Raw genomic sequence first — 72,089 nt, forward strand, 5'->3', positions numbered from 1 at the left:
AATTCCATTTTTTTATCATAGCCTTTTTTATATATTAGCGAGCTCAATTTTTTATATTTGTCATAATTTGTTTTTTTAGATTTTATTTGATCGCTGATTTTTTTTATTAGATATTTGTTAATCTATTTTTATGAAAATTTATTATTTTCTTATGACGTTGTATTCACCTATTCTTTTTCCTGTCTGTTATCAAAGAAAATTAAGGGCCACCAATAAAATACCGTGGAGCAAGACTCATTGTATTATGGATTGCTATAGGATTTTTTGCCCTCAGCAGTACAAGCCATTGAAGCACAAATTGGAAGGCAAAATGATCTTTTCACGAAGTTCAATTGGCATTATCGAATTGAATAGAGATAAATATGTCTCTTTACTTTCTTTTTTTTTTTGGACAATGAAATTACTAGTAAAAAACAAGGATAATATATGTAAAATATATTTTAAAGTAGAAAATAGTGTCATGTGCAACATAGTGAGTGGGAGGAGCCCGTAGCTTTCTTTTGCGGCGATGTTAGGAGCAACGCACCAAGATATTAGCAATGGTGATGCTTGTATCGGTGGTGAACTGACGATATGGATCTAGTGAATTTATTTCTTCTCCTCTCCCTTTTCTCTCTCTTCTCCTTGGTAAAATACATGAGTTTCCTTTCATTTTTTTATACAAATGATCCTTATTATTTTGATTGCTGCTTATTTGTTTTTTATTTTTTGTAGATTATTTTTTTTCTTCAATTTCATTTTTCATCATTTGGTTTCATTTAATTTTTATATGAAATTTGGTCTTTTTATTTATTTACTATTTATTTCTTTTTTATCCTTTTCCTAATTGAATTTTGTTTTCAATTTCATCCCTTTCATTTTTTTTTTATCATTTTTCTTATTGAATTTTGTTTTCAATTTCATCCTTCATCATTTGATTTTGATTTATTTTTATGACAAATCTTACCTCTTTTTTATTGCTATTTGTTTTGTTTTTTTATTATTTTTTTTTTCAATTTCATCCCTCATTATTTTGTGATTGAAAATTGACTTCATTGATTTTTAGGGTTTGTCTTCTATGGAATTAATCTCAGGCTCATAACCAAAATTACAGTTTTGAATATTAAAATGAGTTAACTTCGGTGTTTTTTTTAGATTTTTTATTAAAATTGATATCTTTCCAATATTATCCTTTAACACTTAATTTATCAGGAATTGGTTTTCATGTTTTTTTTTTTTTTTACTTTTCTTTGATAGGGTACAGTCATGAGGTCAACAGATTAACCTAGGTTGAGTATAATTTTTTTTTTTCAGTTACTTTGTTAAAAAAAAAACTGATATTTTTATTAGTTTCACTATTCAACATATTAGATTATTTCATATTTAAGCTTTATTAGTTATTCAAATTGCTATTAACAAGGTATCCTGATATCATAACCGGGTTATAGATTTGACATACTAACCTAGATGTTCTCAGGATCTTTCTTTTTTTTATCTTTTTTTCTATCTGTTTTTTTGTTAGTTACTTTATTGTCATTATATATTTTTATTCATATTATTAAGATTATACAAGGTTATTAAAATCAGTCAAGTTAATGACTTCATTTTTTTTTCAGCTTATTTAGAAATGCTTATTGGATAAAGTATAATCAAAGGTGGAAAAGAGAGCCAACATATTGACATTATTGGTGGTTTGAGAAGCACTCATTGGATCTAATGTTCGTTTTTCTAGGCTGAATGTGCTGTTATCGTACTTGTCCCAGGGTTTTACCCTGCCTAAGATCCTAGTCATATTTTTTTCAAAGCAACCCAAAAAAATATTTTGTTTTTTTAAATAAAACAGTGTTATTATAGAAAAAAAAATTAAAACAAAATATTTTAATGGAGTTGACCTGGTCAGGTTAGTTAGCTCTAAAGTGTTCAGTTCAACGGCATTCAAGAATACAAGTTTGATCTTATAAAATTAAATAAATAAATAAATAAAAGTTAGACGCTGTAATACAACTACAAGCCACCCCCTCAGTATTTTTTTATGTTGGTGTTCATGTAAATTCTGTAATATCAGAGATATCTCAGTTTCAGAATATTGTCAATGGACTAATGATATGGCCAATAAAGCAACCAAACAAGTCCTTATCAGGTTCTCTTGACCATTTAAGAGCTTAACTTACAGGAACATGCATCATTTACGGTTTCAGATTTGAGCTATTTGCCAAAGCTCAGAAGCTTAACTTAATTTTTTTAATCACTAGGCGGAATGCTCATGTAGAATTTTATTCAACAATCACATGGGAAACAAAATCTTTGTGATATTCAACATTCAGTTTTGATGGCCTGCATGTTCGTGCGTTCGTTCACTAAGCTGGTTATAACAGAGATTTGGCATTTGAAAATGCCGGACAATAAGCAAGCCCAGTGAACGTTCCGCAAGAACAATGAACCCTCCAGGGATTAAAACCACCATCTATCTTAAGGCATTTATGTCCATGAGGTGCAGTGACATGTTACCTTGTGTCCTTGCGACGAGTATCCTGATCTGATCAAATTGTCGGGTTAAGAGCTCGCTCTATTTCCTCCAACGAACGTCCCTTTGTTTCCACAACATTAGCTGCTATGTACAAGACAGCAGAGAGACAGATGCCGGAAAATCCTAAATACACGGAGCTGATCCCAAACTTGTTCACGAAGCTCAAGAAATACAGGCCGATGACAAAATTTGCAGCCTGTTACCATAGAAAACCAAATCATTATTAGCATGTAATCAAGTCATTCTCCAAAAAAAAAAAGATACAAGTAAATTAAAAGTAAGTTCCATTCACATTTACACACTCAAAAACAAGTAACAAATATATGAACACAAATGTGTGAGCTATATGCCCACAAAACTCCACATAACAGAGGCCATTCCCTTGGTATTATATCTAAATCAACAAGCTGACTATGGCCTCCCCTACAGGCATGCACGCGCATTCATATATCTACAAAATAAACTATTCAAAGTAGCATAAGAAATGATGATTTGTTTTTCAGACACTTTCTTCTAATTCCAGTCAATTGCTTATTTATATGTTTGTGTCAGTGTTTAAACTTTATTGCATAGCAGTTTTTGAAGGTGGTGATCAGAGGCAAAATGCAAATCATTCCAAACTAGCAACACTGATATCTGCGGTTGGGAAACTATAGTTTACAAATGTTCTTCTTTCATGACTTACCCAGTGCATGCCCAAGGATAAAGCAACTGCTTTCGCTCTAATTCTGGAGGCAAATATCTCTGGAAGAAGAAGAGCTGGCACAGGACCAGCACCAAGTGAAAATGACAACACATAGCTGTATCAAGAGATGAGAAGTCCGATTCAGATTTCATATCCAATTGCATAAAAATAACAGACATCAGAAAAAGGTGAAGCTCAATTAAATCTCATAAGGAAATAGCCCTCCCCAATCGCTCAGAAACAGGAAGGCAAGGCAGAAGAAAAGAGCTTGACTTATCTCACACGGAAAATAATTGACTTACCAAACTGTCCCTAGAACTGCAAGGGTTCCAGAATATGGTGCCAGGGCCTTCCAAGTGAAGGACAAGGAAAGCAGCAGCATTGAGGCAGCCTTCATGACAAAACACGCAAAAAAGGAATTGTATTAGATACAAGATTATCCTAGTCCTTCATATTTGGAATATTTTTCTTTGGGAATAAAAACGTTTGTAAAGAAGATGCAGAAAAGCTAAATTATGTCATGTTCTCTCAAGAAGTTACAAAATGGACTTGTGGAGGGATCCTGGCAACGGTGGGTTGACATTATGTAACCAAATTCTATGCCATGTGTGCTCGAGGAAGAAAAGGTTGCCAGACTTGAAATACTAATATTATCTAACTTGGTGCAAATCAATAATGCCTAAGTAACCATCAGCTCATCAAAATGTCTGATAAAGCCATTCATCAGTCAGCCAAAACAAAGAGAGAGCTCATGACTCGAGAATCCATCAAGGCATCTGTAAAATCATTTCAGGTCAAAATACTGGATGAAAACAAAGAAGCGAGGCTTATGGCATCACTAGTCTGTCGCCTATGTGAGATGATAGATCACAAACTAATACTTAAGGATTAGAAAATCCTTCTTATTTTCAGCATATCAAGCAGGTATGAGCAGACCAGCCCTTGTCAAGATAATTTCTTCAGGTATAGATTGGTCCTTATCTCCTTCTTTTAGTTTTTCTGTGTTTTCTTAATTCAATAATTCCCAGTTAGGTATTGAACCAATAGGATTACAAGTCAGTTTTGTAAAAAAAATTAGTAGTTAATGACATAAAATACAGTTCAGCAGTGAAAGTTGAGGGAGAGAAAAGGATAATCTGAACCCAAAAAGAAAATTCAGGAGGTAGTTTAAAAGGCTCTAAGCTCTGTTCTTGATGACCATAAAAAAGTACCAGAAAATTATGTTTATCTGATTAAAAGAATGAATGGTTTGAAACTACAAGTAACCCTACCATTCCAAAAAAGCTTGTGATTAGAAGACTCTTCCTTCCTTGTCTGTCCATTAAGGAAGATGCAATAGTTGTGCCTGGAAGAAGCCAGCCAAATTAAAACATGGTGGTTGCAAATTGTAAAGTTATACGCGCCTGATTCAGAAAGAAAGAAAACAAAATTTTACCAAAGACGTTTGATGCCCCAACAAGAGCACTAGCAGCAACATCTGATGCAATACCAGCACTACGAAACACAGCAGTTGAATAATACACCACAGCATTTATCCCAGCCATCTGTTGGAAAAAGAAAAGTGCTACACCAACGCTCACAACTGCATAAATAAAAATGTTAGTAAAACAAATTGTTTACCCTGACAAATCAAAAGTTATTAGTTATACACATACTATAATACCAAGAGGTTGAAGTAACAATAAGCTATAGAAGATTATCTTAGGATGGTGTTTCAACTTGTGACAAAAACTATTTTCCAAGGCATAATCACTAAACGTGCTAAGACATGAGTTTTTAATGCAGGAATGCAAGGTGATAACCCAGACTTTTATCCCATTCATTGTTTAAGCAATATTGGCTTGGATGGTTGTGCGAAGTACAATCTTTGATTTTCCTCAGAGAGCCAATTAACATTTATGCAGTAAAGCCTGTAATAGTAGATTTAATGAAGAGGTCAACAACTAATTAAAATGCAGAGGTATAGTCACGGGCATGTTCAGAAAATTTTGAGACATTTTTTTAAAGTGGCAAAAGTTTCGGCAAACCAAACAAAGATTATATCATCTGATTTAGACTGTTGCTTGCAAATCCAATAACCAAAGATCTACATCTTTCATCTGAAACCAAGTACCTTTCCAATAGCGGCCACTAAATAGATCAAACCATCCAGCTTCTGGCTCAGCAGAACCTTGACTACCCACAGTTAAGTCGGTCATGACATCAGCAACTCTTTCTTTTCCATTAAGTGTCTTTATGGACTTTTCAGCTTCAGAAAATTTTCCTTGCTGCAAGATAAATAAGTTTATCAATATCTTCTTAATGAATGATTAATTTAGATTAAAAACATATACAATAACAGCTACATCACAACATAAATAAATATACAATGGCCTCAATGACATGAGATTAAATACAACTAAACCTGAAAAAGCCACCGTGGACTTTCTGGAGAAAATGCCATTCCCAAAGCCAATAGAACAGCAGGGACAGCTGAAATGCCGAACATTGTCCTCCACCTGAAGGAAGTGTGTAAATAGTCTCGAGTAAATGACTAAGAAAGGAAAGATTATTCATGAAAAAGATGATTTCCAGTAAAGAGCTTTTTAATAGCCATTCAAGAAAAAATGAACATCAAAACTTTAACTTGGTGCCACTCGATTTATTTGCATTGATCAATTGTGCAAAAATCATGTGTTGTTTTGACATAACAACTTCAATTTTGCCAAAAGTGTATTAGGTAGATGAACTATTCTATCTGGAATGCTAATGAGATGAAAGTTTATGGTTACATTTTCTGGCAATAACACAAGAGCACTGATTTCGATTGGTTACAATGTATTCCTCAATGCTACACAAAAGTGAAGCAAAGATTTAAGACTTTCTGACAAGGTTCCATCCAAATTTATGCATACTTTAATGCTCTTAAAAAGAGTCTAAGCAAACTCGATGTGCAATTGGCCATTGCTAGAATGGCTAGTTGGAGTTAGCTAAGACAACATCATAATATAAAACTTAAGGAAATTGTAACCTTTATAATGTGTTCACTTGAAATCTTTGCAATGTTAAATTTCCAGGATCTGGGAATTTTCAATGCAAATCATGAGGGGATTTGGTTTTTGCTGAAAGCATTTCTTGAGCTCTTTACTTGTGATAGAAATGCTCAGTTATGTTTTTTTTTTTTTTTTTTTTCATTAGGAAAAATGCCCTAGTATCTCACATCATTTGCAGAATCTATTCCTTTTCATTTCAGTTAATTTCACCCAATGACAAAATAAAAGAAATGGTGTTACACAGAATATTTGTGCGCACATGTAAAAGGCACACTCAGACAAAATAATTTCTCTCTAAATTTGGATGCAGTTATCTAATCGTATTTGCCTAGATCAAAGTTTAATAACTGATGAAAATATTAATGAATAAATAAATAAATAAATACAAGTGGGAATACGCAAAAGATATTCCAACCTCAACTCTCAGAGGAACTATCTTAAACAACATAGATGAGAAAACCCAATCCAGGATTGGGCTGCCAGGAGTTGTAAGATAAAAATAACAATTAAAAAAAGTTAAGCATGGGCAGCTCCTGATTTTAACATTCTTTCATTGCTCTTTTCAGCTGTACAAAGCATTAGTAACGACACTTTCCAGGACCTTGCCATCCTTGCACGGACGAACTAGCTAGAAGGTCCATTAAATTGCCACTGTTGGTAACATAAATCAAACGATAACACGCTGCCCTGTCATGCTACCCTCTTGTATTCCTATAGAGCTTTTGCTACAACCATATTAAAATCCTGTCTCGCATGAGGGCTGACCTCATTAATATTTACACAACCCCATATACTAGTTCTGTTCTCCTATTTTAAAAGCATGTTGAAACCTGTCATCTTTCTGGAACTTGTATTTGCTTAAGATTCAGAAAGCCAAACACTTTCTAAACATATGATTTCCTTAAATTAACAACTTGATTTTTGAGCCATTTAGTTATTGAAGAGAAACAAGGATAAAATGCATTGACTGATCAAACTTTCCTAATGCAAAAGTATTGTCACTCTCCAAATTCCAGAGACAGATTTTATCCAGGCCACATGTCATGCCAATCAGAGAATTTGAAATGTCAAATTCAAAATCGATGCATTATCTCTCCTCTCCTTAACTAAATCATGTTCCTCTTGGCAACCACATGTATGGTTAGTCCTAAAAACTAGACAATTGATGAGCATCTCTAAACAAAGAAACCAAAAAACTTGCTAGATAATTATTTACTGCTTCAATTTAGCACCAGTATGACATATCGATACAGCTAAAGTTTCATTGCTCCATCTTCGAAGTCTGTCATCAATAGCTTCCACTCATACAATCCAAAACTTTTCTTGTGGACATGGAAGAAAAGATTCTTGAAGCAGCATTACCAGAAGCATTGTTGCTTATATCGTCAGGCATGTAATTACCATATGGTTTATTTAAAATGCTTATTTCTTTCTTCATGTTGATTAAGCATAGCAATCACAAACACAGCCACTAAAGAAAGCATATAAAACATACCATATAGGATTTCCTGCCAATGGTAATCCAGCCACCAAAGCCAAAAGGATCCCAATACATATAAAAAGTTGGTTTATAGATCCCAGTGCACCACGGATTTCAGTTGGTGAGATCTGACAAAAAAAATAAGCACCACCAGATTAGCTCTTGAAAAACCATACACACTTGCAGTGGCCTTATTAAAAGGAGATAAGTAACAACCTCAGATATGTAAAGTGGCACGATAGCAGAAGAAATGCCAATTCCTATACCAGCAAGAAGACGCCCAATTATCATAGTATGTACGCTCTGGGCAGTAGCACTGGAATTTTTTAAAAACATAAGCTTTTGCAAAAGCATGATAAAAAAAATTCAAAAAAAAAAAGCCAAAAACACAAGATAAAGGGAAAACCAAAGCAATGCTCCAATTGTAAGTGGAATTGCATCCAACTGAAATGTCCTTGTTCTTCCAAACTTATCAGCCAATGATCCTCCAGTAAATGAACCAACAGTAGCACCAGCAAGCAGTGTGCTAACAACCCATCCTGCTCAATCATTTGAATGCTGAGATTATAAACTACCCAGCAATGCCAATTAAATTAACAAAAACACTATAAAGTCTAAGAAAAATATTAACATACTGAAAAACCAAATAGATCTCTGTTTATACTAGTTCGGCAAATGACATTCTCTGTTTCATTAAATTAAAACTAAAGTAATCAACACATTCTCTGTTTTCCTGAATTAAACTCAAGTAATCAACACATTCTACCGGCAAATTACCAACAAACAAAATTTCCATTGATGAATTAACAAACAATTCCTTGCCTTGTAAGGCCGTGTTTTCGACAATCCCAAGATCCTTAGCAAGATACTCAAGAGAACCATTCACCACCCTGAATCATCATCATCATCATCCAAAACCAATAAATAAAAAACCAATGCAATTGAAAAAAGAAAGAAAAAGAAAACTAATAACAAGCAATTACCCTAAATGATAACCAAACAAAGTAGCCCCTAAACAAGCAACTCCAACAAACGGAAAAACCGTTCCGGTCGAAGCTTTCCCCTGCTGCTGCTGCGGCGGTACAACATAATTAACGTCCTCGACCGATTTTATTGGCCTACCTTCTTCCACATCTCCCTCTCCTCCTCCTCCTAAAAGTTTTAAAATCAAAATCAAACACGCAACTTTACGAATAAATAAATAAAAATGAACCGTACGAACCGGAAGCGAGAGCTTTGACGATGGGGCGGGAGCGGAAGAGAGAGGAGCGAGTGAGTTCGGTTCCCATAGAGGAGAACGAATCGAGACGCAATCCGAAACAAGAGGTGTTGTGAGGCATGCAAGAAGAAGAAGATAGTAGTTGACAGTTTGTGTTGCTGAAATCAATGGAGGATGAGAGTTGCTTCTGCTTCCGGCCTTTTTGAGCTCTGGAAAAGCAAACTGCTAGGCTTGTAGAATTGCTGTTAACGCTACCTTTGACGACGACTCCTCCATACATTACCGCTGCTTGCATCTTAATTAATTAATTCTGATTTTGAAAATTCAATCACACAAAAGTCAATAAATAAACACACTAAAAAGCCAATAAAAAAACAATAAAAAGGAGCAGAAGCTGCAAATGCAGAGAGATAGAGAGAGACACTTTAAGGCTATGATATGATCACTGATGAGTGAAGACCACTGAAGCTTGCTTCTTCTTCTTCTTTTTTCTCTGTATAGATGAATATAGTAGAGAGGAGGGCTTTGGAAATTCCGTTATTTGCTTAGTACGGAGAACAAGGTTGGTGGAGATTCGATTCTCTTTCTTCCTTTTTTTTTTCTCCATTAATTTTTTTTTTTCACAAATTCAAAGGAATATCATATCATTATTCACAAAATTAATCCAAATTAGATTCAAATCAATTCACGTCACTTCATTTAAATCATAAATATTAAGACATTTTGAAAATCAGATAAAATTATTAGTGTATTATTCAAACTTCCATTAACATATTTAAAAATTGTTGATGCGGTGCTCATGATAGATGATATGATATTATAGGAAAAAACCGCAGTGCCATACACAAATAAAATTTTAAATTTACTACACGAATAGAGTTAATAATTTTTATAAATATATTTGGAATTCAATAAATAGCCATAATCGTTTTTTTTTCACAGGCAAGTAACCAACCATTTACCCTTTGTAAAAAAAATATAAATGACAGTGATTAAAAATGTATCAGATATCGGAAAGAGGATGACGACGAGTGGATTTTGGATCAGATTTTTGGGCAGCGTTGGAGGGGTCGCAGGTGGGTCAAGGTGTTTGCACGTGAGGACACGCAGGTACTTGCGTTTTCTGTTCCCTCCTGTCACTCCATTTATAGCATGACTAGATATTTTACTTTTTTTTTTTCTTAACCAAAAAAAACATTATATATAAACTTTTTCAAAAATATAAATTCTAAATAAAAATAAAAAAAATTTATACATCTTTCTAAATAAATTGAGAAATTGTATATGTTAATAAAAAAAAATCATAAATAATGAATTAAAAATAAAAAAATCAAAAAATCAAGAGACAAGTACAAATCAATATATTTAATTTCATAAGATGTGACATTTACGCAGTTATATTTGTTAAATTTATTAATTAAAATATTTTTTTTTATTCAATCAAACAATAATAAAAATAAATACACATATTAAATTGATTAAATAAAAAAAATATGTAACGCTACACATATTAAATATATTATTTAAAAAAAATTATTTTTTTTTCAAAAATAAATTCATCCATACAAAAAATAAAAAATATATATATTTATAGAAAAATCTCCTAGAAAATTAAATCCAAAATTAAAAAATAATTGTTCATTTCAAATAGGCTTTCTAGATAACATAAAAGAGAGAAGAGATATTAATCTAAATAAAAATAAGATTAAGATTAAGATTAAATTTTTTTTTTAAAAAAAAAAAAAAAAAGTGAACAATGTCATCCACATTAAAACTTGTGAGGTGAACTCCGAACCATAAACTCAACTGGGTTTAATATTTTTTTCCCTTTAAATTTATAGCAAACCTAAAAAATGTAAACAATTTCTTCCATGGTAAAACATGAAGGAGTGAACAGTGCGGCTGCATAGTTTTCACCTCACACATTTTCCCCTTAAATTTATAGCAAGATCTTTTAAAAAAAAAATTAACTAGTGTGGTCCACAGTAAAACGTGAGGGGGTGAACAATGCTTCTACACAGTATTCACCACACATGCTTTAGTTTATTTAGGGTGAATCCGGACCATGAACTCAATTGGGTTTAATATTTTTTTTCCTCTTAAATTTATAGCAAACCTAAAAAAAAGTGAACAATCTTGTCTACGGTAAAACATGAGGGGTGAACAGTATAGCTACATAGTGTTCACCTTACACATTTTCCCTTTAGATTTATAGAGGGGAAAAAAAACAGTGAATAGTGCATTCACTGTAAAACATAAGGGGTTGAACAATACGGTTGCACAATTTTCATCCCACACGCTTTAAATTATATATATAGGGAAAATGGGAAAAACATTGCAGACTTGCACAATGTTTTTCCCACGATTTAGATTATAGGTAATATGGAGTGATCTTGAAGTTATTTTTAAAAGTATTTTTTTTATTTTGAAAATTAGTATATGAAAACTAATTAGTACTTAAAAGTGTATTTTTATCAAGGTTTTATATCATCATTTTGCACTTGAAGTATCAATAACTCCTTAACTAAAACATGTTTTATAATAACATATCTAATAATATAAGATACCTTTAATTTATGGTAAATGTTCATCTTAAATGCAGGCCTATCACATAAATGAAAGGATTGATTAATGAGTTTAAGTACTGAAATTAAAAGGACAAAGAGAGAGTCAAACTTAGAAAAGAGATGTTGGTGCAGTCCAAACTAAAACATTGTTCGGTAATTAGGTCATATCTGGAGCTGTAGATATCGGATTTAGATCTTCTTTATATGGATAGAAAGGTAAGACATAGGCCTACAACTTTCATGTGAAGTTCAAGATTTCAAAAGGTTGTTTTCAAGTTTAAATTATAGCAACAACAAAAAAGTCTGAATATGTCATACAACCCAAACACTGTTCAGTATTCAGCCCATATCTCAAGTTCTAGAAGTCCAAATGACCTCAATTGTTTTTTTCTGGAAAGATAAGATAATTTTCTATAACTTTCATGAGTATAGTTCGTTCCAATTCTGATGTTAACAATGACGTTTTGTTTATACAAGAAGATAAGGATTTTCACCAAGTTAAGAATTGACCATGCACTCAACAATTAATCATCAAATCAATAGTTTTAAATTTTAGCCTATAAAAGGAGGCATTTGCCATGCATTTAGGAGCTTGGTTGTTCAGATTAAGAACTTGCTCTTGCTCTCTCTCTCTTTATATTTTTTTGTAATTCTTAAGTTTTGCTTTCATTAATATCTTGTTTATGCTTTTCATTTCCTTTCTTTTACTTAGTTAACTTGTATCTTATTTATGTTCTTATTTTGTTCTCTTCTTTTTTATGTTTAACTAAGTTTATTATGTCAATGTGAAAAGGTTACACTAATGGTGTAAGAATAAGTATAGTATAAACTCAGCATAGACCTTAATGTTTAATATTAACATGTCTTATCTTTTTATCTTACTAATTCTTAATACCTTGCTTGTTAAATGGTTAATCTAGATTTGTTTTGTATAATTCCTGACAATATTTAAAAGTTTAGTGTTACTTAAATAAGATAATTAATATGATCATGTTAGCAATTTATAATGAACCATTAATGACAAATCATCTGATTGGAACCTCTTTTGTGTGTGGTTTCCAATTGAATAATAAGAGTTTATATTATACTTATTTGAAATACCATTAGTGAATCCTCTAACCTTGATATTTGTTTTTATCATTGTTTAATCCTTACATTAATCTTCCATGTCAAAGTTCTCGCCCTTCTTCTTCTTCTTCTTCTTCTATTGTTGTTGTTGTTGTTGTTTATAATTTATACAATTAACCTCCCTGTAATTCGACCTCGGTCTTACCTGGTTATTTATTACTTTGACACTCTTACACTTGGGAGAAGACATCAATATTTTGGTCATGTCAAAAACTATCTAAAAACACTCTATTAAAAGAATATTAATTTGAAGATAAAAAAAAATTAAAAATTTTCAAAAATGTTGTTGAATTATAATGCCAGAAAAGTCTTTTAATGTTCTACTATATCATTAACATACACTATGTTGCAGGTCAAATTAATTTTTTCTTGAACATAAAAAAATATTTAAAAGTTGTTTTTCTCTTTTCTAGTGGAAAAAAAACAAATCGCGTGGGAGTCGACTCGGTTGACTTTACTGGTAAAGAAAACTCAGATGGCCGTAAAAACATAGTTTAATATTCCACAATGATAATTTTTTTAATATTAAGATAACAACATATTGAATTGACTAGGGTTAACACATGTTAAAATGCCAAATCTGCGATCCGGATTATGAAACTATGATAATCCTATAGAAAGCAAATCAAAACAAATTATGAAGTCAATATTGAAGGATAAAATTGAAAAGATATAAATTAAAAAAAAACTAAAAAATGACCCGAGTTAACATGTCAAACTCGTAATCCAGGTCATAAAACCAAGATAATCTCATAAAAAACAAATCAAAACGAATAATAAAGTTCAAATCCTAATTAGTCCAATGTTAAAGAATAAGATTAAAAAACAATTAAAAAAAACATAATTTAATCCATCAAACTCATGACCTAAGTAATGAGATCAAGATAACTTTATAAAAAGAAAATAAAAAAAAAATGAATTGATTTAACCCTAATTAACCTGTTAAATTAACACGACTCTAGTCGTAAGATTAAGATAACCCTATAAAGAACAAATTAAAAAAATATTATGATGCTTGATTTTCGATTGACATTGTTGGAATCAATATTGAGCGATAAAATTTATAAAAAATAAAATTAAACAGATTACATAAAAATAAGTCAAGTCAACCCGGATTAATCCGTTAAGCACTATTCCTGATTCATGAGACCAAGACAACCTAATGTAAAGCAAACCGAAACAAAATCATGAAACTTAATTCTCAATCAAACACAATATTAATTTATGAAACTGGAAAAATAAAAGTCAGTTAAAAAAGAGAAAAAATGAGTTAACTAAATTAACTTGTCAAACTTGGGACATGGGTCATGAAACGGGGACAACCCAATGAAAAGCAAATTCAATGTTGAAAAACTCGTGACCCAAGTTATGAGACTGAAATAACCTCTTAGAAATAAAACAACTCAATTTAACTGGGGTTAAAATATCAAAAACCGCGAACTTAATCAGGATACCAAGATATCCCCATATCAAGTAAATCAAAATAGATTGTGAAGCTCAATTCTCAATTGACACAATATTGAATGATAAAATTGAAAAAAAAGATTCAATTAAAAAAAAAGAATAAAAAAAACAACTCGAGTCAACCTGAGTTAACTCGTTAAGCACTATTCCTAAGCTAAAATAACCTAATGGAAAGCAAACAAAATAAATCATGAAGCTTAATTACCAATCAATCCAATACTAAAAAATAAAATTAAGGGGAAAGTTAATTAAGAAAAAGAAAAACAATGAGTTAACCAGGTTAACCTATGATTCGTATCATGATTGTGAGATAACCTAATAAAACATAAAATTAATATTAAATGATAAAATTATACACTTTACATCTTATATCAAACCAAAAATTCAAACAAAATGCATTGTTGAGAATGTAAATTGTTATTGAACAAATAAAGTACATGATATTTATAAAAATATGGAGGGAAAGTGAAATTTAGATCAAACTATATGAGGGATTTTGTAATTATCCTTTTTTATTATTACTAGATCCTTGGTAAATGCTACTCTACAGGTAAGATCAATTTTTTAAAAAAAAACATGCAAAAGAAACATTCAATATTGCTAATATTTTTCTAATAAAAAAAAACTCTTAAACTCTGTACAGAGGTTGATATGATGTGACTTGACCAACTTAATAGATTTAGGTTGATCTGATATGACTTGACCGACTTGATAGATTAAAAAAGAACCTAAACGACCAGTAAAAACATAACTTGACTCATAAAGATTTAAAAAAAAATCTTTTTCCTTTATTGGACTATTGCCTAGAATAAGATCTTCACTATAGAGCTTGAAAAATCACGAGGCCTTCAAAATTCATTTTCTCACTTACTTTCACCTAAAATAACCACAAAACCTCCACAAATTATACCCTAAAATCATTGAAAAAACAAAAATTAATCAAATAAAAAAATCTAAATGAATACCAAAATATCTTTTCAGGCATATTCATAGAAAAAAAACTATTATCATTAAATTGTTTCTTGTCAGATGAAATATTTTGATATCTAAATCAACTATTTTTATTGTTAGAATATGGTCACCCGAAAATTTTTCTCTTCTTTATTGTTTTTCGGTAACTTTTATTTTTCCTCTCTCAAATCCATGGACTAAAACATAAAAATAAAATAAACTTTTAAATCCAAATGAAAATTCTAAAAATTTTAAGATTGATCATGCATTTTCTCTATATTTTACATTATGGTCTTCTCAATTTTAATTATTTTTTTATTATAATTTAAAATTTTATCTTATAAAATTAGACCATTTAAAAAAATTAAATAAAAAATAAAAAAGTGTTTGAGGATGAAGCCTTTGTTTACTGCAATCGCCATGTCATGTCAGATGTGAGATGTGGCCGTGGACTGGACATATATGAGTTACTAAGCTGGGCTTCGCAGAATTACAAGAAGAAATGTTGGGTTCTACTCAGGAATACTCTCTTCTGCATTGGATTCAAATTTTTGTCCCGGCCCAAATTAAGGAACAATAAAATATATTTTTCTTATTTATGGCCGGCCTATTTGCCTATTTGGACATAAAGATGACGTCTCAACTAAAAACAAATATATATATTTCCCGTATTTCAAGAATATCCATCACTTTATATTCAATATGTACTGCTCATAGTATAAAAAATATTTTAATTAATTTTCAAAAATAAAAATTAAATATAAAAATTAAAAAATAAAAATAATAAAAATTTTAATATATAATTATTAATCAATATACATATTGAATAATAGGTTTTTTGATATATTATATTTTTCATGAATGAATGAATTAGTTTACATACTAAGGTTATATTTATTTATGAGGTGTAAAATATTATATTTTTATAAACTAAATATAATTAATATCAAGTGTGGGTTTGAGATTGTGGTGCATAGTGGTTTTCAAAATAGCTTTTTACTTGAAAATATATCAAAATATTTTTTTATTTATTTATTTTATATTTTTAATATTAGCACATTAAAAATATTAAAAAATACTAAAATTATATTTGTTTACGAGACGACTCACCTTGTAAACAAACCTATTATGATATAGAACCACACTTTAGAGAGAAACCACAATTTTTATAAGCTCGTTTGAAAGTGTAATAATGATTATTTTTTAAAGTATTTTTATTTTTTAAAATTATTTTTAATATTAACACATTAAAACAATATATATTAACTTTAAGCAAGAAAATGAATAATTTTTTAAAAAATACTGTTTTAACACAAAGGCATGACACCATGATAAATTAGCAATTGATTGAGACTCCCACAAGGAATAGAGGGTGGGTGTCCAGTTATTAGGCATTCGGGCAATGTCAATATCCTGAGAAAGATGAGAATAAGAAAAAAAACAAGAAGCAATCTTTGATATGTAAATATCCAATTAAATTCATATAACTATTTTCACTTACTTTTGCAACCATTGTCAACAATGGATCGGTCTTGATTTATGGATTCGAGGCCGAATTAGCTAATTCATTGAATCACTACCATGCCGGCAACAATTTAGGTATTCATTTTAGAACTATATATAAATGCAATGAATATCTTATATTAAATTTAAAAAATGCTAACTTATTGTATTATTTGTCGCAAATAAAATTTAAGTATAGGTTTATTGTAAATAAATTGTATAAAAAATTAAAAGCAAAAAGTAATAAAACCTTCGTTAGTGTTTGGATAGAAGATAGCTTGTGTTTTTTTAAGTAAAAAACATGTCTTTTTAGCTTTTGAATGTGTAGTTTCTATTTAAAAAGTACTTAAAAAGTACTGCAGCTTAAAAAAAACCCACCACATCTTCAAGTCAAACATATTGAATCCATGTTATTAAAATTAACATTGTGACTTATTGACTTGATTTCTAATCTAAACCAGGTGTTTATTTTTTTTTAAATAGATTTAACGACCTTGTTAAAATTCTATTAATTTTTTTTAAATAAAATGGCATAGTAAATTTTTTTAAATTAAAATAATATTATTTTAAAAATAATTTTTATTAACCAAAGTTAACTTATGAATCATCCAGGTCTTTAAAAGTCCTCGCCAATTTAACTGTCCATTATGGTTTTCTTGGGTAACGTTTCTTACCCTGACTTTTACTAAACCAAAATGGTTAATAATTACATGGTTCATCAGTACTGGATTCTGTCAATTAGTTGGGTTTGGTTTGGAAATCATTACATTGTGATAATAATTATGTTTTTAAAATAATTTTTATTATAAATATATTTAAATAATATATTTTTATTTTTTTAAAAATGATTTTAAAACTAAAAAATTTTAAAATTTTTTTCAAATCACAATTTTATCGAAATGCAGGATTAAAAGGATTTTTAAGAGTATGGTTACAGTTGTTTTTCAAAGTGTTTTTTACTCGGAAAAAATATTAAAATAATATTTTTATTATTTTTAAAAATTTATTTTTGATATCAATACATTAAAATAATCTAAAAACATAAAAAAATATTAATTTAAATTAAAAAAAAAATTTATTTTATTAAAAAATTACTTTTAAAATGCAAAAACAATTCAGTTTTATATTGGTTTGGTAATAGTATTTGCAGTAATTTTTTTTTTTTTTTAGGTAATCTCAGAACTGTTTACAACTACTGCTGTGCCTTGGGCTTTTGTAGAAATGTTGGCAGTAGGAATAACTGAGAACTCAGAACGATGTAATTAGTCGTTGGAAAGTTCTTGTACGAATGACATACACTTCAAACCTTGTTAACCTATAGTTCCCTTCTGTCCTAACAACTTAGACTATAAGCATGTCACAACCATTGCATCTACCTTAATTATATATTCTCTGGAGACAAGTGCTCCCAAATTTCAAACCCTAGTTTCCAAACCCTAGCTCTTAGCTTCTCTAATAAGATAACAAATCCCCAATCAATCAGGACGTGTGATCAATAGATAGACATAAATGCAGTTATATTATTAAGTTACTTATTATTATTATTATTTTAATCATGGGCGCCATCGAAGTGTTTCTTGGTGGTAAAAAAATATTATTATTAATTATTGTGTATATAATTTTCTTGCTTAGTCCATCTGTGGGCACAACCTTTATGGTTCTAGAATCCTTCATCTTGGATCCTAATTTTACCTACTATTTATGTTACACATGTTCAAGCAAGCAACAGCAACAGTCAACAATCAACAAACTGCATTAACTGAGATACAGAGATTAATTAATGATTTATAATAATTCTGAAGAACTTTTAATACATAAAGAAGATTTTAAATTTGTATTGGTATGTCACTAGATCATTTCCTGCACTGCGCTAAAAGTAAGATTAAATTCTTTTAATATAAAAAAAATATTTATGTTTTTAATGTGTTTTTTAACAAAAATAAAAAATTAAACTATATGAGAATTAATTTTACATAACCTGCTTGACTTTATAAATTTAAAGACAACCCGAACGACCGATAAAAATATAATTTGACTTTAAAAAAATTAAGATGATATCTTTTTTTATATAAATATTGAAATGATACCATATTAAATATACTTTAATCAACTTGGTTTAACATATCAAATCCGTTATCCAGGTTAAGAGACCATGGTAATACTATAAAAAAAATAAAAAAAAAAATATTAAACCCAATCATTATTCAAACAAATATTATAAGATGAAATTTAAAATAAACTAAAAATAAGATAAAAAAATCCAATCAACCGGCCTAACTCACGACTCGGGTCATAACACTGTGATGATCACATAGAGACAAAATAAAAAAAACTTATAAATTCAAATTCTCAATCAACATAATTTTGACGGATTAAATTGAAATAAAATGAAAAAATGATACAAAAAAATAACCCGAGTCAACCCCGGTTAACTTACTAAAATCGGATTAGAGAATTGAGATAACCCCATAAAAAGCAATTCAAAAAACATTATAGAATTTGATTTTCAACAAACTCAATGTTGAATAATAAAATTGAAAAAAAAAAACTAATTAAAAAATGACCCGAGTCAACATAGCTAACCCGTAAAATTCATGATTCGGTCTATAAAACCGAGATAACTTTATATAAAGTAAATCAAAATAAACTAAGAAACTCTAATTCCTAGTAAACTCAATAATAAATGATAAAATAGAAAAAAATTAAAAAAAAATCCGAAAAAATTTAAAGATCAAAGTAAAAAAGAGCTTCACTTTTTATTATTCATTGCTACAATGATTTTTAAAAAGAATTTTTGATAATTTTATTGTAAATTATATTTTATATATTTTTAAATTATTTTGATATGTTGATGTAAAAAAATAATTTTTTAATATTTTTATATAAAAATATTTTAAAATATAACTGATATCAAAATTATAAACAGTAGTTACAGATATGTTTAGGTTCAATCTAGTGCTACAAGAGAAGCCAAACAATGACATATTTTGCTGATTAGGTGGGAGACATATACTATCACGAGAAAAATCGAAGACCTTTCCAAGTAACAGTTGATAATGAAGCAGGTGAATTATTCAGTGCTTTAGCTCAACACAAAATTGTCAAAGACTATGATTTATTGTAACATCCAGTTATTGTTTTTTGTGTGTATAAGTTAAATGGACGAATATTTTATACGGTAAAAATCGTAAATTTTTTCATGGTATATAAAAAATCTTTGGTGATCTTGATGCATGTCAATACCCAATCAACACTGTTGTTGGATTAAAATCCCATTCCCATTTATCAATTACAACGGTGTTCGGGAGTGTTATGATAGTTATTTTTTAAATATTTTTTATTTAAAAATTTATTAAAATAATATTTTTAATTTTTTAAAAAATATTTTTGATATCAACACACCAAAATAATTCAAAAATATAAAAAATTTAATTTTAAATAAATTTTTTAAATTTAAAGATAAAAATATGTTTAACAAAAACATTGTTATAAATAGGACAAACATATAATGATAAATACTCAAAGTGTAAAAAATAAAAAAAATAATATTTTTTCCAAAAAAGTACAAAGAAAAAAAAACTAAAAAATATGATAAAAAAAAATATTATAAATATGACAAGTATAAAATGATAACAATATCAATTATAAAAAGAGAAAAAAAATATAAAATTTACATCTGTTACAGTAAACAATTAGCAAAATTTATAATTATACTATATTTACAAGAAAATACCATTTCTTCTTAATATAATAATAATAATAATTTTTTTTCGTACATCTATAAAAGCCCGTGGAGTTAAAAGATAGTGATGTGAAAAAAAAAAAAAAAAAAAAAAACTTGCATGATAGGGTTGTGAGTTGAAAATTTTTCAAGGGGCATGCTCATTAGTCATGACTTATTGCATATAATAGTAGCAATTAATTATCTCTCCAAACGACGTACATCCAATCAGCTAGCCAGGCAGTAGGCACATCAGACGAATGCTAATGGCGATGACTTATTGCATATAGAATACTAGTAATTATCTCTTTGAACGACGTCCATCCTATCAGCTAGCTTGGCAGTAGGCACACCAGACAAATGCTATGGCGATGGCTTGTTGCGTATATAATATTTATTAATTATCTCTTTAAACCATGGACATCGATCCTTCAAGCTAGCCAGGCAGTAGGCACATCAGAAAAATACTATGTGCTGAAAAGACACGAAGGGGAGAGTTTATTAGGAGCAACCATATCATTAATTATATAGCTACGGAGAATTAATTAAATTTTTTAAAAATACTAATTTCCCGAGGGAAATTAATGTTCATCGTGAATCAAATTCACTATTTATATATATTTCAAAACATTAATTTAATAAATATAATTTTAATTTAAATATAAATATAAAGATAAACTAACTTGAAATTATGTAATTCAAATTTCAAATACAAGTAAAAAAAATAAAAGTTTAACTGATATAACATGATTGATTCGATGAGTTAAAAGATAACATGAATGACTCGTAAAAATATAGTTTGATAGAAAAAAATTCAAGATGACATATTGTTTTTTTAAAAAAAATATTAAGACGATAACATATTGGATTAATCCAAGTTAACATTCTAAATTTTTTACCCTAATCATGAGACCTTAATAACCCCAAAAACAAAATAAATTATGAAACTTAATTATTAATAAATCTATTGTTGAATGTTGAAATTAAAAAAAAAATTTAATATAAAAAAATAACATTTCAAAAAAAAATTATGATAATGTCATTGACAGTCCCTCAAGGTTTCCTAAATTCCAATTACCCTAATATTTCAACCTAAGATATATAACTATGTCAGGAGACTCTTTTTTTAATATTTTAATCTAATTTAACAATAAAATTAAAAGATGTGATTGATAATGTAAAACTAGATAATATTTTATAAAAAAATAAAGCAAAAAAATGGAACATTCTGGTTGGGATTTGGGCAGAATTTACAAAACAGGCCAAGATTCTAAGCGATATGAAATTTGTTTTATTTTTTAAATTGAAACAAGATCTACCAGCCTTTATTATAAATTGACAACCTTGTCTTAAAGGCAAAACCAACAAAACTCTAACCTGAGAGATTTTTTTTTAATCATTTTACATTGGTTTTATTATAAATTTTAAGTGCATCTCGGGGCATTGCTGTAAATTATATGTATTGAATAATTTTAAAAAACTTCTTGGAGCGTGCGTAGCACGCGTCAGTGTATGGAAGGCCCCCACACAATTTGGGTGGCATGTGAGGGGTCATTCGACCACCAAACATCACCTTTTAGTGCAAAGTTTGAAAGGTCTTTACGCCTTTGATGTAATGGAAGAGTGTGTGCCTATAACGGGAATTGGGTTTGGTGTTGAAAATCATTTTTCTCTCTCCCCACCCTTGAATTTACCCCTTCAAAAAATTAGATCAAACCCTACAATTTATTTTCCCTTCATATTTGGTCCATATCCTTTTAATTACTATTTTTTAATTTTCAATAAGCCATAAAATTACAAATATTTTTTAATTTCATCCCCTTTTAATTTTTAATCTTTCAGATTTGGTCCCCATTCTTTTGATTACTATTTTTATTTTTATTTTTAATAAGCTATAAAATTACAATTGTTTTTCAATTTCACCCTCCTTTCATTTTTCTTTATCTTTCAAATTTGGTTCCTATTTTTTTTATTGCTATTTATTTTGTTTGAGATCATTTTTAAGATTGTTTTTTTTTCTTACAATTTTATCATCCATAGGTTTTGTTTTCTTTCAAATTTGATTTTCATTCATTTTATTGCTATTTTTTTTATTTGGCAAGTTTTTTAAATTGATTTTTTTCACAATTTCATCATTCAAATTTAAATTGGTTGGGAATTAAAGTTTTTAATTAAATCCGGGATTTCACGGGTTATAAATTTTAGATATTAGACCGGCTTTAGAAGGTGTGCTCGGGCTGACTTAGGTTTTTTTTCTTTTTAAAATATTGTTTTACCCTTTTTTAAAGATTCGCTTTATTATTTTTTGTAGTTTTCATATTTTTCGCTTTAGAAGGTAAGCTCGGGCTGACTTAGGTGTGCTCGAGTGAGCTTGGATCAAAACCAATTATTCAAAATTTTAAAGACTTAATAAAATATTACAAAAATTCTCTTTCGTACCCAAATGACCTTCAATATTTAATTTTTTTGGTGCATTAAATTCATTCATTTAATAATAATAAAAATTGGACACAAAAAAAGGGTTTTTGTACCCCAACTTTTTGGATTATTGTCTCTATCAGATTTTAAATTGAAAATCGACATCGAACTATTTTTCCAGTCTCCTTTCAATTAAATTTTCGAATCTAAAAGATAATGGCGGTAGCAATCCCCATAACCAAGTAGACTAAGGTAGCGTTATTATTAATTTTATCTTGAGACAGTACTGGTCTGTGATAAGAAAAAGATATATCCAATCCTAGAATATTTTAAATTCAAATGTTATTATTAATCTTTGTAAGATGATAAATCTACATCTAAGAAGTCATATATTTACACGAATATATTAAATTGCGGCCTCAACTGAGCTTGCATTTATTGGTACGAGAAGCATAATATTTCTTGTGAAAGGATAACAAAGAACATAGAGATCACATGCGTGCATCACATAAGTTAAGGTTTTTTTGACTAGATGAAGATTATGTTTGCTATAATTAATCTATCGAAAAGATGACGGGAGACTCGTTACTTTTAAGCGAATAAATGGCGTGGTGAGTACCAACAAGAAATAATATAAGGTCAAATTATTTGCACACTCATTTTTGTAAAAAGAAATCAAAATGGGTGCTTGCTTTTTTGGTGTAAGATCACAAGTCCTAGCTCCTTGAGTAACATATACAGCTGCAAAAACCCGGAAAATGCAGTCAACAAAAGGAGAGTGAAGCTAAGCCGGCTCTTGATCTCATCACTCTGATTGTCTTATACAAGCTGTCCACATGCATTTGTGCTTCTTCCAAGCTTGATTAGTCTGAATTTATGCAATAATATCCCATAATCAATCATGGCAGCTTCAATCCAAAAAAAGAAGAAAGAAAGAAATCATGGTAGTTAGTAAGATACGGGAGATCTTCTCCAAATAAACAAAGCTTAGATCTCAACGTCAATCAAGCAAACATCCAGAATTTAAGGCTTGCATAATTTATCATGGTGGTCCCTTAATCATTCACACTCGAGCAATCATACATGGGAACCTGTCTTCCTGTTTGACAATCAAACCCTCCATTCTAAGACAAAGTCTTCCTCTCCAACAAATCATGTTAGGTTTCATTTTTCTAATCTAACCCCTTTACATCATGTGAAGTGTTTGAACTTTCGATGATTCAAAACTACTTTAAGTATACATCCATTCTGTTCTGTATGATTAGCAAAATACACATGAGCAACGTGGTTTTCTTGGTATTTACACATGCTTTTTTCCATACATTAAGAGGTGGTGTTGGATTTGTATGTATCCAGTCTAGCATGGTTGATTAAATTAATACCCTAATGATCATTTTTTATATATTGGGATCAGGTACATGGTCGTTTGTCGATCAAACGACTGATGCTGCACTTCAGGGCAAGCTATATTAATAATCTATTTAGGGTTAGGTCCTAGTTTTCTTCTTGCTCTGGGGATTTTCTTGAATAGCTAGCTCTTGCTTTCTCCTCCTCTTGTCCTACCGATTTTCGCAACCAACTAGATCTCCCTTTCTTTTCATGTCTCAACTTCTCGATCAAATTCTTTTTCTACAGATTACATGATGAAAGTGGTCCTATATACACTGTTTTTTAGCTTTTTATTTATCCTTTATAAGTAGTACTAACTCACATGTGTACGCACCCCACCTAGGATCACTGGTTTCCATCCTTCAAATTCTTCTGTCGGCAGCCCCCCTCTTTTTCTCTCATGGATTTTGGTTGTCATGCAAAATCTAATACTATCTCCAGCAACAACACAACCCTAAAACTCTTTGGCTTCGACATTTCGGAGAACAATAACCCTACAGTGCCCTTAGATTCAAGTAAATCTCCATCTGGGTCACTGGAATCAGAGACTAATTTCCAATCTTCCGAAGGTAGAAAATATGAGTGTCAATACTGTTGTCGTGAGTTTGCAAACTCTCAAGCCTTGGGCGGTCACCAGAATGCTCACAAGAAAGAGAGACGGCTTTTGAAACGTGCTCAAATGCAAGCCACCCGCAGCTTGGCTGCAGCTTCATATGTTACCATACCAAATTCTATGTTCTCAACGTTTTCACCACCGCCACCTCACCTCCTTGATCCAGCGGTGGTTCCGATGGCGGCGGCGATGCAAGAACATGCCCATTCCTCTCCCTGGTTTTACACGTCCTATTCGGGACGCATGCCGCGTGGCGGCCCGTATCTTAATGGGCCTGCTTCTTTTCACGGAAGGTGTCTGGACGGAAAGAGTTTGGTTGGCAGTGAGGTTGGGCTTCATTCAAAAGTTTTTCCGATGAGTGGATTCACTAGAGAAGACGTTGACCATCGTAAGGGATTAGGTTTGGATTTGCATCTATAGTAGTAGTCGTGGACAAGACACGCATCTAGTTTGAGCCTCTCTTGTAATGAATTTGTGTTGTGTTATCCTAAAAAACATGGGGAAAAAAAAAAGCCTTGTACATTTTCCAACTTTCAGAATTGCTACAGTTCTTCACATTTCTTCTGGCAGTGTGTGCGAATTTAACACTTTCATATATATATATATATATTGGTAGCCATTATTAATCATGAATGGTATTTGGCATTTGGGATTGATACAGTCTCAGGATTAATTTGCCGAAACAAAAAACTATTATATATAACAATGCATATGTGTAGACAAGTCTCAAATTTTGGAGAAATTGTTAGTTTTCCCCTTCTCTTTTACTCAGCAAGCAACCTCCTAGGGGGGCTATGGCTCATGGGATGATGGTTGCGCAGAAGCAATTTTCTGAAACGGTGACTAACAAGGAATGGATCAGATCTACTACGTACGATTGGAGGGCAGGAGGGGATGGGGGTGGTTCAGGCATGATAAATAAGGTAGGATCCTTGAAACTTGATGTATAATTCTAGGATTTTTTTATTTTTTTTTAAGAAAATAGTTTGAAATTATCTTTTTAATTTTTCTATATTTTGTTTTATAAAAAAATTGGTTGACATAAAATATTTTATTATTACCTTTAAATTTAATTTATCTATTAAAAATATTTTTAATTCTTTAAAAAGCTATAAAAACTTTTATCCACTCACAGTATCATCCAATTATTTTAACCCCATTTTTATTACTCTCATTTTCCACTCCATCTTCATCACTATTTTTGTGACAATTTTTATATTATTATTACTCTATCACCATTACAGCTATCTCTTATATCACTACCATTATTATTATCATTATAACCATTTTTAACACCATCACCACCATTTTATAATTAGAAACACCTCACCATCATAACTCTCACCTTTATCATCATTATTTTCTTCACCAATACCAACCCTCACCACAATACATTACCATTATTTTACTATTATTTATTTATATATTCCAAACGTTCCCTTAGTTTTATGGACATGTCTAGATTAGGCTCGAGGACCGTGGACCGGTTAGGAATTGTGCTACGTAATGGAATCACTTTTTATTTTTCATAAAAATACTGTGAAAATTTATAATACAAAAAAAAATATTTTTAAAATATTAATAATAATATTTATAACACAAATAATAATATTTTTAATATTCATACTATTAATTATAATAAAAATAATAATATGTATAACACAAATAATTCTGTTTTTGGTATGAATATTTAGAATTATAATAAAAATAATAATATTTATTACATAAATAATTATATTAAGAATTCCAAGGATGATTATAACATAAATAATAATATTTTTTATATCAATACTTTGAGTTATAATAAAAATAATAATATTTATAACACAAATAATAATATTTTTGATATGAACATTTTGAATTATAAGAGAAATAATAATATTTATAACACACATTATTATATTAAAAAAACCAAAGAATATTTATAACACAAATTATTTGGGTCGTGGCAAGAACCAAGTGAATTGGGTCTTATGCAAGACCCATTACTATTGGGTCTTGCATTGGACCCATTGCCATTTGGTCCTGTGCTGGACCAATTGCATTGGGTTTAGCGCATGACCCATTCCCATTGTGTTATAGCATAGGACCCAGGTGAATTGGATCTTGATTCAGGTGCACAGGCAGGGCAGGCCAAACGTCAGGACTGGTCACGTGGCGCGCAGGTTTGGCTGTGAGCCCTTGGTACACCAGCCCCAGCCCCTATGTGGTGCTCGGGTCTAACCCAGTGCAAGGGCAAGCAACCTAGGCGCCATATGTCCCTATATTAGGATGCAGGCTGGCTTCCACCCAAGGCAAGGGCAAGACAGCCTCAGCATCATGTGGCGCTCTAGTTTGACCCAGTGCAAGAGCAGGCGGCCTAGGCACCAGGTGTCTTCATGTGGGGCATGAAATTGGCTCACGTCCAGGGCAAGGCAAGCCAACATCACGTGGCGCATAGGTCTGACCTAGTGCAAGAGCAGACAATCCAAGTGCCATAAATATTATTATTTTTTATTATAATTTAAGATATTAATATTAAAAATACTATTATTTGTGTTATAAATATTAATATTTATACTATAGTTCAAAGCATAAATATAAAAAAAAATATTATTTATGGTATAAATATTATTATTTGCGGTACACATATTTTAAATTTTATTATAATTGAAAGTATTAATATTTATTTTTATTGTAGTTCAAAGTATTAATATAAAAAATATTATTATTTTTGGTACAAAGATTATTATTTTTATAATCATTGAAAGTATTAATACTAAAAATAGTGTTATTTGCGGTATAAATATAATTATTTGCGGTATAAATATTTTTTTTTATTGTTATAATTGAAAGTATTAATATTAAAAATAATATTATTTGTGCTTTGAATATTATGATTTTTATCATAATTCAAAGTATTAATATCAACAATACTATTATTTGGGGTATAAATATTATCATTTTTATTACAATTGAACAAATAATATTTAGAACACAAATTATAATATGTTTGATATTAATAATTTCATCTATAATAAAAATAATAATATTTATAAGGGAAATAATTATATTTAGAAACATAAGACTCTATAGCCCCAAGTCCTGATGCAGGATCCATTAGCCCTAGGAGCAGGGCAAGCCAGCCTTAACACCATATGACGCGCGGGTCTGACCTATCATAAGGGTAGCCAACCCAAGCGCTAGGTGTCCCCATGTTAGGGCACGGGACTGGCTTCCACCCAGGGCAAAGGAAGTCAATCCTAACGCCACGTGGAGCTCCGGTCTGACCCAGCGCAAGGGCAGATAGCCCAAGCGCCAGGTGTCCTCACAAGGAGGCGCGGGCCTGGCTCCCACCTAGGGCAAGGGCAAGGACAAGCCAACCCCAGCGCCACGTGGCGCTCGAGTCTAAAATAGTGCAAGGGTATGAAGCCCAAACGCCATAAATATTATTATTTTTATTATAATTTAAGGTATTAATATTAAAAATACTATTATTTATTTTTTAAAATATTAATATTTCTATTTTAGTTCAAAGCATTAACATAAAAAATATTATTGTTTGTGGTATAATATTATTATTTGCGGTACAAATATTTTTATTTTTATTATAATTAAAAGTATTAATATTTATTTTTATTGTAGTTCAAAGTATTAATATCAAAAATATTATTATTTGTGGTACAAAGAATATTACTTTTATTATCATTGAAAGTATTGATAATAAAAATAGTATTATTTGTGGTATAAATATTATTATTTGCGGCATAAATATTTTTTTTTATTGTTATAATTGAAAAATATTAATATAAAAAATAGTATTATTTCTATTCTGAATATTATGATTTTTATTATAATTCAAAGTATTAATATCAACAATGCTATTATTTGGGGTATAAATATTATCATTTTTACTATAATTAATATGAAATAATATTTAGAACATAAATAATAATATGTTTGATATTAATACTTCCAACTATAATAAAAAATAATAATATTTATAAGGGAAATAATTATATTTAAAAACCCTAAACCTAATAGCCCTAGGTCCTAACAAAGAAGCCATGAAAATTGGGTTATGATGCAGGAGCAATTAACCCTAGGCATATTGTCACGACCCGAATCCCGGATCCATGACCGGCACATAGGCAAGGTTCCCCTCCAAGGTTCCAAACCTATGCGAACCCAAACTTACATACAATCTTTTGAACAACTCAATCAGAGTTTAACACAACATTAACAACAAATTAACTTCATAACATAATTTGATTGTCTTAATACAAGAGTTAATATAATTTCATAGTTTTGGAGCACTAACTTGACATAAAAAGAAAGATACAAATTACAATCAAAAGCAGGTTCGGAAGGTTCAACAAAAGTAACCCGCTATCAAGCTATAAGCCTGAAAAGAATAAATAATGAGAGGGTGAGTTCAACAACTCAGTGAGTAGATAACGTTCAATATACACACGAGGTAATATAGCAATGAGAAATATATATACAAGTATGGCTTTAGTTCTTATACGAAGGTTTATCAAATAGGCCATAACAAGAATATCATATGGTAGAACTCATCAGAAAATCAAAATGCAATGAGCATGAGGCTCCGTACTGTTGGATGATTAGTCCACACAGGTTGGTGTCTCCCCCGACCAACTAGGGTTCAGATATGATGTGCACAAAGACTAACACTACCCTGTTAGCATGGGTATTCTGACTGACATACCATAGGTTCATAATCATAATCAAACAAACATATTCATATCTCAAAGCTCAACTCATGACATCAATCAAATGAGGAGCTATCAATTCAGAATTCACTTCAAAATACATACTGGTTCATATCAAGAATTCAGATTCAATAATTGATCATGCTTTATCATAACAAGGATAATAATCAATATATATTATCAGGAAGCATGATCCAATTCATATTAACAAATCAAATATTTATACTATTTCTCATGCATATGGAAAATTATCCACTCACCTGACTCAAAAGCAAATAGATGCCAAAAGCAGACACTAAAGAAAATCATACTGACGTCCCGTCGGTAGAATATCAGGATTATCTTAATACAAAGGAGACATATTCAAGAATGACTCGAAAGAACATATAACCTATTTAATACACTTAACTAAGTGTGTATTCCGTAATCCTATATGTTTTTGAACTAACTAGTCAATTTTCTTAAAAACCCAAAATCTAACGGTTTTTCCGAAATCTAATCCATAATAAAAACAACTAATAAAATTGGTAATAATTCACTAAATAACCCTTAATTATTCATAAAAATAATCTGAAAAAGCTAGGATTACAGCTAGGGACTAATCTGAAATTTTTCCATATTTTTAGGGCCAAATTGTAACTTTTGTCAAATGGAGGACCAAACTGAAATTTGTCATAAATCCATGAATATACTGAAATTATGACCTCAATTAATCCTCAATTATGTCCAGGATGTATCATTATGCTTCAGGGACCATTCTGGAATTTTACTAAATTTTTAGGGTCAAATCGTACTTTTTGTCAAATTGGAGGACTAAATTGAAAGTGTTAAATTATCTTATCTATACAGTAATTCTGTCCATAATTCATATGTTATTCTGTTCAGAATCTCGGAATATGCTCCAGGGACCAATTTGTAATTTTCCAAAGTTCGGGGACTAAACTGTAATTTTCGGAAATTAAGGGACCAAATTGAATTTTCGTCATCTTCAACCTCAAACCCAGAATTTCAACAGATCAACTACTGTTATCCCCTGATTTCTAACACAAATTCACCATTTACACAATTCATAACTCAAAATTATCACAATCTTCCATAATCAACTAAATCATCAATTAAACACAACAATCAACCCTTAACCTTCAATTTAATTCATCAATTTAAACCAAAACACAAATTCTCAAAACCCTAACATTCATCAAAACTGAAATTAAAGCTTAATTAACATATTATACATATTAAACAACCTAAATCTTACATTTTCCACTTATTTCCTCCAAATCTCTTCCTTTTTCCCTTATTTTCCCTTCTTTTCTCTTCTTCTTCTTTCTCTCTTCTCTCTCACGGTTCTGCTCTCTAATTTCAGATCACTTTCCCTTTTTTTTTTTTTTACTTCCTATTTATATTTATCAACTATTGGTCAATTACCACACTACCCTTCAATCATTTATACCCTCTCTTTAAGCCTCCAAGGGCTTTGTTGTAATATCCTATCTTATAAATTTCAAAACATTACACATATGGCAAGCTAGCCCCAGCACCACATCGGGTTTGACCCAGCACATAGGCAGGGCAGCCCAAGCACCAGGCATCACCATGTGGCACGCGGGTTTGCCTAGCACAAAGACAAGCAGCCTAAGCGCCAGGTGTCTCCACGTGGTGGCGCAGGCTTGGCTCATGCCCAGGGCAAGGGCTAGCCAGCCTTAGTGCCACGTGGCGCTCAGGTTTGACCTAGCGCAAGGGCAGGTCAGCCTAAGCGTCATGTGTCCTCACGTGGGGGTGCGGGTCTGGCTCATGTCTAGGGCAACCCCGTCAAAATTTGAAGTGATCTTTTTCTCTCCAATCATCCTTTCAATGTCAAATGCATCCTAATAAGAAGACAACCTCACCCTTTCCTAGCTGCCCTTGCAACTCTTTATGGCAAGCGCTGGGCTGCTATTACACTGCTTTAATCCACTGTGCTTTGAGTCTAGGTAAACAGTAAGAGAGGCACTGTGAGATTTGGCATGCACTAAGACCTCATATTTCAGGATGGTAATGTGTAGTTCCTCCATTTTATATAGTTTTCAATTTGGTCCCTTGTACTACCTCCTAACCTTTAATTGCTGAGTGTTCAAGAATTCAAACCAATTAATCTTAGCTTAACATTTTTGAATAAGTAAATAATTATGGATTTTCACTCCTCCCTTAGAGTTACCGTCTTGTGAGAGCAATAGATAAGAGAATAATCGCAAAAATCAATGTGGGAATAGCATTCAAATTTGAGACTCTCTTGTTGAAAAAAGAAAATCAAGGATGAGAATATAAGAAAAGCTAGAATATAGTCGTGAAATCTGCTTGAAAATGGAGCGAATCAAGACTTCAGGATAATATATTATTGATGAATATTGTTAAGAAAAGTAATAAATGTAGGAGTTAGTTTAATTTCTTTTGTTTTCAAATTTCTAAAAATAGAAATAGAGAATTTGTTTCTGTTTGCTTTTTTTTTGCGAAAAATAAAAATTAACAAAAAACAATTATAATTTCTGAAACCTATTTTGTTTGGTTCTAAACAATTCAGATAATTCGGATTTTTATATTTTTTTTTACATAGAAAAGGAAATTGAAAAAAAAAGAGAGAGGAAATTATACCAACGATCCCATGAGTCCAAGGCTACTGGTTTTTACTTTCATTATAATTTAGATAATAGTATTTATATTTAATGCTTATGTTATTTATGTCTTCAAGTGATAATAAAATATATACGAAACAAATAAATAAAACACAAATTTTTAGTTATACATCCATATTTGCATAAACCATCACGTTTTTTTTTTTTAAATAAGAAACTAATATTTCGAAAAAGATCTTACTCATATATTGCATCCTTAACCAAAACCCAAGAAACCAACAGTGGCATCTCCCCTTTTTGTGGTAAAGGTATATTTGTAACTGTAAGAATGCAGTAATAACAATTTACGTTAAGAATGGAGTGGTTATGATAACATGGTTGTCTTTGGGGTGACATTGTGTTTTTGGTGAGTCCTGTCTTGTTTTTCAAACTATTTTTTATATAAAAAAATATTAAATTGTTGGTTTTTTTTTAATGTTTTTTAATAGTTTTAATATGTTAATATTTAAAATAAAAAATAATATAAAAAATATTATTTTAATATATTTTAAATTAAAAATATTTTTAAAAAATATTATACACTATGTTACTAAAATAATAAGTAGATGAATAAAAAACCTGGGCACAACAATCACTACCATCAATTCTTTCCATACCTTTCAACCAAGGTTGTCAATTCTGTTCCGTTCCGCCCGGAATGGCCGAAATATTCCATACCAATTCAAAAAAGGAACAAAACGGAATAAATTTCATCTCATTTTAAATCTTGGTTTGTTCCGGATTTTTTAGCTAAATTCCGCCCGAAACATTCCGGTTTCATTCCACATGTTCCATTCCGCTCTTGAAAAGCCATTGAATCAAATTGAACCTTGCTCAATTTCATTAATTAAACCATCCGATTATAAAAAGCTCATTTTCATTACTATTTTCAATAGCAATGATATTAATAATAATATTGAAAATTATTATTACTATTTTCATTAACAATGATATTAATTTTTTAAAATTAGATTTATCACCAATATATATGGTTTATATTCATGTTTTTTTTTTCATGTTTATATTCTGTAGGAATTTGAGCAAAACAAGGAATGCTTTAAATTCAATTAGCTACTTGATAACATTGACCTAACTTTATATTTAAATATTTTTTGTTAAAATATTTTACTTTCATGATATTTTGTTTAAGTTGAATTACTTTAAGTTAAATATCTATTTAATCTTGACTATTTAGAAATATTTTAAATTTTGAAATTATATTTATTTGGCATTGTGTTTGTATTGCATAATTTATAATTAATTTATCTTGAATTTGAATTATGTTTATTGAATATATATAAAAACAGTACAACCCCGAAACGGCACGCCGAAACACTCTGAAACTGAAACATTCCATTCCAATTGAAAAAACAAAACACCTACTGAAACGGAATTGACAACCTTGCTTTCAACCACCGAATCAATTTCCACAAAGTATGCTTATAATTTTAATTTTTCAGCTCATAATTCTTTACATGATTGATAAATGGTCCATAATTGTCAAGCCAGTTATCCCTCCAAAACTTAACACATAAACTATCACTTACACTCCAACATACTTCCTAGTAACTTGATTCCAGAAAACACTTATTGTCTTCCATAAACTTGAATATTTCTGCTTAGCATTAACCTAAAGAACTCCCTCATTAGATTTGATATGTTTTCCCCTCAATACTTTCACCCAAAGACTATAACTCTCATACATTACCCCCTAAGCTAGCTTTATCATAAAAGACATTCATTTTATGCATATTTTTTTAACCCTAACCCACCTTTAATTTTAGGTTTGCATACAATCTTCTAGTTCACAAAGTACACTTTACCTTTACCTGCTTTTGATCCCTAAATACATTTCCTACATATCTTTTCTATATCATAGAAAATTCCTTTTGGTAATACTATTGATTGCTTTGTATAGAGAGGAATAATTGCTAGAACATACCTACAAAGAGTAATATTTTTTACTAGAGAGAGACAATTTGCTTTCCAACCAGCTAGCTTCTTCTGCACCTTTTTAATCAAGTAGCAGTATGTCTCCTTAGTGATTCGTTGGTGAATAATAGGTACCCCCAAGTACTTCCTCATATTGTCAATTCTATGGAAGCCACTATTTCAGGTTATATTTATAACAGTTGTTGCTGACACATTCTTTGAGAAGTAAACCTTTGTCTTACTATTGTTTACCTTTTGGCCTGAAGCTTTACAGAAAGTGTTAAGGTAAGCCATTATATTCTCCATTTGTTCCTCACTTGCTTAAGCAAACAACAACATGTCATCTGCAAAACACATGTGAGAAATATCAATCTCATTTCTATTAATTACGAAAGGTTTCTAAGAGTGATCTGCAACCTCCTTTCAAATTAATTAGGATAATTTATCCAAGTAGAGCATAAAAATATATGGAGACAATGGGTCTTCTTGTCTAATTCCCTTGAAAAGTTTGAAACTATATGAAGAACATCCATTCCACAGAATACTCAAAGTAGATGACTCAATACAAGCCATTATTAGGTCCACTATCCTTCTAGGTAATCTTGTTTCCAAGATAAGTTTCTTTTATAAAGTCTTCATAAGCCTTCTTAAGGTCCACCTTTATAGTCATCAAGCCTACCCTTCATCTTTCTCATAGAATGCATTATTTTATGGGCAATAATTTATATTATCAGTAATCTGTCACCTAGGGATAAAACTGCTTTGATAAACATCAATTATCTGAGACAATAGAGACTTCAGTTTATTAACCAAAATCTTACTCATAATTTTAAAGGTTACATTGCACAGTCCAATTGGACAAAACTAATGCATGTATTCAGGGGACTGTACCTTTGGTATTAATACCAATTAAGATTGATTCATCACTGCCACTTCAGTTCTTCCTAAAGAAATATCTTTAATGAAATTGCACATTGTTAACCCCCACCATTCTTTATTGATCATGATAAAGGAATGGTTGATAACCATATGGTCGTAGAGACTTGTAAGGCTTCATGTCAAATATGGCCTTCTTGATTTCTTCATTAGAGACTGAAATAGATAACATCTTAAGTTGGTCCTGCAAAATCTCAGGAAACTTCTTATACAACATCCTTCTTTGCTCACCCCCTCCTCTTTACTAAATAGCCTTTTATCCCATCACCATATTCCTCAAACTATCATCCTCTCACACCCACATATTATCCTCATCCTTCAGTGCTTTAATTCTGTTTTTATATCTCCTAATCATCATCTTTATATGAAAATATTTAGTATTGCAATCCCCATAGGATATCCATTGGTATTTAAATTTTTAATACCAATGAATTTTCTTTTGTCTAAGAATGCTATAATACTCCCTTACCAATTTATTCTCTAAATTCTAAAGAACTCTATTATTTCTCCCCATTATAGCTTTCTAAATCCTATCAAACTTGTTCAACACCCTCCTCTTACATATGAAAATGTTGCCAAACACCAAATTACTCCAATCCTTTAACTGCTTAGTCATTTCATCTAGAGCTGGAACAAACCTCGTATCAGTCTGTCACTTACTCTGAATAAAATCCTAAACTCCTCATGTTTCACCTACGCAGTTTCAAACATAAAAGGACTACTCTGCCTTTGAACACTTTGACCATCACCACCAACACTATTAATATTGGATGATGATCCGATTTAAATCTAAGCAGAACCTTAATAAATACATCTTGAAACTTTAAACGTCATTACATATTCCCAAAACCCTTATTCTTAAACACCTTACCAAAACCACTCATTTCTTGACCTCTTTAAGTAAATTTTGACCTACAACACCCAAATCAATCAAATCACACGCTTGCATCCATCTCTCAAACCTAAAACAATACCTAACATCAATAAGGACCCTTTGTACCTTCGCTTCAATAGATAAAATTTAATTATAGTCCCCTAATAACAACCAGGGCATATAAAACCCACTAGCTATCTGTTTAATTTCCTCAAAATATTCTTTTTTCAAAACCTCATTTGAATTAACATAAACATCTATAAAAACCCAACCATCCCTTTCCTCTCATCCACAACAACATAAATAAGATTTCAAGAAGACTTCATAATATCTAGCTCCACTTTATTTTTATTCCACAACAACCAAATCCCTCTTGATCCCCCCTAAGCTTATACCCTAAAACTTACATTAAACCCTAGTTTCTCTGCTAATTTATCAAATACTACCCCCACTCACTCACTTTAGGCTCAATTATTTTCATTACATCAACCTTATAACTTCTCCTTAAATCATTAACAATTGAACAAAACCTATCTTTTCATGCCCCTTTACAATTCCAATATAGAAAATTCATAATAATAAATTGTAGAAGAATTACTAGAATCATCATACTCATTTATTTTGGAATTGGTATAGAGGTTCCCATTCGCTTATCCTCCTTTATTGTCACCCTCGCACCCTGCACTGCTTCAACATCATCTTTAATTAAATTATCTTTTGCAACCTTTATTCCTACCTAATAACTTGATTCAGGAGGTCTTAGTTCTTGAAACACTTCACTCCTTTGGATTTGAATAGACCTCTCTCTTATAAACATCTCATCAACCATCGATAAAGATATGATAATTGCATATCAATCTTCATCATTAACAATAACCTATTTATTTTTATGTTGTTGATGAAATTTCCTATTACTTTTGTTATCCCTAGTATTATTTAATAAGAAGAGAATATCACTACCCAAACCCACCTCATTAATCCTTAGGCTAGCCTCTTTCTTCTTAATAACCCCCTTTGACCCATGTAGCATAACCATTTCATTACCTAATTAACTACCCGAGCCTCTTTTAGGCCCATTTCTATTATTGAAGTCACCTCCTTATTTGTATCTTTTCTTACAATCACCTCATTTGAATATTTTCTTTTATTATTATTATCAATAATAAATATATCTTCTTCATTTTTTCCTACGCCTGGCTCCTTCAATACATTAAATCCTATAATTTTAGAATTTCTTTACTCATCAAACTCGTTTTGCAAATAGTCCAATTATTTATGGGATTTTTATTAAGGTCATTATTACTTGTCATGACTAGTGCTTTACTAACATTGCTTCGTCATCTCCATATAGCCACCATCCATTGCCCAAATTATTCTTCCACCTCTAGTCTAGTAACTCAACCACCTTCTTGCTTCATACCCTATATCATATCATCATCATCTTTGCTCTCATTCTCAATGATTGTCTCCTCCCTACTCTCCTAATGATTTTGACGTGTATAGGGGCATGTTTCTTTATTATGATCATATTAGCCACATGAAAACAAATTAAAAGAAGCTCTTCATATATAATGTCTAATTTTTCTACGCAATTTGAATTTAGCTAACAATGGCCTCATCAGACCCACCTCTACACAAATTCTAGTATAATTACCCCTCGTGCTAAAACATGTAGTACAATCCACTTTTAAAATCTTCCTTATATGATCACCAATTCTCCATAATACAAAATTATTATTGTATTCCATGATTAAGGCCCTATTTTTTTTTTTTTTGCGTTACAAAAGTGTTTTTGAAAAAAATTAATTTTTATTTTATTTTTTTTCTTTACTTCAAATTAATTTTTTTTGGTGTTTTCAGATCATTTTGATGTGTTGATATCATAAATATTTTTTTTTTAAATAAAAAAAATATTATTTTGATGGATTTTCGAGTGAAAAACATTTTGAAAAACAATCGAAACCACATTTCCAAATACGCTCTAAATTCGGCAATCTGACCCATCTACAATCTTTTCAATAATCACTCTATATGGATCAAAGTTTGAATGCAATGTTTGTACTATCAAATAATGATAAGAGACCATGCAGAGTCCTCCAAAAAGCACATATTCCTTACCTTTGAGAATTTAGCCAAAAAAAATTTGTTTCCCAGATCTACTAAGCTATAACTCCTTGGATCCTCAACATCGTTCTAAGCCTTTTCATGAGATACGTGTGTCCCACTTTATGTCCCATGATCTTGATGATCGAAGTCTGTTTCCAAGGTTCCCTTGTTCATCTCTTTTCCTCTGCAGACAATTTGAATATCGGCCGGCAGTCATCTTCATCCCCATCCTTTGATTTGTATTCATCCATATATGCCCCTCCCTTCCTTTAGATTATCCAAATAAGGTGACCCATTAAATAATATTTATAGCTAAACCCACTCCTTCTCTCCCCATCAGCTCCTTTGTATGAAGTGTCTTCCATTCGTTGCTTTCCCATATCCACTTTGATTTTCTTATTGGAACGTGCCAATAAATCTGCCTCTTCAAAATTTGGCTCTGTTGCTGTCTCGCTAGAGAGCATCTCACTAAGTTACTTTGTATTGAAATTGAAGGGTTTTGTTTAATATGTTTGATTTTTACTATATTGTAAGCCAAGTCAACTCTAGCAGCTTAAGAATGAATATTTCATTAATTCTCTTATAATTAGTACCAATGAACTGTCATAAGAATCAGAGAAATAAGTTCCTGGTCTCCCCTTTTAAGTTTTATAAAGGAGATTTATGCTTTATATTTTAGTATCCAGAAAGGCTGGTTTCTAATTTAGTTGCTTTGCCTTCAAATATGGTAGAATTAACATGGGAAACACAGAAGATTACCCTTCTTTTGTCACCTTCATCTTCCTGTTCTCTTCATTACCACAGGCTACGAGCAAGGGCGGAGGTACTTACAGGGCTGAGGAGGGCTGTAGCCCAGGTAGGAAAAAAAAAATCCACAGTTACTAAAGAAGCATATTTTCAAGAACAAAAGCTAGGAAATAAAATATCCATCAAGTTTGGTTTTAACATACCAAAACGCAAATGGAGTTTTATAATTTTTTTTTTCCGACCACTAAATTATTTTTAACAAAAATTTCAATTATCTTGCATAGTAAACTTAAAAAAAAAAAACAACTTAATTTTTGAGTTTTTTCCCACACTTTAAAAAACAAATTAAATTAAATGTTGAAGGATAAAACTGGAATAAAAAAACATGAACTTAAAAAAATAAACTCAGACAAATCACCTAAACTTAAGTTAATATCCTAAATTCTCAACTCGTTAAATTCTAAAATCAGGCTCAACCAAGAAGCCCAGATCATGTTAAAGTAAGAAATAATATATATATATCAATTTTAAAACTTGCTGAGGTTTAAAAACATAACAATAAAAAAATGGAGGATAAAATCGCAAAAAAAAAAAAATCAAATAAAATAAATAGTAATAAAAAAAATGAAAATCAAATCTAATAAATTTAAAAATTACAAGGATATGAAATTGAAAAAAAATTTCAATTCTATAAAATAATTCAAATAAAAAAAATATAAATTATACTTAGCTCTACTTTAGAACTTAAGGACAACTTTAAATCATTTAAAGCTGATGCTATTTCCAAGCTTGCTGAGAAATTTTATCCTGAAGATTTCAATGAATAAGAAATATATTATTTAAGATTTTAGTTAGAGCATTATCAGATTGATGTGATTCATCATAAGAGCTTTCAAAATATGTCTACTAAAAGTGATCATTTCCGATTCGGTTCGGTTTTTATAAAAAAAAGTAACCAAACCAAAAAAATCTTTTTTTGAAAAAAACCTAAACTGAACCGAAACTTGTTCCAATCGAACAATTTGGGTTTGGTTTAGTTTTTTAAAATAAAAACCGGTTCAAATTGGTAGGCTCGATTTTTCCGGTTTGGCTTAGTTTTTTCGGTTTTAAGCTTATAAAACCAAAACCGAACTAGTCAATTTTTTCAAAATTTTAATTAGTTTAATTAGTTTTTTTATGGTTCGGTTTTTTCAGTTATTTTTTTTATTTTCTCGATTTAATCGATTTTTTAGATTTTTTGCTTACCCCTAATGTCTATCATTTCTGAATTATGTTGAGGATTAGCTGAAACAAATAAATCACAGCGCTATCATTTGATTAACAAGTTGATTCATTTTATTTTGACTTTGCCTACACTGCCACAAAATAGAGGATATTTTTAGCTATAAAACATGTTAAAATTGTGCTTCGCAATAAAATAAAAGAATAGTTCTTAACGTATTCTATAATGATTTACTTTGAACAAGAGCATGTTAAAGATATTGATTCGGATTCGATCATAGATGAATTTTATTCTACAAAACATCGAAGGATGCAACTTTGATATTGTATTTTTAAAAAAAAAATTATATACTTTAAATTTTATTTTATTTATATTTTGTATTATGTATTTAGATTGAAACTTTATTATTAATTTGATAAATTTATATATACAAGTTAATAATTGATCTTAAAAAATAATTTATGTATATTTATATTATAGCCCAGGATAGAAAAAATTCATAACTCCGCCCTTGGCTACGAGGTTTGTGAAACCACGTTAAACATTCCAATTTCTTACATCATCGGCAAGGAAGGGTACATTCCACTCTCGAACACCCCACCCTACCTCCAAGTTCCAACCCGATAGACATAATAAGCCATACGAAAACAACGGAAAAATATCTTCAAGTTATCATCAATGAGGAGCATAGGAACTTGTTACAGCGAGCATGCCATCAAAGTATCTGATTCGTATTGCTCAGGCCCTTCAAACCATGCCTACCTCTCCCCAAACTTTACCCCTTCGATCCAAAATACAGTTTCCTGTATATACAAAGTGAAACTCTCCACTCAAAAGCACCTCTTGATCACCCTCACTTGGTGGAACAAATTGATATTCGAAGGCCTTAACATAAATATTGATGACAGCATTTCCTCTTCTTCAAGAAACAGTGCTGGTTCCGTCCACCAGCTTCAAGAAATTATAGGCACCAGCACATTTCAATCTTGTAATTCAAAGATTGAAATCTTTTGGGGTCTTTCTGCTGCTTGTTTAGATGCAGGACCTGAGCCCATCAGAGGGTTTTACGTTGTTGTTTTGGCGGACTCAGAATTTGGTCTGGTCGAGATATTGATAATGAAGAAATCAGCACAAAATGTTTGAAGAAAAAATTGGCACCATTGAGACAGACCCTCATTGGCTTCTCGAAGTGAGCATTCTTCAGGTAAGACTACGTATTCAACCAAGGCACAATTCAGTGATACAGGGACAACTCAAGACATTTTGATCATGTGTAGTGGAGATCAAGAAGATGGATCGAACTTGTATTGTCTGCGTGGATTGATGACAAGAAGACTTTTCAAGTGAAGAGATTAAGGGTGGAATTTTAGAGGGAATCAGATAATTTTTTTGGATGGTTTAATGGTGGATATGATGTGGGATTTGCATCAGTGGTTCTTTAAGGAACAATCTGGGTGTGCTGTTTTTGTGTATAGGACTAGAAGTGGCTTGGATAGCAGGTTATGGCTGGAGGAGGACGATAAGAATTTGGAGCAGAAGAGCCGAGACAGACCCGAGTTCTCCTTGTTGATTTCTGCCAGTAAGAACCCTGGGTGATTCTTTGAATTTCTCTTTGTTTTTCTTTCATTTTTTAATTTATTGGAAATTTCAGCAAACTTTCAATCACATGGAGACAGTCATTACAGTATTATGATTGAGTACCTGCATCTATCTGGATTTGTAAGATTATAGGATGCACAATTACATAATAATAATCTGTCTTTAAAAAAAAAAGATTTTTTTTTTAAATGTTAGTATCCGAGCCAGCTTACATATATCATAATTAATCTTACAAACCCTAAAGTTTACGACTATATAAACTTTCAATGGCTCTAGGATTTGTAAAACTCAAACTAATAACCTCTCGGAAACAAATCTAAAACTTAATTAGCTGAGCTATACTTAGCAAATTAGATAAAAAAAAAAAATTCTATGTTGTAATTTTTTTTCCGACATGGTAACATGTCGTTGATTGCTATTTGGATCCATTATATGGATGACAAAGGCATTTATAAAAATTTATACTCAAAATTGAATAATAATAATAATAATAATAATGATAATTTTCTTAACATCTGGTTAAGTGCTGTCACATAAACAAATGAAAAAATAAGAGAGAATTTTAACTGAAAATATATATTTTCACTCTAGAATTTAAATCATTAAAATTATCTATAGTATTTTTCAATAATCATGAAATTAAATAAAATAAATTTAAAAATAACTTCACGCTAGAAAGAAAACTAGCATTGTATTACGGCTATGTTTCTTTCCCGGAAAGTGGTTTCCCGAAAAGTTGGTCAACGAAAAACACTTTTTAGTTAAAGAAAAATTTGGCTTGATTTTCAGGAAAGTGTTTTCCTGGAAAATTTGGGCGGAAAACACTTTCCGAAAATTATGAAAAATTTAGAAATGTCATATTATTTGTTGATTATATCAAATTTGGTCCTTAAACTTTTGATTGCTATATATATTTTGTTTTGAATATTTATTTTTCAATTTCATCTCTTCAAAATTAATTTTTATATTAACTTTGGTCCTCATTTTTATAATTGTTATTTACTTTTCCCTTATTATTTTTTTATTAAATTTTTTTATCTATCAAATTTGGTCCTCATTCTTTTGAATGTTACTTATTTTATTTAAAATAATTTATGAAATGTTAATTATTATTACTTTAATTTCTCCATCTTTTTTTTTTTATTTTTCATATTTGATCTCTATTATTTTGATTATTATTTATTTTATTTGAGATAATTTATGAAATTATATATTTTTTTCAATTTTATTATCATTCAACTTTTTAATTTGTAAAATTTGTTCCTCATTATTTTAATAAACTTGAGAAAAATAAAATATTAATAAGTTATTTTCTAGCTAATTTTCCATGATACAACCAAACACTGGAAAGTGTTTTTCAACTTATTTTTCATTGCACTACCAAATATCAGAAAATAATTCACTCCCGGAATTCACTTTCTCAAAATTCACTTTCCAAAAGGAAACTACTTTCCAGTAAACAAACGGGGCAGAGTGAACTTTTTTTCTAACTTCTCCATTTGGACTGACTAAGTGTGTTTTATAATATGGTGCACTAGTATGTGTATGGTAATGTGATGCATAATATATTTTTAAAGTATTTTTTAATTAAAAATTTATTAAAATAATAATTTTTTAGATTTTTTTATTTTTGATATTAGCATATCAAAATCATCAAAAAATACTTAAAAACATATTAAAATAATATTTTTACAAAAAAAATAATTTAAAAAAACAAATGGTTTGTCATCACAAATGAATCACCTAAGTTAACATGTTTTCATAAAAGTCTCCCTTTTTTCAGTAATAGTTCTTGAAATATATTATCAATGAAAAATAGTTATTGAAACAAATATACTTGGAAAAAAATAATATTGTCTTTGAAAAAGATAAGCCTATTTTTCATTGTGAAAAAGATATGCCTTGAAAAAAATATATATTCACAAATTCTGATATGATGTTTTATATTTTACAAGTTAAGGACATTCTTATATTTATATAATTGATGTTTTTAAAAACAATATTAAAAATAAATCTCTATATCAACATGATAAATTCAAAGAAATTTAATAAAATTTTCTTCGAAAACAAATTCTAAAATTAAAAAAAAAAAACCTAAAAGAGGAGGGTTGTGCATCATGGATTGTGAGGGAAAACATTGTTGATTCGCACAGTGTTTCAGGGTTGTACACTTTAGTGTGCTAAATTATGAGAAAAAACATTACGAATTCACACAATGTTTTAATCCCTTTGCCCTTCTCAACAAAAAAGAAATTGTCTTCCTAGCAAGATTAAAATTGTATTTTTTAGGAGGCACAAATATCATTTGTAAATTGATTGGGGATAATTTAGTAGGTTTATCTTTTTTATATAGCTAAATTACATAAATACCCCAGAAATGCACAAAAAAATAGAATGACAGAGGGATTTTGCACAGCTTTTGTTTTCTTAAAATATTTCAATTACTTCATTGTCCTTCAAGTCAAAAATAATTAATGGACAAGTCAAAGGGTATTTTAGTATTTTTCATCATTGTTTTTTGGTTATACTCCTTTTTGGATTATGAGCAAATTAGTATTTCATAAATTTAAATAATTATATAAAAAAAAAAAGATGTTGGTGTATTTTGTGCACGCGCCAATGAGTGAACGCCACAAGCGCTTTTGGGCGGCGCATGAAGCGTCATAAGGTAACCAAGATTTCTCAATCGTCATGTCTTTCGAAGTGTCCAATGGAAGCATACTATTGGGGCGGCACGTTTTGCTTAGTTCTTGGCGGTTTAGTGGTGTTTAGATTTTTGTATTCTTCCCTCTCTTTTTTCTCTTCTCTTCTTGAAAACCATGCCTAGTGAGCCAAAAATCAGGGTTTTCCTTCCATTTTGTTTTTCTTTCTTTTTATTGGTCTTTATCTCTTTTGGATTCTTTTTTCAATTTCATCCCTTTTCATTTTGATTTTGTCTAGTTTTTATATCAAATATGATACTCATTATTTTTATTATTATTTTTTATTTATTCTTTTCTTGATTATTTTTTTAATTTTGTCCTTTAATATTTATTTCATTTTTTTTGTCTAGATTTGATTCATATTCTTTTAATTTTTTTTTTATCTGTTTCTTATTATTTTTTTCTTTTAATTTTTCCCTCAATATTTTATTGCATTTTTTTAATCCAATTTTGATCCTCATTCTTGCAATTGCTCTTTTTTTATTTTTTTTTTATTTTTCAACTTAGTCCCTCACTATTTTCTTTTATTAGTTTTTTACACTAGATTTAGTCCTCATTGTTTTGATTGCTATTTATTTTATTTTTTATTTTTTGATGGTTAAGAATTTTGTTCAACATATTTTTGTTTTTTCCTTTTGTGGGGTCCTCTTGGTTACATGACCCAAGTTGTAGGTTTCGAAGTTTAATCCGATTTAACTTCAGTTTTTTTTATATAAAAATAATAATTTCATCATTTGATATTAAACTATTGGGCCTTGAGCTTTTTATTTTTTTTCCATTTCTTTTATTTAAGCTTATTTCGGGTCATAAGTTAGTCAAGTTAACTCAGGGTGTTTTGGGATTCTTTTCAATGTTTTTAATTTTTAAAATTTCATCATTTGACATTAGTTTAATGATTCTTGAGTTTTATGATTGTTTATGCTATTTCTTTTCATAGGGTAGTCAGGTTAACTCAGGATGTCTCAAGTTTTTTTTTTAATATTTTAATATTTTTTTAACTTCGATCCTTTTTTCTAAGTCATTTTTTTTAAAAAATATTTTTTTATTCCAATCTCATGTCATGGGTGGTGAGTTATTAGAGCGAACCTAGGTTGACTCAAGTTTTTTTCTTCTACATTTCATTTTTGAAAATTAATTTTTTTTTCAATTTATCATTTGAAATTAGGTTGTTGGCCCTTGAGCTTTATGTTTTTTTTTTTTTTTTTTGCTTTCCATTCTATAGGGTGTCTTAATCCCATAGCTCACATGTTAGTTAAGTTAACCTGAATTCGCTTAGGTTATTATCGTTCGAACATCTTCATTATGAATATGAAGTAGGTGCCCCCTATTTTCTCTCTTATTTTTTTTTCTTTTCTTTTCTTATGTTAGAAGAAGTTTGACCCAAACCATAGTATAGCACTGGCAAGAAAATCTAGTTTTACACTATACTAAAAGAAACGGGGTGCAAGACATTTGCTTCATTATGAATATGAAGTAGGTGCCCCCTATTTTCTCTCTCTCTTTTTTTTTTCTTTTCTTTTTTCTTTCTCTCAACTTCATTGTAATATTTTTTAACAATTTTTGAGTTATTTTTGAACCGACCAAGTCAACTAGGTCATGTTAAACCAACTCTCACACGATTTAATTTTATTATTAGAACATCTTTTTTTATGTTAGAAGAAGTTTGACCCAAATCATAGCATAGCATAAGCAAGAAAATCTAGTTTTACATTATACTAAAAGAAGTGGGGTGCAATAGATTTGCTTCACTATGAATAGTGAAGGAGGTGCCCCCTATTTTCTCTCTTTTTCTTTTTTCTTTTTGTCAATTTCATTGTAATATTTTTTAATAGTCTTCAAGTTATTTTTGAACCAACCAAGTCAACTAGGTCATGCCAAACCAACTCTTGTACAATTTAATTTTAAACCCAAATAAAGTAAGGAGTTTAATTAGGAGGTTTGTTTTCAATCAATTTTGTCCTCTCTTTTTTTTTTTTTCTCATTTCATCATTAGGTTTTTTAACAGACAATCAAGTTGCTTTTGGATCGACCAAGTCTGTTATGTCACATTAAAAAAACTCTAACAAGGTTTAATTTTATACCCGAGATAAAAAAGAGTTAAGTCAGGAAGTTTTGTTTTTGTCAATTTCATCCTTAAGTTTTTTTCATTAGTGAATTTGATTATCTTTGGATCGGCCAGGTCAATTGAATTACTTTATAGCAACTTTCACAAAATTAATTTAAACCAAAGATAAATAAAATATTAAATCAAAAAATTTTAAAATTGATATATTATGCCGTGTTTAATAATAATATCAACCAATTCTTTACAAAGGCGAAAGTTTTCGTTATGTATAAAAACTTCTTTCTTGATGCAGCATTGCTCGTAAACTGGTATCCTACTAATAAACCAATAAAACATAGTGAATAAATCACTTCTTCAAAGAGCCCAAACTTCATTTCAGAGCCCATATATTAAAAGCCCTAAACTACAGGTGCCCATTTAGAGCTACAGCCCAAAATCCCTCATATTTATCCTCGACATGATTATTATCTGGTTTCTATATCCAAAAATATCAATCAACGAGCCTACAGGCTACCCTGCAACTTCTAAAACCAGCGAAGACTCGACGTCTATGCTTCAGCTAAGCTCTTTAATTTACTGGGTCTCTCTCTTCCTCTAAGCAACTAAGTTTTTCTCTGAATTCAAGTATCAAAACACATAAAGGGTTTGTTCTTTTCTTCTTTAGTAAGCTTACCTTTTGAGTTTCAAATATGGATTGACTTATCTTTTTCACTGATTCTTTTTAACGTACCATGTTGTAACTCTCTCTCTGTAATGTGTTTGTCTTTACTGAAGTTAATGGATATGGGTTTTCTTTTTGGAACTGTAGTTTGTGAAAAGTTCAATCCTTTTTAGTGTTTAAGTTGCTGGAATTATAGTTATTTAGCTCACAAAATTCTGTGATTATTATGATATTTGTGGCCATTTTCATTGGTTCTTGCCTAACGGTAGATGTTTTTTTAATAATTTAAAGAGCTCATTAGCACTTAATGGTAGTCGTGGTTGGTTACAATGTTGGGTTTTCAATAAATTTTTCCATTAAAGCTTTTATTTGATTCTGTGAAAATGTTGGAAGAAAGGAGGTTTAAAGTTTGGAATTTGGAAGCAGAAACCTCTAGTTTAATCTAGCCTAGTGCAATAAAACTTGTTTTTCTTATATTTGATAGAATTATTCTTTCTTTGTGAATGGTTATTCATAATCTATTTGGTTTGTTTATACCCGGTATTTAAGTTCTGCTTATTTTATGTGTAGGTCAATGTTGTATGCAATATCTACCCCTAGAACCTGCATTTCCTGTCCAAGAAGTTCTCGTTTTCATCAAAGGAATTTAGTTTCGGTCAGGCTTTGTGCACGTGCTTCATTGCCCAATAATGACAATGGAGTTAAAGTGGAGTATACTCCCTGGCTAATTGTTGGATTGGGTAACCCTGGAACTAAGTACCACGGCACTAGGCACAATGTAATTAAAGTCGCATATGAATTTGATGGCTTCAATATTGTTTTTTATTATTTTAATGATTTTGCAACTTTGTCTTTGTCAGGTTGGATTTGAAATGATTGATCGAATTGCCCAAGTGGAAGGTGTTTTGATGAACACAATACAATCGAAGGCTTTGATTGGAATAGGTTGTTAAGTAAAAAATCTCACTGCTAACTTCCCTCCAAGTTTATGCATTTTCTACTTTCTTTCTTTGTATATGGGTGATGGTTTATTCAGATTCTTTCTGTTATCAGTACAGGTTGCATCGGAGAGGTGCCGATTCTCTTGGCAAAACCACAGGCATATATGAATTTTAGTGGGGAATCAGTTAGTTCCATGATTCTATTTTGTTGTCATAAAATTTTACTTTTGATTTGCATGTTTCACTGAATTTATCGACAGGCACTTGGATGTGATGTAAACATGTGCTTTGCTGTCCCTGAAGACAGCAGATTTTTCAACTAACCTATTTTTCTTTTCAATGTTTTCAAGGTTGGACCACTTGCTGCTCATTATAAAATACCTCTTCGTCATATTTTACTGGTATGCATTTTTATTCCTCACTTCCATTTAAAAGAATTTTTTTTGTTTTATTTACTCGCAATTTACTCTATACTGACATTATGGTCCTGGATTTGAACATGTAGATCTATGATGAGATGAACTTACCAAATGGCATTCTGAGGGTTCAGCCAAAAGGTGGACATGGCCATCACAATGGGTATATTTTACTGTTACGATGTTGGCATTGTTTGACAGCACCTATCATCCCACTAATCCTCCTTGACCCACAAGTTCTTAAACCACTTTCTTTTTTTCCAAATATTAACTTATCTTGATTCTACCACAACTCGTTATTAACTGAGATCTTTATTTGCTAAGTCATAATGTAATAAATTTACAGAAGAGGAAAGTTGTTTACTAATGATTTGCTTGTTAACTTTTCTCATTCTCCTGTAAGAAGATTTATGGGTCACTTTTCCTGGCTTAATTTAAAGCTCAAGCTACTGCACTAAGCATATCTATTGATCACCTGCCAGCCTCTGAACACAGAATTACAATTTGTTTCAAGGAGTTGAAAGAAAATAACTATTCCTTGGACCAAGTACAAAGCATCTAAAACCCAGTGTAGGTTAAATGAATTTAATGAGCAGCATGCATTTCATACCTGTATAAAGAAGGGATTTTCTGCTCCTTGGTTAGCTTGTTATAGAGATGAATAGGAGGTTCATCAAACATAATGTATTTACATATATCTTTTAAGAGATGAGGAAACCTTCGTTTTGTAATTCAATAGGAGCAAATCAATTAGTTGATAGCTAATTCATGGATAGTCACTGCATCTGCATGTATTATGGGGGTTGGGGTAGCAATTGGTTCCCATTCTGGAGTCTTTTTCCTAAATTATCTATGTTGTTTAACCTCCTCAAATGAAATTCCTGGGAGAACATTATCAATTAATCAAATATTTTGGCCTCATATTAATGCACCTCTTGTAATTTAAAGAACTCTCATTTCTGAATTAAACCAAGAAATACAAAAAACATTTATTTGTGATCCCTTGTTGCAGAGTAAAGAGTGTGATGGACCATTTGGATGGTTGTCGAGAATTTCCTCGATTGTGTATAGGCAAGTAGTTTTCTCGTAGCTCATCTTTTCAGAACATTTTATGTGCTGAAGAGCCATTTTTGTCTTTGTTTATAGAACCTAAAAAGTTCCATTTTTTGCAGGCATTGGAAATCCACCTGGCACAATGGACATGAAAGCTTTTCTCCTGCAGAAGTTTAGCCCAACAGAGCGAGAACAGGTATGTCATTGTTTGATTCTAGCGCAAAGGTTCTTCCTCGTGCTTCATGGTGAAAGGTATTTGATACTAAAAGGTTCAGGCATTTGGTGCAAAATCATTTTTTAACATACTATATTGACTCGATCCTTGTATTAGTAATATACATGTATTTCAGCTATTCCAGTAAGTATGGTGTGTCTGGCTTTAAGGTTGCCAGTAGTGAAATCATTGATTTCACATTTATTGTCAAATGCTTTATGGCTGTCTATGTCTGCGCAATTGTTCATTTCTCACATTTTCTGATTGAACGACTTCGTGCCTATTGCTCTATATTTATATGGGTGCATTTGTATTTTTCTCAAAACTGCTGCAACGTTTTGACCGTTAATCTCTACTGGACAGATTGATGCATCATTGGAACAAGGGGTTGAGGCTATGAGGACCTTGATACTTGGTGGGTTCACCAACAAAATTACTAGATTCAATCTGGGGCAAAAGTACAAGTATCACAAAGTTTGAATCCAAGAAAAAGGCATAGCTGAAAGAGAGGCAAAAACCATCTCAGTAAAGTTGAGAGCTTCTGACATTTGAGCCAAAAGATGTAGCTTCTTGTAAGCTTCCTTGCAGTAATTAATCTACGGATGCTTAACCATTTATTGTCGATGTCATCCTCGGCTCCTTCTGGCCAGCAGTGTCTGCATCTCATGTTAATTGAGGTCATATGACTGAGAGATAAATTTCATTGTCATGCTATTTTGTTACGCAATTTCATATATGCAGTCATATTATGGATGATTGTTTTCGGATCTTAAGCTCAAGCATGCCAAAGTCCCACAAAGCCAAACCAAACCAAAATGATCTACAAGTTTTCTGGTTATTCTGCTTTTTTGTCATTTGTCTTTCAAGTTTTAGATGTTGTTTAGCACTATTATTGATTAGAGCTTGTCATAGGCTAGTCATTGCATAAATCTTTGCTTGATTGCTGAAACCTGATGACAAGCGACTAATCTGGCTGGATCTGGTGTTACACGCATGTTTTATGCAAAGCTATCTTGGATAAATTAGGCCATTAGCATCCAAAATATAATTAAATGCTGAAATGTTATAAATTGAAAAAGTTTTGGTGAAATAACATGGTTTGGAGATGTTGCGGTTAAGAAATGCAACATTTGATACATGTTTTATTTTAGAATCCTGACAACTGATATCACGGTTCACAACCACGATACCACGATATTATTGAAATGTTGTATTTCTGAACCGCAACATTATTGAAATGTCATGGTTTGCAACTATTTTGAGAAACTGCCAAACATTTGATAAAACAGTTAGATTGTTGTAGCCTCAGGAATGCAAAAAAAAAAAAAAAAAAAACATATATATATATATGCAAAATGAATATAAAATAATTCAACAATACAATATTCAAGTAATTTTAAAATATATAAATATAATTCATCTATCTATCTATGTCTATTGAATGATCCATACTCATTAGTAGCATGATCGGATTCAACTCCTGCTTTGTCTGAGTGGCTTTGTCCTTTGTTATGATATCATTAAGAGTTAGTCTCTCACTAAGGTTTTAAGTCAAGTGCGGCAAACATTTAACCACCTGAACGCTATGGTGTGTGAATTTTGCTTTCTTCATCAATATGATGAAGATAAGATGCGGCCTTTCAACCTTCCTGTAGCGAAAAGCCAACTTAATATTAATAAAATATTAATTTTAAATTAAAAGATAAATATATAAAACTCAATGGTTAATATATTTAATCATAAAAAAGATTTTTTTTACTTACGTGATGTTGAATATGCTAGGTATGTTGCTTGTATTACATATATTCAGGTGGAGGAACTTGCTTAGAAGTCGAACTAATGATTTGTCATGTTATATTTACGTATTAAATCATATACTACTCGTCAGTAATCATAAGAAGCAACTCTGTAAATATTTCATTACTTTATGCATCCCACTATGATACATAAACATCATGTCGACTTAATCAATTGTAATTATTATTTTTATCCCTACGAGTAATGGCGTGCAAAACATCACTTGTATTGATATTGACTGGATATGTTTTTTGTAGCCGAACTGTAGCATTACTTGATTCAGGCAATATAGTTCAACCATCCTAAAACATATTAGCAGCACCACTATTGTCCATATATCCATCCTACTGGTGCAATGACCAATCTTTCTTCCAAGTAACACATTTAAATGACCTACAAATTATAAGTTAAATAACTATTAAGCAACAATAATTCGATGTAGTTAATTATTTTATTTAACAAATAGTTCAAAACATATATGGATAGTATGTTGTTTGTCAAGCTCACTCCAATAAAATGCTAACATATATGTTGCATTATTTTCAAAAACTCGTCCAATACATCACCTTATATTAAAAACATGTCAGTTTCATTGTATTTTTCAAAAATATAATGTAAATGTATATAATTGCAAAAATAACATCACAATATTTTCATCCTAGTAGGAGATAAAGTGTAACCCTTATAGCTTGGACTGTCATATCCGACAATTTTATTTCATCATGTATGCTTACAACCATCATTGAAAGATTATTCATTACAAAGGTTGATGTAGCACTAGCAATATAATTTGCATCAAGTTGATGGTGGTTGTTTTGGACAAAGGTCGAAATACATGTGTGTGACTCTTTTAACTTTGTTATCTCAAATGAATATGATCTTTTATGATATTCCTTATGCAAATACTACTTACAATTTGGTGCTTGCACACATTGTAATTGAACAAATATTGAGTTCGATCATTTGACTCGGTACTCAACCAAGTGTGCAATGTGTCACTGTTTAACAACATTAGCCAATTCATTTTTACTATTAAATGTTTGACCAACCACCAATTCAAACTCTCCTGACATGCATTTATGACTAAGTACTCAATCATATGAAACAACAAAACTAAATGTAGAAGCATCTCTAAATTCATGAACATGAGGAATAATTTTATCACGAATATCATTATCAACATTATTTTTTTAGTAAAAAATACTTTAAAAAATAATAACAACCACGCTTACAAACACGCTAAACTAATTGATGTCCCAAATGGTGGAAAGTATGCTGCTGACAAGGCTATTTTGGTCGATATGTTTCTCTTTGCTCTTGACAACCCCGCCACCTTCCTCCGTCATGCTTATCTCAGGGGATGTGGATTTCTCTCCAGCACTTGACAGACTTGGTCAACGTGGATATACAGTGATTCTTTGTAATCCCTTCTGGGGTTGGTGTTTCATCTGCCCTGAATGAAGTTTCAGCAGGTCACAGAGTCTCCCATCTGGTCTGAATGAAGTTTCAGTAGGACGTCGTGCTTCTTATGATGAGTATTATTCTACCATGTGGGTACAGCCTCGAGCAGTTCAAGTTTGAGTTGCAGGAGATTCTAGTGAGCTATTCTTGTTTGATTTTCTTGGGTTGTTTTGAGGCAATATACCAGCAACGATACAAGAAACCATTGGACTATCAAAGTCTTGGTGTGGATCAGCTAGAGCAGCTTTTTGACAAGGTGAGAGATGTCGTGGTCTTGCATGAAGAACCAGCAAGCAACAAGAAATTCCTGGCAAGCAAGGGGAAAGGGGGTGGGTGGAGTGTCGGGCGGGAGGAAAGACCGAAAGGGCTCAGCACTCAGCTGCAATGCTGAGTCAGCAGCCTTGGTCAGCGAAGATTGCCAGATTTTTCAATTTTCACCTGAAATCGTGAAATCGGTCTGGTTTTACCGATTTTTACGAGTTAAACTGGTTTTGAATGAGTTTGATTGATTTTACTGGTTTTTAAAATTTTAACCCAATTTTACATGATTTATATGTTTTGACTCGTAAAATCATACGATTTTAGAAGTCAAAATATGTTTTTGATAAAATTGTTTATTATTATCATAATTTTAAAACATGATTCGGGGGTCAACTCGAGGTAAGGCGTACATCACGGATTACTAAGGTCAACACAGGTTGACATTGGTCAATGTAAAAATAAAAATTATTGTTATTATATTTTTAAAATCTGACTTGGGGTTGACTGGAGCAAGACTTAGGTCACGAGTCAGGAGGGTCAACATAGGTTGACTTGAATTAACGCATGGATAAAGTGATTATTATCATAATTTTAAACCCCGACTCGGAAGTCGACTCAATAGTCAAAGCAACCTTGTTTTGATCCCTTTTTTTTTCAAAAAATTCAACGAGGTTTTTACCCTTGTTTTATCCTAGGTTGACCTGGGTTTTTAATCGAGTCAATTATTCCTCTATTGTTTCATAAACTCAAATTAGTTCAGGCCTCGAGTCAACCCAACAAGTCAATCCTAGTTTTATAACTAAGGTTATTATAATATTATTAATTTCAACATGCAATATAAAAGAAAAAATATATCTAATTATTTTTTAAAAATATATAAATTTGAAAAAAATACATATTAAAGGTAACATAGACTTTTTCATATTTTATTTTGTCGTGTTCACCATAACCAAACATGATACAAAGACAGTCATTTTATCTTGTAAATCATTACCGAATATAATTATGTCTTTATCTCTTTTTCTGTTTTGTCTCATTTATCTTCATTGTCTTCATCTCTTTTTTCCTATGATAGTAACCAAACACTACCGTAAAAAAAAAAAAAAAAAAAAAAAAAAAAAAAAAAAAAAGGCATCCTATAAGAGTTCACTCCATATAATTATGGAACCTCGAGTTCAATTTTCATGTATTGCTTGATATCCTTTATGTTTTCTAATAACGATTGCTCATATCTAGTACTTGATGATTTTGTTATTTAATTTTGATGAATATTAAAGCACATTTGCATCAAAAGTGGGTAGGTTGGTTACATATACCATATTTGAAGAAAATCAATTCAAGAAACTTGTTATAGACAATAATATTGAATTGCAAATCTAAACAATATTAGAGAATTTGATAGAAAGGTAAACTTTATTAAGTGTTTTTCACTAAGTTATTTTTTCCAATACACTTTATATCATAGTTATGATTAAAAGTTTATTTATAGGCATAAAATCTTAGACAAATAAGGAATTGAACTAAACAAGAAAAACCTATTATAATTAAGAAAATAATTTTGTCGACTCAATCGGTTGACCGATTCTCAACCGGAAGACTGGTTCCTTTGTTTTTTTAAAAAAAAAAACAAAAAATCTAGTTTATTTTCACCATCTCCCTTAACTTGATTTCTAATTACTCCCATCATATCTCTTTTCTTGGCAAAAACATCATGTATGAGTGGCTTTGTGAAAATATATGTAACTTGGTCTTAGGTTTTTACATATTTGACTTCAACTTTCTTAGTTGTAATGCAATCTCATAAATAATAAAATCTTATGTCAATGTGCTTACTTCTGTCATGAAATAATTGATTATTTGTTAAGGCAATAACTAATAAGTTGTCCACATAAACTTTAATATACTTCTCTTATGGCATTTGTAACTCCTTCAATAATCTTCTTAGCCATATAAAATGACAAACACATGTTGTAGTAGCTATATATTCAGCTTTATAAGTTGATAATGTGATTATAGATTGCTTCTTTGAACTCTATATGAATGTTGTGTCTCCAATGTAAAAGGCAAAACTTGCAATGCTCTTTCTATTATCCATATCTTCAGTCCAATCACTATCACTATAACCCATAAGATCAAAGTTATTAGAGCAACTATACAAAAAGCCAAAATTTATGGTACCTTTAATATATCAAAGAATTCGCTTCAATGCTTTAAGATGTGCCATAGTTGGTGTCTCCATAAACCTACTTATAAGTACTACTCAAAAGAGAATATTTGGACGAGTACATTTCAAATATCTCAAACTCCCAACTAAGCTCTAAAATATTGTAGAGTTTATCTTCTCTATTTCATCATTCCTTGACAACCTCACTTCACACTTTACTAAAGTATTCACTTTTGCATAACCCTCTATCTTGGACTTCTTAAGAATCTTTTTACAAACTTCTTTTAACTAACAAAGATTCCATCTTCTCCTTGTTTGATCTCAATTCCTAGGTAGTAAATCATAAGACCAATATTTATCTTCTCAAACTCTTTGATCATTTGCTTGCTTAAAGTCTCCTAACATCTTTGGGTTATTATGTGTAAAGATCAAGTCATCCACATATAAGTATACAATAAAAGTATCACTACTCTTTTTTATCTTTAAATAGATAGCATATTCATAAGGCATTTTACAAATCCATTCTTCAAGAAATAACTATCAATGCGACTATATCAAGCTCTAAGAGCTTGCTTCAATCCATATAAGGCTTTGTTCAACTTTAATATATTATCTTTATGTCTCTTCACTTCATAACTCATAAGTTGCTCAATGTAAACCTCTTCTTCAAAAAATTCATTTTGAAAGGCTGACTTTGACATCCATTTGGTAGATTTTCGATCTATATTGGGCAACAATATCAATTATCAATCGAATGGTCTTCAATTTAACAACTGGAGCAAAAACTTCATCATAGTCAATTCCTTACTTTTGATTATAGTCTTTTGCCAACAATCTCGTCTTGTATCTCTCCACTTCTCCTTTCACATTCTTTTTTTCTTTTTAAACCTACTTAACACATATTAGTTTCTTTCCTTTTAGTATAAAAACCAATTTTTATATGTCATTCTTTTTAATTGATGCAATCTCCTTATTTATAACAATTCTTCACTTTTCATCCTTTATTACTTCTTTAAACATTATAGGTTCATATATGGCAATATGATAATATAGTGTTAGATCATTATCAATTGAATCAATTTAATTAGTTACTTTATATAGGTCATTAAGGCTCATCATATTTTTTTTGTGGACTTGGTGGGTTGTCACTACTTGAACTTTTACTAGAAAAAGATGATAAAGGTAAATTTGAGTTCATTAGTGATTATGAAGGTGTAACTAGTTTTTGATGATATGTATATATATTTTTCTCTTCATCAAGAACTAATGAAATGCCATACTTCTCACCATTATCTACCTACTAATCACCGTGTTTCTTTTATTAGGGTTGTAAAGCGTATTTCCTTTGGACTTTTGATCATAACTTATAAACATTAGCTTTTTGCTCTTATCATCTAGCTTGATCCTCACTTAGTCATTTATATGCATATATTCAATTATCCCAAACACATTCACGTGAGTAGCACTTGGCTTTTTTTCATTCCATGCGTCTATGTCATGACATCCAAGCCTTTTATATGACACCCATTTGACAAGTAAACAACAAAATCTACAACTTCAGCCTAAAAATCTTATGGCATCTTCATGATTTTGAGAATGTTTTTCGCTATGTTAAGGATGCTTCTATTCTTTCTCTCTACCATACCATTTTATTGTGGGGATTTAGACATTGTTACGAGTATTTTTATACATTGATATTCACTAAACTCATTAAACTTGTTAGAATAAAATTCACCCCCTATCTATCCTAAGTGATTTTATAGAATAACCATTTTTTTTTCAACTAATGCCTTAAACTCCTTAACATAATTTAATACATTAGGCTTTTTTTTAGAGAAGTATATTCATATCTTTCTATTATAATCATCAATAAAGAGTAGAAAATAATTTTTTTTAATCAAATAAGCATGGTTGAACAGGATCACATACATCTCTGTGTATCTCTTATAGGGGCTGACTTATTTTAGATGCAGACTCTTTTGAAAAACTTTTACGGAATTGTTTACCCACTAAACATCCTTCACACAACTAATTCAAATGTTTAATGGATGGTAGACCCTTCAACATCTCCTTTTGCATCATCATCTTCAAGCTATCAAAGTTTACTTGTTTAAGTCTTATATGTCAAAGCTAAGTCTGATATTTCACACATGTTTTTAGGCATTTAGACATATTTATCTCCATGTTTAGAAAAAACATCATTTTATTTGTCATGGTACCTTTGCTATCATAGCTCTATGAGTATCAAGTAATGTCAAAATACAATCTTTCATCTTAATTTCATAACCTTTCTCCTTTAATTGTCTCAAACTCAATATATTGCATTTTATAGTTGAGATATAATATACATCACCAATAAATTGATGATTACCATCTTTCATTTGAATTAGAATCATACCTTTCCGTTTGATAAAAACCTTTGAATGATATACAAATATGATATTACCTTTAATTGATTCATCACGATCCATGAACTTGTCTTTGTCTCCATACATGTCATTGTTGGCTCTATTGTCAACATACAATATGTTTTGTTTGGTTTCTATTTGTTCATCATGGACTAATAATAAAGTGGTCTTTTTTCTCCTCTTCTACTACTAGATTGACATTCTTTTCAATCCTTTTGGTTGGATTCCAACAAACCCTGGCATAATGACATGTTTTGACAATTATAAGAATTAATTTTTATTTTTTCAAACCTAGGTCTCGAATAGCTAATGTATAAGGATCTAGTCGATCGGTTAGTTTCAATCAGTCGACTGATTGATCTATTGAGGCTACTTTAGTGTTCTCTTCTAAATCTATCTTTTCCTCATCGTCCCCTGTCTTGTCTATGACCTCTACCTCCTTGGATATATTAAGAGTAATCTTGATTCTATTTTGTTAAGAATTTTGAGAAGAGTGCTTGTGCATCCATGTTTTCTTGAATTTTGTTGACTCTTTTTTCATAGGCTTGTAGTTATCCCATGAGACCTTGAATTGTTAAAAAAATTATATTTTATGATTCTTCTATTACGACCACTACATAGTGGAATTTCTTTTGCAAAGAGCATAAGATCTTTTCTACCACGTGTTTCTTCCATCTTCTCCCCATATCTTTTCATCTGATTGTATATGGCCAATACTCTAACAAAGTAATTTGATATTCTGATTCAAGCATATGTAAATTTTCAAAGCACCATGTAACTTTTGCAAGTGTACCTTTTATACGTTTTAATTGTTGCAAAGCTTTTCATACTTGCTTGGCAATGGTTGCGTCAGCCACAATCTCAAAAGTGGTGTCATCCAAACATTAATAAATGATTATGAATGCTTGTTGATCCTTCTTTCATGCTTTCTGCATGGCCTTCTTTGGGGAAGATGTTAATGTCACTTCTTCTACAGGCTCTTCAAAGCCTTTTGTTGCTGTTTCTCACACATCTTCGGAACTTAGCCAAGCTTCCACACGGGTACATCAAATCTCATGATTATCCTTTGTCAAACAAGGACACTATAATGGGAAGTTTAGATTGGTCATGTTAAACAATAAGAACAAGCTTTGACACTACTTGTTGAAAGAAAATCAATTCAAGAAACTTATTATGGACAATAATGTTGAATTGCAAAGCTAAAGATCAAGAGAGATTTTAAGAGGAAGATATACTTTATTGAGTATTTTTCTTAGATTTCTTTTCTATTCAATGTATTATGATCTTGATTACAGCTTATTTATAGATCTAAAATCCTAGACAAATAAGAAATGGAACTAAACAAGAAAACCTATTCTAACTAGACAAGTTATTCTACCGACTTAACCACTCAACCAGTTCCTTTTATTTTATTTTTTTATTTAAACTAAAAATCTAATTTATTTTCAACACACCATACCAGCTTAGGTTTGCATCCCAGCAGAAAAGGCGAGAAAATGTGTCATAGATGCATTCATTGTCTGTGCCAGTGTACTTTGCATAGAGACAATAACATTCTGCAATTGAGTTTGACGAAGAACGCTAGAGAACTGGTTGTTTTGTTTCAAACCGAATCATAAATAAGAGCTGATTATTTCACGGGTCTGAAAAAGCGATCGATCTTAAAGGATACAGACTACAGAATTATACAGAAGACCATTTGGAGCTGCTTTTCATTGTCAAGACAAGTTACAACTAACCATCAATGACGTTAGACATTGTTTTTAAGAAAAAAATAAAATGCCACTTTCATAGTAGACAATGTGGCACCATAGTAAAACAAAATACACTTGCAAATTCCATTATGTTAGTCGCACCCCTCAAAAGGAGGATACCCTGCACTCCCAAAGGTCGACAGCAATTTCCTCAACCAGAGTCTGAAGTATGTCCCTGTCGATTTCTGCACCAGTTTCGAACCCTTCAATTTCAAAATCTGTCCATTTTCCCAAGGAATGACTCATCTCCCAATCTATTATCTCATCTGGAATCATCCCAGCAAAATCCGTCCACCTTCCGACTTCCTCGCCGATCTCTTGAATCAACATTTCTGCATTCATGCATGGCGGTACTCTTTTCCACGTATTGAATCCAGTGTTAATGCACCGGGTGTATTTTGAATCTAGGCATTCTATCACACAATCAAAAAGAAAGCTTCTGAGTTGATTACCCTCCTTGCTCTCTTCAAATCCAGGAAGGCAATTAAGAGTTTTCCCCAAGGCACCAGCCAGAGTTTCAAGTCCGTCAAGCAGAAAGGGTCCAACGAGAAATCTCTTCATTCTATCTGAATTACATAGTGTTGCTTTACCAAACAACAGTTCAGCATTCAAGATAACCTCCTTTGCATGAGTGAGCTTGTTTCCAGTTAACCTGCCACCAGCAAGATTGATGCTCTGTAATATCCTAGAAACATGGTTAAGAAGATCAGTCACCGTCTTGCTACCTGTCCTCCCTTGTATCAAAGAGGATGCACAATCCAGAAGATCCGTATCAGTATCTACTGGTTGTGGTTGATCATAGGAGCAATCCATGGAGTCCGGCAGCATCCTGCATCCTAGAATCACAAGCCAAAATAATACATTTAAAGAGAGCTCAAAATATTTGATAAAAGATTAGATAACATAGTAGTGACTGAAAACAGGGTTTTAATATTTATATATACACACACACACACACCACTATTTCAGAAAATTCATAGTCAAGGTTCTCAGTAGTTCAATAAAATATACTCAAGAAACCCTCATTCTGCGTTGTCATAAAATTTCACTTTCTTACCTGAGCTCTCATCCAGACTGCTTGAAAAGCAACTGTCATTTGAGAAAGAAGCTTCAAGAACAGATCCAGGACTAAGGTGATCACCATCAACTGATATTCCAACTGAATTCCTCCTGATTTTTCCTTCCTTCTGAGAAGAGTAATGCACACGCTAGACATGTCAGGTCCAGTTATTGTAAAGGTACATTAAGCACAAAATAATTTTAAAAATCACACCTAGGGAATAAAATACTATCAAGGAAACCTAGCTTTCACAAAAAGGAAAACTGTTAATTTTCATGGCGTATAGGTTTAGGGTGATTGGCCTCAAGATGACCTTGAATTGAACAACTCAGGGCTAGTTCCATGAATCTGGTTATTCAGTTCTATTTATGCATTCCTGCTCCAGTAACGTCTCTAGCTTATTTGACAAGATAAACCTTCCCTATTGCCTCAAAATGCTTACAAAGGCAGCTTATAATTGCAGTCGTTAACTACAATTCCAGTGCCTCTGTAATACATTATTTTCATTTTTAACCATTATGCTAATACGATGATTTGCATGCAGAGGCGATCACTTTAGCTAACCATGGAAAGCAATTGTTTAAGACATCCCTTTTTGCCTCATAAACTTTCAAACCAAAGCATGTTTCTCCTTCTGACATGCTTTTGGGGCTACCCATACACTTTTTTGTATCTCACAAATGCTTTCACTCCATTTCTAATAGCTTTTTCCTATGATGTACCATCTTTACCACTCAGTAGTAACATATGTTAGGAATGGGCCACCTATAAACTGTTGGCTTTCAATTCATATTCTGTATATTTTAATCTATAACACTCAATCACCACCTCGATCCCACTCTAAGTTAAAAATGCCCTCTTTATCTATCATTCTCCACACCTGTCCACAGCCAGTTTCCAGTCTTTACTCATAAAGTTGCTGAACTTCAATAGTATTGTTGAAACTTGCCAGGACATGAATAAAACTTGTTGAAAAAGAGGAGGAAAGGAAAGGCCAATGTTTCACTGAAACTAATTGATCACGGGAACTTATTTTGTTTTCTCACATTCCATGAAAACGAAATAGAAAAGAGAGGGTGAAGCCAAAAAGTTTTAACTCCTAAGGCCTTACGTCTCATCATTGACAGCAAGTATCACTAAGACGCGCTGTATGGTGCACAAATTTCAAACAGCAACTCAGTCATTCGACAAAGTCAAATTTCGCAACCTTCTTAACTAACTATAAAACAAAGATAGCAACCCATGGGACATTAATCAATGAGAACACATATCAAATGAAAAGGCAATCCTTGCACAATTTCATTAATTTCTCCATTTTCTTTTATTTTGGTTGCGCCAATGGTATAAGAAATTTCACTCAACACAAGCACCAGAATCAGCATTCTCCAAACAGACATGCAAAGCTAAAACAGTTCAAAATAGTTTATTATTTAGAGATAAGGTAGGTACCGATATCAGAGGGGAACGGACGTTTTGTAGTTTTTTCTTCAATCATAGATGCTTTAATTAAGTCAAAAACCAAAACAAAATAAGCACAGAAATTCTGGACCATAGACAGCATAATAAAAAGACAGCACCGTGCCAATACATAGCAAACCAACCTGGTAAGTTCTGTCTGCATTAAACATATGAGCATGTGGAGACGTAGGCTGATCCGCAGCCAAAGCAAATATTAGCTCTTGGAGAATCATAGCAGTAGATCTCATGGGTTTACCACCTCCACTTGTCAATTCATCCTGTTCTTGAGAAGCCAGTTCCTTTAGTTTTTGCTCTAAAATTGTGCCCAGGGCATCTCCTCTTAATGGAAATTGATTCTGCAAAGGTGTTTTGCCATCATTTTCATCCAGCACCAGCCTTCTTTGGTAAGTGTTCTTATCAATTTGAAGACTCCTCTCTTTCAGCCCCTTGGAAACAAAAGTTCTGTGCCTAAATGGGGAATTAAACGTAAAAGATATAGCATCATTTTCCCTACTGCCATTATTTTTATTACACTCTCCATCATTAACAGATCTACTTTTGATACATGCACGGTCCATGGAGAGAGAGCTGGATGCAACCACTTTTCTACTCACACTGTCAGACTTGGTATTCCTTTGTCCCATAGACATCGGATTAGCAAGTCCAGTACTTTCAACTTGTGCATTGACACCAACTGTCCTCTTGCGCCCTGGGCTCCTTAGCGGTGAAAAGGAATCATCTCGTCTGCTGCAAAATTTTCTGTCTTTGTCAATTGTAGAATTATCAGCCAAGTTAGATGCCCTTGTCCTGCCACGACTGATTATGCTTCTGTTCAAAGCAACAAAATCTGTTGCCTCATTAATACCATTTGCAGCTGAAGAAGCTCTCCTGCTTTGCAGATTATTTAGTTTGGCCCTTGGAGGAGTTCCATCCCTGCTTATGAACATCTCATTTTGAGTCTGAATCCTTTGCTTATAAGTAATAGAAGATGACTCTTGCTGTTGAGGCCTGCATTGCTGGCTTCTCAATTGCCGCTGCAATTGGCCCTCTGGAGACACAGGTTTGATAACTGTGATGGTTTGACTTGGTACTCGTGTGTTATCCTTTTCTTTCACAGGAATGGACTGTCGGTCCCAATTTCTCTGATAAATTACATTTCTTTCTTGCTCAGGAGTGGATATGGGTGGCATAGGCTTAATCATTTCTGATTCTTGAGAGAACATATAATTTGAAGGAGTGGATGGACAAACGAACTGCTGCTCCTTCACATTGGGTCTAGTATCCACAACATCAAACATATTACCACAATTTTTGCAAGAAGTTTGCCCTATGAAAGACGTGCCTTCTCCCTCATTACAATCTCCAATATCTTCTTGTTTCACAATGTTTGGTAACATGATTCCAATCTCCTCTCTCAAAACTTCATCCCTAGGACAATAATTCATAGAACTTGGATAAGTAAGAGCACTTTTTGACCTATTGGTAGCTTGCAACCCAGGTTCCAAAATTCTAGTAGCAGCATCAATCAACCTAGACGTCCTAGATGCATTCTTGGACGAGGAAATCCTAGGACTCTTAACTGGTGGTGCAAGTTTTGGATGATGATGCCTTCTCGACCTTGACAAAACACCGTTAATTTGCAACACATCGGCTCCGAACCTAGTCAATGCTTGTCTCTCAAACTGGCCTGTCTTTTGAAGCTTTTGAGGCCTAGATTCAACCTTTGTGCTCCCTTTCTCCATATTCAAATCATTCCTATCAGATTCACTATGACAATCATTAACAAGTTTCTCTTCGGTAACATCACAAGCAACAGAATTTGAAACTTTTTTGTGCTTATCTCGATGCACAGCTGGCAAAGAATCGAGGCCCATCAACCTAGCAACCAAACTTGGAGCTCTCATTTCACGCTTTTTCACTACAATATCATTATTACAACTCCCGCTTTTCTTTACATTTGGAAAACCTCCTTTATTCTCATCAACAATCTACAATTCAAGCACAAGCAAAAAGCCCTCTTGATAAACAACAAAAATAAAAATAAAAATCCTAACCAAACTCACAGAATTAAATCTCTTTTTATTGAGATATAAATAAGTGTCCCTTAAAAACATCTATGAACATCAAGATCCAACTTTATAAACCAAAATGCATACCAGATGGAGCTTTGTTTTGGGCATCTTCTCATCCCCGCCAAACTTCTTCGATGGATGTTTTGCACGAGCTGGACAGCAGCAGCAGCACACGCATAAAACAGCCAAAGAAATCAATTTTAAGCATTCTAGTTCAAATGGGTATTCTTGGTTTAGAGATAAATGGACTAACCTGCAGGAAGCAATTTCTTGGAGAAGAGTTTTTTCTTGGCGAATCTCCTATTCCAATCAAATAACTGAAAGAAAATACCAACACAACCACCAGACCTATGAGCCTTTTTCTCTGTCAACGCCAAACATGCCCCTGCTGGATTCCCTGTTGTTTCATTCATCTCTCCAAGAAACCAAAAACCATACACCAAAACTCCCTCTCTTTCAAAACAAAACACACTCGAATCTCAAATACCATCTATCAGCCAAGCCCATGTGAAAAAAAACTAACCATTCTTTCCAACAAAATAATACAATGTAGCTAACCAAGTTTGCCCAAAACAGCAACGGAATACCAAGAGAAAGAAAAAGGAGTAAGATGCATTACAAGGATGCAATGGGAAAGAGTGAAAAAGACAGGAGAAAGCAGGAGACGACAGCCAAGAAGACCCAGTAGAAAGCGGAGTGAAACAGTACTGGCCTACCTGTATTATTCTGTTACTTGGTAGTATTATCTACATGTCTTGAAGCAAGGAACAAGTGATTCTCTTGAACATAGAAAGAGAAAGATCAATGAGTAAAAGATGGTGATGATTGAGAATCAAGAAATGAAAAGATGTGAAAGAAAGAGAGCATCATGTGACTGTTGACATATTGGATTGTGCACAGAGACCAAGAAAATGAAGCTCGAGGGACTGGCAAGCAACGTAGCAGAGAAAGAGTGAAAAAATGATACAAAAAAAAAGCAGGTTCTGTTACTGCGCTATGAAAAGGGCTGGCTACAGAAAGACTAGAGAGAGGAGGGGCTAAGCAGAGAGAGAAAGAGAAGTGACGCACGCGCAGTACAGTGATTCACATTCACTGTGGATGCTCTCTGCGTGTTTGTGTGGATGGTCAAACGGGAGAGAGAGAGAGAGAAGAGTAGATAGATACTGTTGTGTTGTGTCGTGTCTGCGTCAAAGGGACCAATGTTCTCTGCCATGTCACCCTGTTTCTTGTAGTCTATAGACAGCTGGTTCCATTTTTTGTGGTAAATTTATGGAAGAGGAAAATGATGCTGTGATTTAGATTGTGTTGGATAGAAATTAATTTAAATTGGATTAGGTAAGGTGATAAAAAAAGGAAGGTTGTTTTTTGTGTTTGAATGTTGATATTTGTATTTATTTTAGGATAATTTATTTTGTTTAAAAAATAATTCGAGAAATATATTTAATTGTAGTTAATATATAAACTAATTTGAGTATTTTCTAAAATTTGAATGGATTAATTTTGGAATTCATGAGCATTCAAATTATTTTTTTTCCTTATTAATTCAAATTCAAAACATAGCTTTGTGCCCCCATTTGTTACATCTAAGATATGATTTCATCGATATTTTCTTCTTCTCCTCCTCTTATTCGGTTCACCTGTAAAAACTTGGTGGGTAGAAAATATATTGCAATTAAAAGGAAAAAAAAAAAAAAAAAAAACACTTGTAGTTTTCAAGTAATAAAATTCATTAAATATATAAGTTGAGGGACCACATGTATATTGAGTAAAGAAGAAAGAAGATACACATGAGGGTCTAGTTCAAGTGGTCAACTGCAAGGCTTGCCTTACGACTGTCCCGAGTTCGATCTTCAAGAGTACACCCTCGCGGTGCCTTACCTACCCACTAGGCTTGTAAGATGTTCAGTGGGCCTGGGGATTAGTCGTGGTGCGCGTAAGCTGGCCCGGACACCTCGGGTTACAAAAAAAAAAAAAAAGAAGAAGAAAGAAGATAAAATAGATTGTCACAATATCTAAGCATGGAAGAGAAAAATATAAAAGAGAAGAAGAAGAAAAAAAAGAACATCATAAACACATGGAAAACTCATTAGAAAGAGCTCAACAAATTAAATTCATATACACTAAAAAAAAAAAAAAGCCACCTTTCAACCTTCTAGTGACTACAGCAACGATATTCTCACATGTTAATGTGGTGTGTTACTGTGCTATTAAAAAATTAAATTAATAATCTAATATTAAAAAATAAAATTTTAAAAATCTAAAAAAATCAAATCAATATAATTCTTGAAACTCGTAATTCATGTTATAAATCCAGGATATATAATAAAAGAAAGCATAAGAAGAAAATTATGTCATTTTACTATGCTTTAAAAAATATATATATCTTTAAATGCTAGTTTAATATTGTTTATTTTTAGGATAATTAAATAATTTTATTGTGTTAAAAATACAAAAGATAACATCATTAGAATTAATTTAATAATAATAAATGAATTATGTATATATATAATTTTTCTTTGGGAAAGTTTTTGCTCAGAGTGTTCCTTCGGGGTAAAAAAAAACCTATAGGAAAAATCGGTGAGATGAAGTTAAAAAGTAGGAGTAAAGGAAGGGCATCTTTCTTTTCTGACAATTTTATTTTTATCTTTGATTTCGTGGAGTCTACGCATGTCTCCTCCTACGAGCTGCTACGAGTCACGACGACATGGCAGGGCTAGAGGCAGGCCTGCGTTATCTAGTAGCAATGAGTTTTAACTTCTTCTTCTTTTTTATAAATAAAATTTTTAAATTAATTTAAATTAATAATGTTAAAAATAAATTTTAAAAAATAAAAAATATTATTTTAATAATTATTTAAATAAAAAATACTTTGAATAATAATAACTATCATCCTTTTAAATACATAATTAAAATATATATTAAATTTGAAAGTGAGTTAGATATTATTTTTTAAAATATTTTTTATATATAAATATTAAAAATATTTTTTATTATTTTTAATAATATTGCATTAAAATATTTTAAATTTATTAAAATATATATAATTTTTAAAATGATATTCTTTTATTTAAAAAAAATTTAATTAACTGAATCATTATCTCTAATTATTTCTTAAACAAATTTAATAATGACCTCTTGATTGTGGTGATGTGAGAAACAAACTTTATATATATATATATATAATATATATATATATATATATAGGGTGTTTAGAAGTATGATAATTATTATTTTTAAAGTGTTTTTTACTCAAAAATATATTAAAATAACATATTTTTTTTAATTTTTAACATAAAATAATATGAAAATATTTAAAAAATAATTTTTTAAAAAAAATTAAATTTTAACCAACCGGACCCTCAATGGAATGGAATGGTTTGAATTCCAAATGTTTTTTTTTTTTTTTCCAGAAAAAGAGTTATAATTTATATACACGACATGCCCCAACAAGGGGTGGAACAGTCTTCCTGCCTCCATTCTTTCGCTAACACAAAGCAAATATAGGAGGTAACGTTAGTGTCGTGTGTTTTGACAAGGACGAGGGGAAATGTGAACGAGGACACATTCACGTTCTAATGTTTTGTTTTCCTCTCTATTATTTCTTGTACCAAAATAAATGCTGTAAGTTTTTGTTTTTCTTTTTTGGAGGGGAAGCTTTGGAGGCCATAGCTTGTGATATAATTCATATGTTAACACAGGTCTTTTATCAAACTAGTACGATTTGATAAAGTTTTTAAAACATTAGCATAAGAAAGAAAAATATTTAAAAAATAACATTTTTTTTACTCAATCACTAATAATAACAGCTATTGTAAACATAAATTATATATTGAGATCTCCTCTAATAATTTAAACTGAAATTATATAATTTATTTGATTTTTTAAGTTCAAATATTTAAGTGTTCTTTTTTGTAAAACTTATAGCATACCATCTATTTTTTTATGCCTTTTTCATTCCGACCCCTCTTTTTTCAATTCTATTTTTTTTAATAATAAATTAAAATCAATTGATTCTCAATTAGAACTAAATCACAAAAAATAAAATAAAATGAAGGATCAAATTTTTAAAAAGTAAATTTTTGCATAGCTCATTCTCAATAACATGCAAGAGGATAAATAGTGAACTCTTGCACAATAAAAAAAACTCACGCTTTTTAAAATAATACTTAATAATAAAGATATAATTTTTTTTTATCAGAAATCATGAAACTATACATCATATTTTTAAATTACCAAACTTCAATGCGACAACATCTCACTTTTATTTATAAAAAAGATTGATTCAAACTAGGAGCACTTTTTTTAATAAGAAATTGATATCCACTCACTTTATTGGCATCTTGCTTCACTTAGGGGTGATCAAAAAAACTGAGAAACCGAAAAAACCAAGAAAATCGAGAAAAAAAAGACCCAAAAAACCGAACCGAAAAAAAAAACCGATTAAAATTTTGAAAAACCGACCGGTTCGGTATCGGTTTTAGGCTTATAAAACCTAACCGAACCGAACCGGAAAAAAACCGAGCCAAAACCGGAAAAAATGAGCCAAAACCAAAAAAGAGCCAAACCGGAAAAAACCGAACCGAACCGAACCGAAACCGGCCGGTTCAAACCGGTTTCGGTTTTTTTTTTAAAAAAAAATTCGATTTGGTTATTTTTTTTGATAAAAACCGAACCGAACCGGTTTTGCTCACCCCTAGCTTCACTTGTGTATAAGTGCTGGTATTTGTTTAGTTTAGTATTGAGATTGAATCTATTTCTCATTAAAATTTACAATTTATTTATTTTTAATTATTTTTTAAAATCATTTTAATATGAGAATATTAAAATTAAATTTTAAAAATTAAAAAAATATATTATTTTAATATAATTTTTAAAAATAATAATTTAAAAAAAAAAATTCTACCTCGCTCCCCCCCCCCCCGCGTCATCAAAAATTTGACCAGTTACTCTCATCCTTTGAACAAAAATCTAGAGAAAAAATCTCTTAATTCCCGGAATGACAAATGATTGAGTAATTCACACCCACTTGGCCACTTGCATGAAGCAAAAACAATTCACATGCCCCCAAAAATTAGCTCACTCTTTGTTGGTGTGAACTGGTGAAGCGTAAGATATATTTTTTAAAAGTATATTTTACTTAAAATTTTATTAAAATAATTTTTTTAAAATTTTTTTATATCAACATATTAAAATAATAGAAAAACATAAAAAAATATTAATTTAATAATTTTTAAAATAAATCTAAATGTAATTTGAAACACAGGAAAAAACCACCAAACATTGGAAAGCTAGTGAGCAATTGTCAATACCATTTCCAGAAACCCAGATGCATGGGACAAGATAAATAATTTTGGTCTAGAGTCTGGTAAGTAGGACCATCCTATTTGGTACTGCCCACCTAGTTATTTTTTTTTAATTGACGAGGGTCTTCGGGTTAATTTGTATGTATTTTAATTAATCCTATAAATTTTAAAGTTAATGATTACGTGAGTCTTCAATAAACCTGAAATTTATAAAATTTAAATCAATAATTTCTAAAACATAAATTTAAAATTTCATCAATTAAACTATAATCTTTAAATTACCACCTAGCTAGCTTTTACTCCTAAGTTACGTGAATCTCATGGGTAAAATGAGAAATGGCAATGCATACAAACTTTACTAGGAAAGTGGACAAATGAACGTCCAAAGGGACCTCGATCGGCCTGTTTCATATATTTATTTATAGACGTATGGAAAAGGACAGCTAAAACCACCACATCCTTTGGTTTGTGCTCGGTGTTGTGTCGTGTCGGCATGGTGAGATCACTGTTTGATTTGATAAGTTGTTAATTAAGCTCCCTCTGGTGGTTAAAAGTAGCTTTATGTTTAATCATGTTAGGTTTTAGATGCAACCAATCCAGCTCTTCCACAGTCTATTTACTATTTGTTTCTTTTGGAAAAAGCAAAGCTTGGATTGCTTGTTTCATGTGACTTAAGAAAGTTACTTAGAACTCAAATAAGGATTAAAGATACTTTTAAGCCTAAAGTACTGGACTGGAAAAGGTATTTATTGAGAAAAAAATATTACTACCTGGTCAAATTTCAATAAAGAAAAGAAAATCTCGGTTAGCATCATCTGTCTATAAAAAAAATAATTTTATTTAAAGAGACATGAATAAACTATAAGCTGTGGTTAGTGTTAGAAAAAGAAAATGAGAGTTCATTAAGCACAACATGACAAAAGAAAAAAAAATTATTTGTTACTTTATAAACGTGGTGGAGGAGGAATAAGAATTCATGTGCCATTACAAAGTATAATGCATTGAAATTATCATCAATGGTGGCTTGCCATTGTGGACATTTGAGGGCATTGGCGGAATATGTTGGTTTTATAAATGATGTTACAGAGTGTTTTGGTAGCATTATAGATACACTTTTTTAAAGATGTTATTTTATGATTTTTGTTTTTTTTTTGGTAATTACAAGTATTTGAGTTAATTTATATATATTTTAATTAATTTTTTAAAATTCTAAAAGTAATAATTAGATAACGTTCACTTACTCTAAAATCATAAAATGAGTGTGAGATGATGATTTTTGAAAAAGTTTTGTTTTAATCGTAGATACATGATTATGTGAGGAAATTAAATGAGATCTAGAAAATGATGTGGGAGTGGGTGATTGTGATTTGAGATGACACAAACTACGAGAGACAGAGATACAAGTGAAAGTGTTTTTTATTGGGGTAGATGCTAGTGGAGCAAACATTACTAATGGAGGTTCCAACGGAGGTTAAAGAAGTAATAGAAATATGATAGGTAGATGATGTCAAAAAAATCATTTTAATCTAATAAATTAAGTTATAATTATCTTAATATAATGGTTCAAGCTATTAAATAAGATTTTAATATATAATTTATATTATTTTTTTATTATATCTTCTCAAGTAAAAGCTATTTAAGCTTAAAAATTACACAAGTTTACATTATTTTTTGTTTAATTTTTATTAAATAAATAAAAATGATGAGATTCGAACTTGTGACTATTTGATCATAAAAGCTTTGATACCATGTCAAAAAAATCATCTTAACCCAATAATTTAAACTGTTAGATAAAATTATAAAACATAATTTATATTATTTTTTAAGAACTAATTTATAATCAATACTTGCAAATTAAAAATATACGAAAAAACTATAAGGTATAAGGTGTGGTTGGTGTTAGAAAAAAAAAAAGAATGAGATAAAAATTTTATTTGTTACTTTATCAAAATAAATATAAGCACTTTAAGAATGGGAGTACCTAATAAGAACAAAAGTACAAGATAAAGCTTAAAGTTTATTTTGAGTGTAGGGTTGAAGCTACGGTAACACATGCAACCAGAAGTGCAAATCTTTTTTATAGTGAGACAATTGATTATAGAGCTTTTCAAAAGGAGATTTCATTTCTAAGAGTGATGTTGGCAACCGTTTGACTAGATATGCTTTGTTCGAAAAGCAAAAGACAGGCATGAAGACTTGGTGAAGTAAGGTGAGTCCAATTTCAACAATGTGATGATGTTGACTTTTGGCAGCTCCATTGTGTTGAGGTGCATGAGGTTGGGTAAGAAGATGAGTAATACCAAACGTGGCGAATAAAGTTTTTTTTTTTTTTTTTTTTTTTGATCCTCACAACCATTAGAGTAAACTGTAGAAATTTCTTGCGAGAAGTAATTTTCAACAGTTGCCTCGAGTTTTAAAAAATAGTGTAGAAAAAACCATGGCTGGTCTCCAAACATCATCACTATATAATAGATCAAGTGGACGATGAATTGCAAGTGTTGAAGTACAAGAAAACAGAAAGTAAAAGATTTAATGAAAAATAAGATTATAGAATATGATTTATATTATTCTAGCATTTTTTTCTCTAGTGTCAGATTGATTGCCTGCTATAGGAAGGATTGTTGCAAGCGAAGTTATTGAGGTTAAAAGTGCTGCGAAAATTGCTTTGTGATGGCAGATAAATTATTCTGATTTTCCTCTTTTTTTCTTATTTTTTTCTCATTATAATCGATAAATTTGCAATTTACGACCTTGACATGTCAAGCCAGTGCCAGCTCAGTTCGTCAATGGCAACCCAGAATGCAATTACTGGCTTCCGGGGAATCAATGAACAAATGATACCTA

The 72,089-nt window shown here is 31.1% G+C and overlaps 4 protein-coding genes and 1 long non-coding RNA gene across 6 annotated transcripts; 2 read left to right on the forward strand and 3 right to left on the reverse strand.

Moving 5' to 3' along the window:
* Nucleotides 1-2,211: 2,211 nt before the first annotated feature.
* LOC118055967 (plastidic glucose transporter 4) lies at nt 2,212-9,835 on the reverse strand. The gene is made up of 14 exons (XM_073408800.1): nt 9,347-9,835; nt 8,926-9,232; nt 8,687-8,855; nt 8,526-8,593; nt 8,110-8,242; nt 7,920-8,019; nt 7,719-7,831; nt 5,596-5,689; nt 5,305-5,458; nt 4,627-4,773; nt 4,463-4,536; nt 3,494-3,582; nt 3,192-3,306; nt 2,212-2,702 (listed from the first exon to the last, which is right to left on the reverse strand). The coding sequence occupies exons 2-14, from the start codon at nt 9,215-9,217 to the stop codon at nt 2,520-2,522; spliced, it is 1,731 nt and encodes a 576-aa protein (XP_073264901.1). The 5' UTR covers nt 9,218-9,232; nt 9,347-9,835; the 3' UTR covers nt 2,212-2,519.
* An 18,934-nt stretch (nt 9,836-28,769) lies between these two features.
* LOC140955551 (uncharacterized) lies at nt 28,770-30,925 on the reverse strand. The gene is made up of 3 exons (XR_012169771.1): nt 30,647-30,925; nt 29,649-29,730; nt 28,770-29,060 (listed from the first exon to the last, which is right to left on the reverse strand). It is a non-coding gene; the product is annotated as an uncharacterized lncRNA (long non-coding RNA).
* A 9,609-nt stretch (nt 30,926-40,534) lies between these two features.
* On the forward strand, nt 40,535-41,452 carry LOC118056039 (uncharacterized). Its single transcript, XM_073408895.1, has 2 exons — nt 40,535-40,993; nt 41,288-41,452. The coding sequence occupies exons 1-2, from the start codon at nt 40,535-40,537 to the stop codon at nt 41,450-41,452; spliced, it is 624 nt and encodes a 207-aa protein (XP_073264996.1).
* Nucleotides 41,453-46,691: 5,239 nt separating this feature from the next.
* LOC118055970 (chloroplastic group IIB intron splicing facilitator CRS2-B, chloroplastic) lies at nt 46,692-50,280 on the forward strand. 2 transcript variants are annotated; one of them, XM_035068021.2, is made up of 9 exons: nt 46,692-46,802; nt 47,454-47,661; nt 47,744-47,828; nt 47,942-48,009; nt 48,175-48,225; nt 48,330-48,403; nt 49,253-49,311; nt 49,413-49,489; nt 49,871-50,280. In XM_035068021.2, exons 2-9 carry the CDS (start codon nt 47,458-47,460, stop codon nt 49,985-49,987), a joined length of 735 nt encoding a protein of 244 aa, XP_034923912.1. In that variant the 5' UTR covers nt 46,692-46,802; nt 47,454-47,457; the 3' UTR covers nt 49,988-50,280. The 2 variants fall into 2 exon arrangements, with proteins under 2 accessions (XP_034923912.1, XP_034923911.1); XM_035068020.2 differs by having other exon boundaries at nt 46,693-46,865.
* An 8,962-nt stretch (nt 50,281-59,242) lies between these two features.
* LOC118055971 (uncharacterized) lies at nt 59,243-65,048 on the reverse strand. Its single transcript, XM_035068023.2, has 5 exons — nt 64,196-65,048; nt 64,027-64,094; nt 62,014-63,858; nt 60,410-60,539; nt 59,243-60,188 (listed from the first exon to the last, which is right to left on the reverse strand). Exons 1-5 carry the CDS (start codon nt 64,353-64,355, stop codon nt 59,458-59,460), a joined length of 2,934 nt encoding a protein of 977 aa, XP_034923914.1. The 5' UTR covers nt 64,356-65,048; the 3' UTR covers nt 59,243-59,457.
* Between the last annotated feature and the right edge of the window lie 7,041 nt (nt 65,049-72,089).

The sequence above is a fragment of the Populus alba genome, chromosome 4 (assembly GCF_005239225.2).
Source record: "Populus alba chromosome 4, ASM523922v2, whole genome shotgun sequence".
In the NCBI taxonomy this organism is placed as follows: Eukaryota; Viridiplantae; Streptophyta; class Magnoliopsida; order Malpighiales; family Salicaceae; genus Populus; species Populus alba.

What these genes read in the sequence shown, in the direction of transcription:
- LOC118055971 (XM_035068023.2), bottom strand. Translation starts at nt 64,355, where the DNA reads ATGAATGAAACAACAGGGAATCCAGCAGGGGCATGTTTGGCGTTGACA. An exon ending in CAAGAAATTGCTTCCTGCAG is followed by an intron (nt 64,095 to 64,195) that starts GTTAGTCCATTT and finishes GCTGCTGTCCAG; the next exon opens with CTCGTGCAAAACATCCATCG. An exon ending in CCAAAACAAAGCTCCATCTG is followed by an intron (nt 63,859 to 64,026) that starts GTATGCATTTTG and finishes CTTGAATTGTAG; the next exon opens with ATTGTTGATGAGAATAAAGG.
- LOC118055970 (XM_035068021.2), top strand. Translation starts at nt 47,458, where the DNA reads ATGTTGTATGCAATATCTACCCCTAGAACCTGCATTTCCTGTCCAAGA. An exon ending in ACCACGGCACTAGGCACAAT is followed by an intron (nt 47,662 to 47,743) that starts GTAATTAAAGTC and finishes TGTCTTTGTCAG; the next exon opens with GTTGGATTTGAAATGATTGA. An exon ending in GGACATGGCCATCACAATGG is followed by an intron (nt 48,404 to 49,252) that starts GTATATTTTACT and finishes CCCTTGTTGCAG; the next exon opens with AGTAAAGAGTGTGATGGACC.
- LOC118056039 (XM_073408895.1), top strand. Translation starts at nt 40,535, where the DNA reads ATGAGGAGCATAGGAACTTGTTACAGCGAGCATGCCATCAAAGTATCT. An exon ending in TGAAGAAATCAGCACAAAAT is followed by an intron (nt 40,994 to 41,287) that starts GTTTGAAGAAAA and finishes GATTTGCATCAG; the next exon opens with TGGTTCTTTAAGGAACAATC.
- LOC118055967 (XM_073408800.1), bottom strand. Translation starts at nt 9,217, where the DNA reads ATGCAAGCAGCGGTAATGTATGGAGGAGTCGTCGTCAAAGGTAGCGTT. An exon ending in ACAATTGGAGCATTGCTTTG is followed by an intron (nt 8,020 to 8,109) that starts GTTTTCCCTTTA and finishes AAAAAATTCCAG; the next exon opens with TGCTACTGCCCAGAGCGTAC. An exon ending in TGGGGCATCAAACGTCTTTG is followed by an intron (nt 4,537 to 4,626) that starts GTAAAATTTTGT and finishes GGCTTCTTCCAG; the next exon opens with GCACAACTATTGCATCTTCC.